Source organism: Phaseolus vulgaris, chromosome 10 (genome assembly GCF_000499845.2).
Source record: "Phaseolus vulgaris cultivar G19833 chromosome 10, P. vulgaris v2.0, whole genome shotgun sequence".
NCBI classification, from domain to species: Eukaryota; Viridiplantae; Streptophyta; class Magnoliopsida; order Fabales; family Fabaceae; genus Phaseolus; species Phaseolus vulgaris.
This window is the reverse complement of record NC_023750.2, coordinates 12,727,002-12,799,090: the sequence shown is the minus strand read 5'-3', so window position 1 is coordinate 12,799,090 and position 72,089 is coordinate 12,727,002. Positions and strand designations below refer to the sequence as shown.

Here is a 72,089-nt window from a genome sequence, read left to right as displayed (position 1 = left end):
AGTTGTTGAAGGGAGCATTCAACGCTCTTGAGCTGATACATGTCCCCAGGGAGCAGAATGCCAGAGCTGACCTGCTTGCAAAGCTGGCCAGCTCAGGCAAGGGGGGTAGACAGAGGACAGTGATCCAAGAGACTCTCAAAGCTCCGCGTAGATTCGTGGAAGACAACAGGGTGGATGTCCTCCTCATTTATACAACAAGGGGAAGGCCGAGGAGTCATTGCTCTTTGACCCAAGATACGCTGAGGGTGCCCCGCATCAGCACGTACGGGGATGTGCCCGAGGGAGAGCAAATGCAGGTATGTGTTTTAACCGAGGGAAACACCTGGATGACGCCTTACAAGCGATACCTGGCGGATGGGGCTCTCCCAGTGGAGCCTGAAGAGGGCAAGAAGGTCAAAAGAAATGCCGCAAGATATACTTTGGTGGATGGGGTGCTGTTCAGGCACGGTTTCACTCACCCTATCCTAACATGCGTAAGTGGCGACGAGTGCACCAGGATAATGGCGGAGCTACACGAAGGCATCTGCGGGAGCCACGTAGGGGGAAGGTCCCTAGCCTCCAAGGTAATACGCGCAGGTTTCTTCTGGCCAACAGTAAAAGAAGACTTCGTGCGACACACCCAGCGTTGCAGGCAATGCCAAAAGCACGCCGACTGGCACAAGGCGCCGCCAGAAGAATTGTGATCCATACACAGCCCGTGGCCTTTCCATACATGGGGAATCGACATCCTGGGCCCGTTTCCACTGGCAATCAGGCAGATGAAGTATTTGATCGTCGCCATCGAATACTTTACCAAATGGATAGAGGCAGAGCCCGTAGCACAGATCACCGCGCACAAGGTACAACATTTTGTGTGGAAGAACATTGTGTGCCGTTTTGGCGTACCTAGGCGTTTGATATCCGATAACGGGACCCAGTTTGCCAGTCAGCAGTTGAGAAATTTGTGCGCTGAGGTAGGAATCAAACAAGTATTCGCATAGGTTGAACACCCCCAGACCAACGGGCAAGTGGAGTCGGCAAACAGAGTTCTGCTGAGGGGATTAAAGAGAAGGTTAGAGAAAGCCAAAGGGGCGTGGGCGGAAGAGGTACCAAGGATCGTATGGGCATACCACACCATGCCCCAATCTTCCACCATGGAGACGCCTTTCAACTTGGTATATGGGTTGGACGCGATGATCCCAGTTGAGATTCACGAAAGCTCACCACGCTTCCAAAACTTTGAGGTGGAGGAATCCAATGAAGAAAGGCGGGTAAAGCTGGATCTACTAGATGAGGCCAGGGAAGAAGCCAGAATAAAAGCTGAAGCGATGAAGAGAAGAGTAGAGCGGCAATATAGCTCTAAGGTAAAGCCGCGACAGTTTCAGATCGGCGACCTAGTGATGAGGAAGGCCCACCCATACGAACTGGAGAATAAGCTGTCTCCCAAGTGGACCGGACCCTTCAGAGTCACTGAGGCTAAGGGCAACGGTTCGTACAGCCTAAAGACCTTGGATGGAGGTCCTATCCCGCGCAGTTGGAATGCAGCCAACTTAAAATTTCATTTTAGTTGACTTATGTAAGCAGCCATGTAACAATTTAGTTGAAGGGGACACTCTTTTTCCCTCTCGGGGGTTTTTTAAGAGGTCACCCAAATAAAAGGTAAAACTAGTTTGAGAAAAAGAAGTGCCTTGGTTCTCAGCCTTTATCTTTCTCCGTTTGAAGTAATGTGAGGCGTCGCCAAGAAAGAAGGCGTCGTCTAGGTGAAGGCGTCGCCAAGAAAGAAGGCGTCGCCTAGGTGAAGGCGTCGCCAAGAAAGAAGGCGTCGCCTAGGTGAAGGCGTCGCCAAGGGAGAAGGCGTCGCCTAGGTGAATGCGTCGCCCGGAGAGAAGGTGTCGCCTGAAGGCAGGCGCCGTTGAGGAACATGACGAAGGAAAAGCGCACAATATGCGAAATGTATGCAAAGTAAAGCGGAGTTGCAAAAAATCAAGTAGGATATAGAAAAGTTGATGTTACAAGCAATGTTCGATACAATGGGAGTAGCGCAACTGGGACAAATATTACAGATCATGCAAAAACACGAACGAGCCACTTCTTAGTGGCCATCGGAGTCAGCACTGGAGGAAGGCGAAGCCCCGATCCCAGCCCGCAGAGCTCGAGTGAGTCGTGCTCTCCTCTCTTGGTTTATTTTCGAACCTGCACCAAGGGAGATGAATGTGCTAGAGGCACCATGACGCAAAACAAGCACAGATAGAAAGCGATAAAGGCGGAAGTCTCTAGGGCAGTGACTCATACCTATATACTTTTCGAGAGTTCCAGCGTTGAACTCCAAGCTGATCAAGGTGGCGGAGTCAAAACTTCCCGCCTCAGCAAGAATCCGGCAAGCTATTTGATCACTTGGAGCCAGCTTCTTGAAGGGTTTGGTTTTGAGGGCCTTCACCTCTCTCACCCAGTATAGAGGGAAACCATCCAGAGCGGTGGGAACGAGGTCAGTGCAGCAAATCTTGAAGAACCGGCCTTTCCACCCGGTGAATGAGTTTTGGAAGGGGTTTAGGAGAACTCTTCCAGGAACGTTGCTGAGAGTTACCCAAAGGTTGTGCCTTTGCCTCTTCACTTCAAAGAAGTGAAGAAAGAGGTCAACCGAGGGTGCACAACCCAGAAACCCGAAGAGGATGTCGAAGGCTTTGACAAAGGCCCAGCTGTTGGGGTATAACTGGGCCGGAGCGGCATTGATCTCCGTCAGCAGTTCCTTCTCGAACTGGGAGAAGGGCAGGCGCACACCGATGATCTTGAAAACCACCTGGTAGAAGTAAAAGAAGGGGACCCCATCGTTGGCCCGTTCATCCCCGCATACCGCTCCCCTAGAGTGCAAGGGAGCACATTAATGTCGTCGTCGTGCCTCCTCGCGAAGGCATGGTGATCGTAGGAGCATGAATCCCCTTTGTGTTCCCTTATGGCCCTCGTGGCGAGTAAGCATGAACATTCGTCAAGAAGCTCACTCGAAGCCCAAGGGTACAGGTTCTTGGGATTGACCCTTGGTGATGTGAATGCAATAACAAGAATACATGATTCTTTGACATTCTTAGGAGCAACTTGAGTTGGTCATAAATGGCACCTTACTTAGAATTGGATCAATGTTCTAATTCAAGAACTCACCAAGACTTTGCACCAACCAAAGCTCATATGGAAGTCCATATATTGTCAAATGGAATCAAACAACAAGGAATGAAGAACAAGAATTGAAAGCTGGACAGAAATGAAATAATAAACTACTGCACTGAACAGAAACTAGAAGCAAAGCTGGAAAACAGAAATTCAAACGGTAGAAATGAAAGTAAACACTAGAAATTAAGAACTACCGAATGAAAATTGAAGAAAAGGAAGAAGAACACTTATAGAAGAAGCTTGCTGGATTTTGAGAATTGGAAGACCACTTCACGCCACTTGGTTCCTTGATCCAAGATAAGTGATGGAGTGCCGCCACTTGAAGCTCACCATTGCTCACAAGATAAGGCAAAGGTAGAAGAAGACTCAAGACTCACAATTTCTCTCCAAATTTGAGTATAGTCTCTCTACTATAAAATTCCAATCTGAATTGTGAAGGACCTAAGCCCTCCTTTTATAGGAGTAAGGGCTGGTCATTTACATAGCTTATTCCCTAAGCTACCCAAAAACTCCTAAGATCACACCCCCTTACTAAGCTCACTCCCCAAGCTTCTAGAATTTGCTAAACTAAAGCCTAAAGATGCTTTTACAAAAGAGGTGTCTCATGTTTCCCTCTAAGCACCTTTCTAAACATTATTCTATATTATTTACAATTTAAAAGAAACTATAAAGAGAGATATTTAATACGAAGCCTATTAGTTGAGAGTTTGTAGACTTCTTTATCTTTAGGCTTGATCTTCTCTTTGACTTCTTTTAATTTGTGAGAAGACTAGGAGGAAGAACTTCAAATGTGTAGGTGAAAATCCTCTTCCTTCATTAATAAAATCCTCTCTTAGTGGATATCCATCACTTGGGGAAGTAGCATGAGAGGACATTCTTTGACCAGATCAGGGATTGTCGACAACGTATGACCCGCCGGTAACGCAAGAGTCGAACGATGGTGGGAGCGAACGCTGGAAGAGCCCTTTGCGAGAGGAGAAAGGGTGCAAGAGAGGAAAAGGTGCAAGAAGAGAGAGTGTAAGTAGGTTACGAAGAGGGCAAGAATGATGAGAATTGTTTCAGAGTTTGAAGAGTTAAATAAAGCGGTTAGAGCGCCAAACGACGCAGGTAGAAGTAGCGCAGTTAGAGCATTAAACGACGCGAATGTATGCATCGCACGATCGAGCCACGTGGCAGAAGATGGAAGGATGGCACTGGCATCCCTGGTTAAACTCATAACACGTCATATCGACAGAATGCCCGGTGGTACGGTACGCCGTCGAAAGTGGGTCAGGGGCACAGTAGGAGTCAGGATCAAGTCGAATGACTGAACGTCCCGTCAGCCATACAAGAAGCGCCACGTGGATCAAGTCGAATGACTGAACGTCCCATCAGCCATACAAGAAGCGCCACGTGGATCAAGTCGAATGACTGAACGTCCCATCAGCCATACAAGAAGCGCCACGTGGATGGCACGGGCAAAACCTTGAGCTCTTCGCTGTCCCCAAGCGTCGACCAAGGCCAAGGTCAAAGTCAATGCCAAGGTAAAGATAACGCCCAAGGCGACGCCAGCATGAGACACAAGAGACGTCGCCTGAAAGGATGCAAAGGGCGATGCCGACGTGTGACGTCGCGGGCGTCGCCAACCAAAATATCAGCAGGGTCGCCTCCCCGATACCCACAGGTAGGAAAGACTGTGGAGGGAGACGAAATCGAAGAGGGCAAAGTTAGTTACTGGCGTCGCCTCCCCGATACCCATAGGTAGGAAAGATTGTGGAGGGAGATAAGGCCGCCAAACGCCAGCGAATCGCTGGCAGGGTGTTCCCCGATACCTATGGGAAGGAAAGACCATGGAGGGAACGACCCCCCCCCCCCCAGAGCACTCGGCGTTTTAGACACCCGGGGACGATACGACGCTGCTGTAGCGGGCCTCTCCTTAGGCGTGGGCGCCGGGCGTTAAGGAGTAACACGTCATCAGGGTGGCACGTGGACGGCGTGGGCGAGGCCTTAGTCTTTGCGCTGTAGACAAGTCTTCGGCTTAAGACTGGGGGGCTTGTGTAGCGTCCCGTATCCGGGCGTTGACTAAGTCAAGGTCAAAGTTAACACCAGGAGTCAAAGTCAACATAAGGCGTTGCCTAGGTAAAGAAACGCCAAGTGCCAGCGTCGTCAAGAAAGAGGCGTCGCCAAGGCAAGGCGTCGCCTAGATGAAGGCGTCGCCCAACCAGGGCGTCGCCAGAGTAAACATTACTAAAGCAAGGCAATCATAGTGTGGTTCCCCGATACCCATGGGTAGGAAAGACCATGGAGGGAGCGACGCCGTGGGAAGGCCTCAGGTCCCAATGATCCGGGAGAGTGATAAAGAGAAGAGAAAGGTGGCTTCAAGGCCATAGTAACAACACCAGTGTAGGGCAGCCTGACTCGTGAAGTACCCCTGCCGCCCCAGAGACGCCTTTGGGACAGATACGACTCGAGAGGAAGGTCACGCCCAGGGTAGCCGGGTGCAGGGTACAAGAGGAAGGCAGATACGCTCTCAAAGTGAGTGACTAGATGATTGGGGGCATGAGTTGGCACCCAAAAAGTCACCCCTAGCGCAGTAGCACTCCCAGGCAGGAGGACTCACACGTAGAAACGTCCCCAGATGGGCAGAAACGCCCCCAGATGGGGTCATGGCGTCGTGAGGCCCTTCACGTGTACGACAACCAGGTCAGAATAGAAACACCCTTTAGTCAGGTGCCAGGTAATTAAAGTCATTCAATACAGTTTTCGTTTCGAGCGTTCAGGTACTATAATGGCTCCCAAGCGTTTCAACGTCTTAAATGCGCTACGTTTTCTAATTAGACGCTTTAATTGAGCGCGTTACGTTTGTGATTAAAAGCGCTTTAAGGCGCTTTAAATGCTTGGGTAGTTTAAATAGCGCCAAAAATGTTGGGAACGGGGTGGGAACTTTTGGCCAATTTTCCAGAGACACTCTAGTTGCTTGCTCGAGCCTTGAGGTTACGGACAAGGGACTAGGGAAAGATTGTTTGCCAGAACGAGAAGATACACACAATACACAGTTCTTTTTACCACCTTCAGAGTGCCATACGCGGTGCTCAGATACGGAGGTGCTTAGTTTTGGTGTTTCTTGCTGGCTGACTTGAGCGTCGGAGTGCGAACGGCCGCTAGGGCGCCCTTTTGTCCTCTTTTTGCAGGAATCCACAGGTAACCAGTGGGAAGGAGTCCCTAGCTGACGGTTGAGGTCGCGCACGAAGACGTCCCAGTCAACCGGACGGAACATCATCCTTTACCACCTGCTGTCTCTCTTCGTTAAACTTTCTCCTTCTTTGGCGCACGGGGCGGACCGTGGCGTCCATGCTGAGGTGATGACACAGGAAATCAGGGTCGATGCCGGGCATATCCAAGGCGGACCATGCGAAAGCATCCAGGTGGTGCGAAATCACTTCTGCCACCCCTTCCTGTTCTTCTGGGCTCAGCAAACTTCCTAACTTAAACGTTTTGCCGCCAATCTCCCTCTCCACGGCGTTAGCCGCCGGTTGTTCCCTGCTATCATCCTCGACGGACACCGCCTCTTCCACGGGCACCGCGTCGCCAGGGCCTTTCTCCATGGGTGCATCTGTTTCTGGCGTCGCCCTCGCGGGTACGGCCTCGTTAGGCGTCGACGCAGCGGGTGTTGCCTCAATCATCGTCGTGTCTGCACACGGCGGACGCTCATACACCATGAACACGCCTCTCTTCGTTTTCAGGCTGTTCTCATAGCATTTCCTTGCCTCCTCCTGATCTGACTTGATGACTATCACCTTGCCACTGAGGTCCGGAAGCTTCATCTTCATATGGCGTGTGGAGGCTACTGCGTTCAACCGGTTCAACGCCGGCCTGCCCAACAAGATGTTGTAAGCGGAGCTGGCGTTCACGACCAAGTACCGGATGCTTTCGGTACGCGAGGCCTCTCCGTCCGTGAACGTAGTCCTCAACTCCAGGTAGCCTCGGACTTCCACCTGGTTGTCCGCAAACCCATACAGGCACCCTGTGTAGGGCCTCAAAAGGTCGGGGGATAACCGCAACTTATTGAATGTCGACCAGAACATGACGTCTGTTGAACTTCCCTGGTCGACAAGAACTCTGTGCACCTTTCTCCCAGCTGTGACAACCGAAATGACCACGGGGTCATTGTCGTGCGGCACCACGTCTCGGAGACCCCCTCTCGTGAATACGAGGTCCGAATCCCACAGCTCACCCGAGATCCTTTCTTTGATCGAGTTGACCCCTCTCGCATATTTCTTTCGCTGGGAGGCGGTGGGTCCTCCGCCGGAAAATCCTCCAGCTATGGTATGGACCTCGCCGAGAACCGGCGTCTCGTGTGCTTGTTCTTCCGCTGGCGGCGGCAAGGTGGCAGTCGTTGAGGGTTCCGCGACGTAATCCTTCAAAAACCCGGTTCTCACCAGCTCATCCAGCTGGTAAACCAACGACAGGCAGTTATCAATGTGGTGACCGAAAGCCTCGTGGAACTCACACCAACAGTCTTTCCGAGGCCCCAACACCTTATCGGACTTCGCCGGTCGCCTCAATCTCTCAGCTATATTAGGCACGGCGATCAGGTCCTTCAGTTCCACCACAAAATTGTATCTCGCCGACCTCGTTCTTTCTCTGGCCGGGCGATCGCCTCCCGCTGGAACCCGGGGCTGGGGCTTTCTGGCCTCGTAGGGGCGTCTCCCATCTGTTTTCTTCCTTCCCGTCGTGGTCTCATTGATCCTGGCGGGTTGAGCTCGCGTCGGTCCCCTCGGGCGCGAGGGTACGATGCTGGTGCGCTTCACACACACCTCTCCCTCAGAAGCAATATGTTCTACCGCCCGACGCCGTAGTTCAGCAAAAGCCCTAGGGTGGTTGCGAATGATGGATTCCCCAAAAGGGTCGGGGCATACACCTTTCACGAACGCGTATACAATCATAGGTTCCTCTGTCGTACCAACCTTTACTACCTGGGCCCCGAAGCGATTGATGTATTCCTTTAGGGTCTCCCCTTGATACTGTTTCACATCAAACAAAGCGTAGGAGACCGACGGCGGGGCCTTGTTTGCTAGGTATTGTTCCCTGAACAATCATGACAGTTGTCGGAAAGAGGTGATATGACCGTCCGGTAGGCTGATGAACCAATCCATGGCCATCCCAGTCAAGGTGCTCATAAAGAGCTTGCACTTGGCAGCGTTAGAGCCGCCTACTAGGACCATCTGTGTGTGAAACACAGCGAGGTGCGTCTCAGGGTCCTCCATCCCGGTGAAGATCACTTTGGGCCCCGCGAACGTGTTCGGGATCACTGCATCCAGAATCTCCCGCGAGAAGGGAGTGGAAAACTCCCTTAGCGGGGAGTGGTTCTCCATCTCGTCATGTTCACGTTGCCCCCGATTATTTCGTAGACCCCGGCGCAACTCCTCATTTACACGATGGAGCTCTTCATTCCTCTCATGCGAGGCTTCGAGATCTGCTTGCATGCGTTCCTGTTCCAGTTTCGACTCTGCCATATCCTCCTGCAGCCCCCGCATTATCTCCAGGACCTGTTGCATGGACAGTTTTGCTTGGGCCGCGCGTGCAGTACCCCGTCTTGTGGTGGCCATTGTCATGGTGTCTTCAAACCTCCTCCAACGTTACTATAACTTGGTAGATCTTCTCAAACTTGTGATGAAATTGATGTTTTATATCGGCCCCACGGTGGGCGCCAAATGTTCCGTCCAATTGACTTGGGACGTCTTCGTGCGCGACCTCGACCGTCAGCTAGGGACTCCTTCCCACTGGTTACCTGTGGCTTCCTGCAAAAAAGGACAAAAGGGCGCCCTAGCGGCCGTTTGCACTCCGACGCTCAAGTCAGCCAGCAAGAAACACCAAAAACTATGCACCTCCGTATCGGAGCACCGCGTATGGCACTCTGAAGGTGGTAAAAAGGAAACTATTTCTAGTGTATATTTTCTCGTTCTGGAAAAGATCTTTCCCCAGTCCCTTGTCCGTAACCTCAAGGCTCGAGCAAGCAACTAGAGAGTTTCTGGAAAATTTGCCAAAAGTTCGAACCCCGTTCCCAACATTCTCGGCGCTATTTAAACTACCCTAGCATTTAAAGCGTCTTAAAACGCTTTTAATCATAAAACGTAACGCACTTAATTAACGCGTCTAATTAGAAAACGTAGCGCATTTAAGACGTTGAAACACTTGGGAGCCTTTATAGTACCTTAAACGCTCGAAACAGAAACTGTATTAAATGACTTTAATTACCTGGTACCTGACTAAATGGTGTTTCTATTCAAGCCTGGCTGTCGTACACGTGGAGGGCCTCACAGCGCCATGACCCCATCTGGGGACGTTTCTTCGTGTGAGTCCTCCTGCTTGGGAGTGCTACTGCGCAAGGGGTGACCTTTTGGGTGCTAACTCATGCCCCCAATCCTCTAGTCACTCACTCTGAGAGCGTATCTGCCTTCCTCTCGTACCCTGCACCCGACTGCCTTAGGCGTGACCCTCCTCTTGAGTCGTATCTGTCCCAAAGGTGTCTCTGGGGTGGCAGGGGTACTTCACGAGTCAGGCTGCCCTACACTGATGCTATCGCTATGGCCTTGAAGCCACCTTTCTCCTCTCCTTATCACTACCCCTGGATCATCGGGACCTGAGGCCTTCCCACGGCGTCGCTCCCTCCATGGTCTTTCCTACCCATGGGTATCGGGGAACCGCACTGTGATTGCCTTACCTTAGTGATATTTGATCTTGGCGACGCCCTGGCTGGGCGACGCCTTCACCTAGGCGACGCCTTGCCTTGGCGACGCTTCCTCGTGGCGACGCTGGTTACTTGGCGCCTCTTCACCTAGGCGACGCCTCGTGTTGACTTTGACTCCAGGTGTTGACTTTGACCTTGATTTTGTCAATGCCCGGATACGGGACGGTACAGAAGTTACAACAGTCATAAAGGAATATATTCCAAAATCTTGGAAATTCAAGAACCTTAATGACTAGTCAAAGATCACATGTGAAGACCATGTGATTTTTCAGGTTTTTCTGACATTTTCTGTGCAGAACAGAGTCAAGTCCTCTCTCTCTGAAAATCATTCACTCTTTGAATGAAATTAAATTCAAATTGATTCTCTTACTGCTATAAAATCTAGTGCAGATTTCTTCCACAAGAACAACTAATTGCAACATCTCTTGCAATATCTCTTGCACCATCTCTTGCAAAAATCTGTGAACCTCTGTTTTCGTCTCTGCTGTCATGGAATCAACCCCTCCCACCTCCAAGAGAGTCAAAACCAGAGCTGTAAGGTCTGGAGAAAGGCTGGAAGGCTGGTTTTCTGGAGACAATGATCTCATTGAGAAGTATAGATATGAGACAAGTATCAAGAAGATAAACAACCCCAAGGTTGTATGCTTTGATTGGCTGAAAAGTCAAAAGCTTGATAATGTGAGAAGGCTGCTCAAGGATCAATCTCTCAGAAAGTTCCTAGAGATTAAGGGTAACATCTATCCAGATTTGGTGAGGGTATTCTACACCAACTTGAAGTTTGAGGGAAACAATCTAGTTTCTCATGTGAAAGGTGTGGAAATGCAGATAACTCATGAAGTTTGGGCTGCTGTTGCTGGACTTAAGTTCTCAGGTCTGAGAATCAACAAGGGAAACCTTGGTGTGGTGGAGGATTTTAATAAAATCCAGTTCTACAAAAGTTGCTTGAAGAATCAACATGTTCAAGTTAGTACATGCTTGGTTGGAGGTTTGAAGCTTGATGAGAGGTTGCTTGCTCTCATTGTAACTTGGATTCTAACTCCAAGGGGGAGTAACCACTCTGTGCTAACTGAAGAAGATCTGGTTTATATCTTCTGCATCACCAAGAAAGTCAAGATCAATTGGATTCATATAATCAAAGAACACATGCAAAAAGCCATGAGGTTAGGTGATTATCATTATCCCTATGCTGTTTTAATATCTAAGTTTCTACTCTATTTTGAAGTTAATCTTGAAGATGAAACTTCTGAGCTGGTCAAGTCAACTCAAGAGTTGAACAATGGATCACTCAGCAAGATGGGCTTTACAAAATTAGGTGGAAAATGGATAAGTAAGGATGGTGATCTGTGTGCCTCATCTAGTGGTGCTGCTCATCTTGAACAAGATGAACCTGCTGATATGGATGTTCAACATGAAGATCCAACTGAAGATTTTCAAGATGCAGGACCTACTGTTGCTGATAGACATCAAGGAGAAAGAATACCAACCATGTCATCTTTTGAAAGACAAATGATGGATAGGCTTGATAGCTTTGCTGAAAATCAAAGGAGCCTCCATGATCTCTGTGTTAATAATTTCCAAAGGATTGACACCAGGTTTGACAACATGGATGCAAGGTTTATGACTTTGGATGAACAGATTGAAGCTGTCTAGAATCAAATATTTGATCTTCAGTTTGCTGATGAAGAAGAATGAAGGACAAACAACCGATTGGTCATCGAAACAATCGATTGTTTTTTGCTGTTCTTTTCTGGTTTTAAAATTTCTTTCCTTTTGCTGTTGCTGTTTTATTCTGATGTAATGTAAACAATATCTTGTTTTATCTCTTATCTTTGTCCCGAAGACAAATATGGGGAGATATATGCTGTGTTTCTAGTTTGTTTTAAGTTTCTGTTTTTCAGTTGATAAAACAGTTTGGAATATGTTATATATCTCTGATATTAGATGTTTTCAGATTTAAACTGTTTATCTGTATGCTAACAGAATATCATAAGTTCAATGTATTGCTCAAAGTTCTATTGCAGGAATTGCTTCAGATTTAATCAGGTACAACATAAGCATCAGGGATTTGTCTTCATCAAATAGGGAGAGATTGTTGAACCAAGTGGTGTTCAATGTTTTGAAGAATCCAAATCCTTTGAAGGATGTTGAAGCCTCTGCTTTGCTTGATGTTGTTGTGTTGGTTTAAGCCTTGTCATGGGGTAGTTTATATGTTGTAATCCACCCTTGTATTAAATCTCAAGCAATTAGCATCTCAATTCTTATCAAAGTAAAATGTTTTTCAAACTAAGTTGAAACAACCGATTGTTTTGTCGAAACAACTGTTTGTTTATACTTAGGTGTTTTGAGAAAGATTGAAAACTGTTTTTGAATGTTTGAAACTATTAAGTACCAAAACAACCGATTGATTCGAGGAAACAACCGATTGTTTGTTTTGGGACCATAACAGAAAAACTGTTTTCTTTGACTGAGCTTTAAATGCTTTAACTGTATACGCTCCAGTCATTAAATGCTTTGACCAATCTTTTAATGCAATTTAAGAGTTTGTTAAGATTTGATAACAAACTATATCTTTGAATATATTCAGAAAAACAGTTTGAAGAATTAAGAATCTTTTGACAAATTTTTTCTAAGAGTTTTTCAAAGTGCTGAGATTGCTTAAGAGTTTTGTGATTGATCAAGGTGCTGGAATAGGATTCTACTTGTATTGATTTCAGATATTCATCTATAACAAGTGTAATCATTGTAATCTGTTGAACAATTCGTTTCTGTGTTTGCTGAGATTGGCTGTGTGTTCTTGAGGTGTTCAAGATCAGCAATCTTAGTGTTGGCCAAGGAGAGTGTGTTTCTTGAGGTGTTCAAGGTCATTCTCTTGGTTGTGGTGTAAGTGATCAAGTGGTGGTTGCTTAGTGGATATCCTCAGGGTTTCTGAGAAGACTGGATGTAGCTCTAGTTTGGAGTGAACCAGTATAAACAACTGTGTACAATCTCTCTATTTCTAACTATTTAAATTCAGTTTATTTGTTATTTGCTGGTATAAACAACCGATTGTTTCTACGAAACAACCGATTGTTTTTTTGGTACTACAGCTTTTGCTTGCTGTTTTGGCTAACTGAATTGCTGAATCAATTGGTTTCTGAAATAAATTCATTCTAGTTTTGAAAAGTTTGCGAAAACCCCTTTAAACAATTCACCCCCCCTCTAGTTTAAAGCTATCTTTTCTAACACAAGGTACCTTCTCATACTCAACCCATGACTATGTATTGGCATCATTGTCTATTGACGTTTTCATCATGATCATATTGCATGTGCTGAGACTGTTCTGTATTCATTTTTTTCTGATTATTTTGATTGTTATTCCTACTAGTTTCATCATTTTTCTTGAATCTGGAATGTGTGTTGTTTCATTTCCTGAATGTGTATTTGTATTTGCTTGTTGTTTTATGTTCTAGGTACTTTGTATGATCGATTACCAAACCATGTACCCCTAGGCTCTTAAGAACCTTGTAGATGAAACCTCCATATACACCATGAGGAAATAGCCATTTACATGAAAAGCAAACGCCCCAAAAAGTGTATCTTTGGTAGGGAAAACGATAGAGGCCTTAAGTTAGTGCCATGTAGGGAGGACGAGCCAGTCTGTTGCGATGAGTCCTCGGACCCTGATGGTCATTTTTCTATTTTTATACCACTGTTTTTAAGAAAGTTCTCATTCGTTTACCCTTGTATAACTTTGAAAAAGAACTCCTTACCGAGTTCAGCGTCTACCCAGCCCAGCTACATCCAAATAACTGGGCATTTGTTCTGGTTTTTTCCATCCTTTGCACATATTTTGGCCTTTTTCCATCTGTGGAAGTCTTCTTATATTTCTTTGAGGCCAAGCGTTTAGGCCGCCAATTGTGGGTTTCCTTCAACGGAGTGGCTGGGAGAGCATTGTTCTCGCTCTGCCAGCAGTCGTATATAGGCTTCAAGGGCAAGTTTTTGAAGATGTGCTGCAACAAGAGGGACCCAACTCTTCTAGATGGGTTCCCTTTTACTCGACCCAGAAACCAAGCTTCTAGTGTGCTCGAAGCCTGGAGAGCATGCCACAGCGGGACCAGGAAGTGTGCCTCTTCTTGTCCAGCTTGAAGGTGGTTTTTGATACAACCACCCTCATAAGCCAAGAGTTCTCCCAGGGGGACTAAAAGCTTACATTGGTATTATTTCTTCCTTTACTCTTACTAATGTTGACTCGCTTATTTGTTTGCTAAACTTCCTTTGTTTTTCTTGCAGACAGTATGTTGGGTAAGCTCAACAAGAAAGACTTGGCAGCTAGAGCCAAGAAGATGAAGGCAGCTGCCCAAGCACTCCCTACCGAAGACCTTAAGCTGAAAACCGTTCTTGAAGCCGCCCCTGCTCCTACTGACGATGAGGAGACCTATTTTGGACCGGTCTTCAAAAAGAGACAAAAGGCCGCCACTAAACCCTCTGAGCTCTCCGTCTTAGATGGGCGTGCTCCTTCACAACAGGCTCTTCCGCCAAGTCTACCTCCTCCTCGCGACATGGTAGTAGTGCAGGAAGGTGAGGGCACAAGTGCTTCGAAGGAAGGACTATGGGATCCTAACTGGGATGCCCCTTCCTTCCTCGAGAAGGTGGGCTTTGTCACAAACCCAATTTACTAAGTATACCCTATTCTATTTTATTTGTCTAATTAAAGCTCAAAGTGAGCCCAATTTATTTACTTAAGTTGTCTTGTAAGAAGACTAGAAGGAAGAACAATTGATATTATGGTTCTCCCTCTGCTGAGGCTCTTCTAAGATTTGGTGGGGCCTTGTGTTGTATACTGAGAAGATTGACCTAGTTGAGAGGTGTCCTTAATCATCTGTTTGTTGAGTTGGTTTGTATCAGTTACCCCTTTACAAGCTATGATAATTCACATGCCATAATAGTTAAGATTCTTGTGCATAACACTGTGCAACAGACATTTGCACCATGACAAATGTACCGACCAGGTAGTCGGGAGTGATGACGTGGCAGCGAGCGATAATATAGGCGTGTTGAGCGGAACACCTGGCTGACAGAAGGGAAGTACATCGGGAAGTTTGTGTAGTCGCCAATGGTTAAGTTGGCGTTCTCCGGTCTCTAGCATATCCAACCGGCGGTCACCAGGCTTGTGTCATAGTCGCCGTATGTGAGTTTAGGCGACCAAGTGATCAAAGACCGCCGAAGGGGGGACATCGCCGAAGGATTAGGAAGGCTTGCTTAAGGCCTTCAGAGGGCACGAGTACGAAGGACGAAGTTATCAGATAATCATTCCCTAGCCAGAGGTCGAGGCAAGGGAACAATTTACCAGAACATGCACGATGAGCAAGTAAAGCAGATCGTGATAAGCGGCAGGCGAGACCACAGAGAAGGTGTGCATGGTGACACCCCGTGCTCGCCACTAGAAGAGATCGCGCTCCAAGGCAGCTATGCACCGAGTTACTCCTCGCATGAGTAACTTAGTCGAACAGCCTGTAGAGTAGAAGTGACGCTCAAGTAGAGGACGCTCTAGATGGTGACACGTGTACAGCTGGACGCGAGCCACATGTCCGGAGGTGTAACCGTCAGAGAAAATGCACAGGTATATAAGGGATTCTTAACAGATTCTGAGGTACGCGCGTTTAGAACACTTCATTACGCTTGTGAGAACACTTGAGTACGCTGAGAGAATATTGCACGGTTCCTTGAGTTTTTAGCTTTTCTCTCTTAGAGTTTTGGTGATTTCGTCGCTGACTTGAGCGTCGGAGCGCGATCGGCCGCAGCGGCGCCACTCTGTCTTTTTCAGGTTCTTGAGGAGAATCGAGGTGTGAAGGACGGAAGCTAACGTGGTGCAAAGCCGATCCAGAGGGAGATACCTTCGACGTGGCAAGACTCTTGCGCTCTGGTCAACCGGCAGGATCATCAAGCGCCCACCGTGGGGCCGTGTAAAACTTGTTTCCCATCCACAGCGTGAGTTTTTGGAGTTTCTGAGATTTTTTTGTGGTTGTGTGCTGGTGCAACCATTTTCGGCGTGTTCCACCGATCATTCGAGTTTCCATTCGGTGTATCAGCGTTTTTCACCGTTCGTTCGAAGTTTTGATCGGTAATTTGACGTTCTTCACCGTTCGTTTGAGCTTTTGTTCGGTGGATTGAGGTTTTTCACTGTTTGCTTGCGTTTTGTTCGGTAAATTGGAGTTTTTCCCCGTTCGTTCGAGAGTTTGTTCAGAGAATTGAAGTTTTTCGCTGTTAGCACGAGTTTTAATCGGTAAATCGAAGACTTTACCGTTCGTTCGTGTTTCTGACGGGTAAGTCAGGAGTTTTGGCGAAGGAGCAGTAGGTTTGTGCTGAGATCGAAAGTTTCTGTGAAGGTTTTGCGTCCGAATCGATCGGCTTGCTGTTGTGGTTGCGTTCTTGGAAGTTCTTGGGAGTTTGAGAGTTTTTGACCGATTGATTGCTGGATCGATCATTTGCTGGTGAAGGTCTTGTTCGCTGAAGTTTGATTTGCTGGTTTTTCATGAGAAAGATGAGAAGCAACCGTGCAAGTCCCGTTGTGCCAGCTGCTGCAGAAGGCGCCATGACCATGGCGCAGATGATGGAGATCATGCGTGCGTTGCAGGCAAATCTGGAGGCATCGTGCATAGAGCAAGCAAAGATGCATGAAAACCTGGTCGCCTCTCAAGCCAGAAATGAGGAGCTCAGTAAAGTAACTGAGGAGTTGCGTCAAGCTCTTCAGGAGCAGAGAGGACGCACCGTGGTTGAAGAGGTCGCGCCGTCGTCGCCACCGCGCGTTTTCCCTATGCCGTTTGCTCAGGCGATCACGAACACACCTATCCCTGCGAGCGTAGTACCTGTGAAAGCTTCTTTCACCGGCGTGGAGGACCCTGAGGCACATCTCACTACGTTCCACACGCAGATGATGCTGTCAGGAGGCTCAGATGCCGTATATTGCAAGATGTTTGTGAGCACGCTCCAGGGAACAGCGCTGGAATGGTTTGTTAGCCTGCCTACGGGTCACACAACCAATTTCCAGCAGTTTTCGAAGCTTTTCGTCGACCAGTACATTGTGAACAAGGCGCCCCCTATGGTGTCTTATGATTTGTTCGACGTAAGGCAATATCAGGGAGAGTCCCTCAGGGACTATTTGAATCGTTTTGGAGCACAGATGGTCCGCTCGCTTGCTAAAGACAAGGAAATGTTGGTATACGCCTTCAAAAAGGGCGTGCGGCCGGGACCTTTCTGTGAGCCGCTGATTAGGGCACACCCCGGCACGTTTGCTGAAGTTAGGCGACTTGCGGTGGCCCACATCGTCGACGAGAGTGAGGTCGCCGAGAAGAGAGGGAGCGTGGCCCCTGCTAGGCCACGTGCCCAGACTAGAATCCAGCCGCAGAGGGTGCTGGAGACGATGGAAGCCAAGAAGGATCAAAGGACTCGCCATCCTTATGATCCAAGGAAGAACAAGGGAAGGGGCCCAGGGCGCCCCAGGGAGTACAATCGCCCACCAAAGTACAAGTTTGTCATGGGGTTGGCGGATCTGATCGCCATTCCGAACATAGCAGCCAGGCTTAAGGCGCCTGAGAAAGTGGGCGACAAGGTGTTAGGACCAAAACCAAACGCCTGGTGTGAGTTCCACCAGAGTTTTGGTCACACCGTTGATTCGTGTTTGGCACTGGGATACCAGCTCGACGACCTAGTCAAGAGCGGTTTCCTGAATGATTACCTGCTGGACAAGAGGACGGGGGGTGCGTCGAGCTCCCAGCCGGCGAGTGGTGAGGCTCAGCAGCATGAGATGCCCACTCATGGCGAGATCCACACCATTGCTGGAGGTTTCTCGGGTGGTGGGTGCACTGCATCACAGAGGAAGAAATACGCGAGGTCTATGATGACGGTGGATATGTTCGAGGATCACTCGCCGAATGTGGACATCACGTTCACAAAGGAGGATCTTAGGGACGTTGTGCCTCACGACAACGATCCCATAGTCATCTCGCTCGTCACGGCGGGAAGGAAAGTCCACCGAGTACTGGTGGACCAAGGAAGCTCGGCAGATGTAATGTTCTGGCCGACTTTCACGCAGTTGCAACTACCCCTTGACCAGCTAAGACCCTATGGAGGGTGCTTGTATGGGTTCGCTGGCGACCAAGTGGAGGTCAGGGGGTACATCGAGCTGAGAACAACGTTCACGAATGAGGTGGCCTCGAGGATGGAGAAGATTAAGTACCTCGTTGTGAACGCCCCCTCAGCCTATAACATTCTGTTAGGAAGACCAACCCTCAACAGAATAGGAGCTGTGCCCTCAACCAGGCACATGAAGGTTAAGTTGCCATCAATGGAGGGAGTGGTGATCACCATCAGATCTGACCAGAAGGAGGCGAATAAGTGCTATGAAAATAGCCTCAAGAATAAAAGGTCAGTAAGTTACATCACCACGACGCCGCCTCCCGGTGTGAAGCCCAGGCCAACAGAATGGCGAGTTGTTGATGCAGCGATAGAAGTGGCTGCCGGAGGCGATGTCACCATGATGGATGCTGAGGCTGAGGGAGAGAGCGCCAGATGGGAAGAAGAAGCGAGAAACCGCCCAGAGGAAGCGAGGGAGTCGGGAATCGCCAGGGCGGTGATCGCCAGGGAAACCAGACCCAAACCCGTCGAGGAGTGGCTCGAAAGGGAGATCGGGGGAAATGTCTTCAAGCTGGGAAGATCTTTGGAGGTTGAGCTCCAAGACCAGATCGCCAAGGTGATAGAACGGCATCTGGATGCTTTCGCATGGTCTGCTTCAGACATGCCGGGAATTGACCCCGACTTCTTGTGTCACCATTTGGCAATGGACACACAAGTCATACGAGTGCGGCAGAGAAGAAGGAAGTTTAATGAGGAGAGGAGACAGGAGATTAGGGATGAAACGCAGAAGCTCCTCGCCGCAGGCCATATCAGGGAGGTCCAGTACCCTGAGTGGTTGGCTAATGTCGTACTAGTGAAGAAGAGCAACGGGAAGTGGCGCATGTGCGTCGACTTCACTGACCTGAACAAGGCTTGTCCAAAGGATTCGTATCCTTTGCCAAGCATAGATGCCCTGGTCGACAGTGCAGCAGGGTGCAAGTTGCTGAGTTTTCTGGACGCCTTCTCGGGGTATAACCAGATAAAGATGCATCCTATGGATGAAGAGAAAACTGCCTTCATGACTGAGAGGTCGTGCTACTGTTACAAGGTGATGCCTTTTGGGCTGAAGAATGTGGGGGCCACGTACCAAAGATTGATGGATAAGGTACTTGCACCAATGCTGGGAAGGAATGTGCAAGCATACGTAGATGATATGGTCATGACCTCGTTAGAGAATAGCAAGCACGTCTCGGATCTGGAGGAGTTGTTCACCACGATTGCCAAGTTCAGATTAAATCTAAACCCCGAGAAGTGCATTTTTGGTGTGGAGGCAGGGAAATTCTTGGGTTTCCTCTTAACTGAAAGAGGAATAGAGGCAAATCCTGATAAGTGTGCTGCCATCTTGGCAATGAGGAGCCCGGCTACCGTGAAGGAAGTGCAGCAGCTTACAGGTCGGATGACCGCCCTGTCTCGTTTTGTATCAGCCAGTGGAGAGAAGGGCCATCCGTACTTCCAATGTTTAAGACGAAACAACAAGTTTGTCTGGTCGAAGGAGTGCGAAAAAGCTTTCGTGAAGCTTAAAGAGTACCTGGCAAGCCCGCCGGTTTTGTGCAAACCTTTGGTGGGAACCCCTCTCAGGTTGTATTTTGTTGTAACTGAGAGGGCGGTGAGTGCGGTGCTCGCCCAAGATCAAGACCAGTCTCAGAAGCCTATCTATTTTGTCAGCAAAGTATTGCAAGGCCCAGAGGTGAGGTATCAGGCCTTGGAGAAAGCTGCATTGGCTGTAGTATTTTCGGCGAGGAGGTTGCGCCACTATTTTCACAGCTTCACAGTGCTGGTGATGACCGACTTGCCCATCCAGAAAGTCTTGAAGAAGCCTGATGTGGCTAGGAGAATGGTAAAGTGGGCAGTGGAGCTGTCGGAGTTCGAAGAAATACAGGAACATGTCCACTGATGGCATATGGCCAAGGCAGTGGCACAGGATAGCAAAGGCCCTCGCGAACGCTCAGCTGTTAGGGTGCAGTTGGGCAGGGGAAACGTTCACCTCAATAAGAAGGGCTCGCTCTTATGGGGTGAAGGGGAGGCGCTGGCCAAGTCTTCGAAAGATCGTGGAGTAGATGAAGCAGAAAGGTCTCTCAGGGTGCGAAGACTTGTCAGAACACACAGGCTCACTTACCCTACAGGGCACCATCCTCACGTATTTTTCGTGGTCTTTGCCAAAGACACGAGACTTATGACAGGTCTGCTTCTTCCTATAAGCAGCTATGCTCGCGAGGGAAGTAAAACTAGAGGTTTCCTTTAAAAGGGCGTCAGGTGCCCAACGATACAGAGACTTATAATCAAAGGTACACTAGTACAAAATTTGAAAACAACGACTATTTATTTAGTGCGGCTTTGCGTTTAAACGCATTTGTAAAAAACGCGGTGGCATTTTTGTAATTAAATTGATTTACAAATGCGGTCTTACCCTAGAACCGCATTTGTAAATCAATTTTACCCTAAAAATAGAAGCGCGCCACTGGTTTTCACTTTCACTTTCGTCTTCTCCGCTCTTCGTTTCACTTTCACTGGTTCTCAGCTGTCTCCGCTTTGCATTGTAAGTTTCAGCTCTCTCTGCTTCAACGTTTGTTTTCGTTTTTCGTTTTTGTCATTGTCATTATTCACTTCCTTGGCATTGTCATTTCGTTTCCTTACTCGTTTTCTGCATATAGGTGGTTACTGTTCTATTGGTTCTCTGGTTTTTTCTGCTCCGCCACCGCCACTGCTTCCGTCACCGCCACTGCTTCCGCCACCGCCTTCGCCTACGTCTCCGATCACCATCAACCTAAAGGTTGGTGTTGTATTTATTTAATATTTTGAATTTATATTTAAAATTTTGAATTCATATTTAATATTTTGAATTTTTATTTTTCTGTATTATAATATATATTTAATTAATAACTAATATAACTTGGAATGTATATAACTAATAACTAATAATTTATATATTTGTGTGTATTTTGAATTTTTGTATTATATAATTTCTATTTTTTTAAATTTATATTATATATAAATTCTATTTTTGTAATTATTTTTATTTTTTGCACTTTCTCTTTGCATATCTTTCTTTTTTTCCCTGGCATCATTTATTTTTTATAATTGTCACTTTAAACTACTTTTACTTAAATAAAAATGAATATGATATTAATCTTTATGGAAGTATAATTCTATAGTGTATTAAACTTTGTTCTAGAATTTTAATTTTAGAAGTGAAATATTTAGTTAGTTGTTAATTACATTTTAATAAGAGTTTTATGTTATGTTAGTTATTGTTACTTTTAGAATAGAAATATCGTGTTTGGATTGAGTCCGGGGGTGTTCGACCCTCGGCAAATGTGTGAGATTGAAGAGAATACTAATTATTAGAAAATCCTAACTATATTCCAGAATATATAATGGATCGAAGTTGGATTAATGCTGTTCGTATAAGTGATGAGTACGAAAGGGGAGTAGAGGAATTTATACAATTTGCACAGCGTAACGCGATTATTAGTGGTCATGATGGAGCAAAGATCAGGTGTCCGTGCGTTAACTGTTTGAATGGAAGGATACTGGATGTGAATATCATGAGGGAACACCTGCTATGTGATGGGTTTCTTCGATCTTATACAACTTGGACATGGCATGGTGAATTATTAAATTTACCACGTGTTTCCGTAACTGAAGAATATGTGGGTTCTACCATGGATGAAGCAGTACACGATGATGGAGATGATGATCGATTGGAGGACATGATTCGTGATGTGGGAGCTGAGTGTTTTGCAAAAGCGCATGGATATGAAAGTATGTCAAAAGATGCAGAGACTCCTTTGTATCCTGGATCAACTAACTTCACACGGTTGTCGGCGGTGTTAAGATTGATGAATTTGAAGGCAATAAACGGATGGACTGATAAAAGCTTCACGGAATTGCTCCAGCTGTTGAAGGATATGCTTCCAGAGGGAAATAGTCTACCTAATCGTAATTACGAGGCCAAAAAGATTCTTTGTCCAATGGGTATGGAGTACAAAAAGATACATGCATGTCCTAATGATTGTATATTATACCGGAAAGATTTTGAATTGTTGAAAAGTTTTCCGAGGTGTGGGTTATCACGTTATAAGTTGAAACAAAAAGATGATGATTCTATTGATGACATGGAAAAGCATGGACCCCCAATGAAGGTTATGTGGTATCTTCCCATCATTCCAAGGATGAAGCGTTTGTTTGCAAACCCAGACGATGCTAAGAATATTAGATGGCATGCAGATGAGAGGAAATGCGATGGCATGTACCGACATCCAGCTGATTCTATTCAATGGAAGAAATTTGATGATGACTTTCCAGAATTTGGTAAAGAATCAAGAAATATCCGACTTGGTTTAGCTACAGACGGAATGAATCCGTTTGGTAATATGAGTACAAATCACAGTTCATGGCCTGTATTACTAGTTATTTACAACTTACCTCCTGGATTGTGCATGAAGCGAAAATACATGATGTTGTCTATGATGATATCCGGTCCGAAACAACCAGGGAATGATATTGATGTTTATCTAAGTCCCCTAATTGAAGATTTGAAGTTAATGTGGGACCAGGGTGTCGAAGTATTTGACGGATTTGCTAATGAAACTTTCAAGCTTCATGCCATGTTATTTTGCACCATCAATGACTTTCCGGCATATGGTAACTTATCAGGTTATAGTGTTAAGGGTCACAAAGCGTGTCCAATATGCGAAGAAAACACTGCTTCTCAACAATTGAAACATGGAAGGAAAACAGTATATCTTCGGCATCGGAGGTTTCTTAGAAGTCATCATCCTTACCGGAGGTTGAAAAAAGCCTTTAATGGACACCAAGAGGGTAGTGGTCCACCAACTCCATTAACCGGTGTTGAGGTTTACGAAAAGGTAAATAACATAGACCACACCTTCGGCAAGTCCAAAAAAAGTCATTTGTGACAAATATTTGGAAGAAGAAATCAATCTTCTTTGATCTTCCGTACTGGTCGAGGTTAGAAGTCAGACATTGTATAGATGTAATTCATGTTGAGAAGAATGTGTGTGATAGCTTAATTGGTACACTTCTTAACATTAACGGGAAGACGAAGGATGGTCTAAATGCTCGTTTAGATTTGATTGAGATGAACATACGCGGCGAGTTGGCACCCATACAAATGGGTAAGCGTACATATTTGCCCCCAGCCTGTTACACAATGTCAAAAGATGAAAAAATTAGTTTTTGTCAATGTCTAAAGGGTGTGAAAGTGCCACAAGGACATTCCTCAAATGTGAAGAGTCTAGTGTCAATGCAAGATTTGAAGTTAATTGGGTTGAAGTCTCATGATTGTCACATCTTGATACAACAGTTGTTGCCGGTAGCTATCCGTGGGATCTTACCAAAAAATGTTAGACACACCATAACCCGTTTGTGCTCATTCTTCTCTTCCATCTGTTGTAAAGTCATTGATCCCTCAAAACTAGATGAACTTCAAAATGAAATTGTTGTTATCTTGTGTGAATTGGAAATGTTTTTTCCTCCGTCTTTTTTTGACATCATGGTTCATCTAGTGGTGCATCTGGTAAGAGAGGTTAGATTGTGTGGACCAGTGTACTTAAGATGGATGTATCCTGTTGAGCGGTATATGAAAATTTTGAAAGGTTATGTGAAAAATCATTATCGTCCAGAGGCTTCAATGATTGAAAGGTACATAGCTGAAGAAAGTATTGAATTTTGTTCAGAGTACATGACAAAAGCAAATCCAATAGGTGTTCCAGCTAATTCATGGCACCACAGGCGTTCTACAAGTAAATGTTTACGTGGTGTGAATATTGTAAGCAAATCTCGATCAGAAGTCTTGCAAGCACATTTGTACATATTGAATAACACAGATGAAGTTGTACCTTACATAGAAGCTCATAAAGCCATTGTGAAGGCAAATAACCCAAGACAAGCAGAGAAATGGGTCTTGATGGAACATAATAGAACTTTCATGCCTTGGTTTAAAGATGAGGTGTTCAAGGATTCAACGGCATCAGAGACCTTGACTTGGTTGGCTGCCGGATTGAAGTTTGATGTCATTTCATGTACAGCGTACGAAGTGAATAATTGTATATTTTACACGAAGTCCCTGGATGAAAAGAGTACAGTTCAAAATTCTGGTGTTACTCTTGAAGCCGAGTCAATGCAGTTTTCGACTTCGAAAGATACAAATCCAGTACTTGGATCAATGGCATACTATGGGTTTATAGAAGAGATATGGGAGATTGACTACACTAAGTTTTCCGTTCCAGTTTTCAAGTGTAAATGGGTTGATAATAAAAGTGGGGTTAAAATTGATGAATCAGGATTCACACTAGTGGACTTTCGAAAGATAGGGTATCGAGATGAGCCATTTATAATGGTTCAACAAGCATCTCAGGTTTTCTATGTGAAAGATCCTACGTCAGAACATTGGTATGTCGTTTTACACGGGAAAAAACAAGGGGAAGCCATAGATGATATTGAATATGGCGAAACTCGTTCATTCACACCAATGATAACTAATAAAGATGACGATGTACTTGATGATGTACATGCAACCCGTAAAGACCACAGTGAAGGAATTTACATATAAACATTCAACCCACATGCAACATGTAAATAAACATTTATAATTTTATGTATTATTTTTATATGATTTTAATTCGATGCACATTAACTAATGTTTGTTACCTAATTTTTTTAACAGAGACATGGATGACGACCAGACTCCAGTTAGACCTCGATCTGGGCAAGGTAGTAGAGGACCTACTAGATTGAAGCGTCTTGCATTGAGACGTGCTGCTGGTGAGAAGACACATGTTGACATTGACGTCAACACTGGAGTGGCTTTTGGTCCTAAGGCAGATGAGTTTATGAGCTATCTTGGAGTTGTTTCTCGTGAAAGGCTCTCCATTTTGATTAATTCATGGGATGAGGTTTCAAAGGTTGATCGGAACATGCTATGGGAGGATGTTCTGGTAAGCTTTACATTATTATTGTTATCATATAATGCTTTTTAATATTGATTAATTAATTTTAATTTGATGATGTTATTTTCCAGGCAAACTTTGACATTCCTGATGTGGAACCGCTTCGATCAAAGATATTATCCAATATCGCACTTAAATTTCGTACCTTTAAGTCAAGACTGACTTCGAGATACATTTTTGGCGACCTTAAAGACAAAAATCCATGTTTAAAGTACCAACATATTGATGAAGAGACATGGCGTCTTTTTAGAGAAAGCCGTGAAAATGAGGCTTGGATGGTAAGTGAAGTAACTTTTTTGTTTATATAACATTAATAAGTTTATCTTATTTACTTCAGTTTTTTTATTTCAATTATGACAGGATCGTCGGAAGAAAGCTCAAGAGATAGCTTTGAAGAATCTTACCCCGCACGTTATGTCTTGTTCGGGGTATAGAAAACTTGAGCAAACACTGATGGTGGAAAAGGAGAAATCTCAACAGGGGACGTATTCTGAGAATGTGGAAACAGGGGTCACTTCTCCTCCACCACCTTTTCGCCATGAAAAATGGAAGAGGGCCCGAATTAAAAAGTCCGGTGCACCAAGTTCCGAGCAATCCGGGGTTATAATCGAAAAAATTGTAAGTTATTTTTGTTATTTTCAATTTTTTTAAAGCATTAATTATATTAATGATTGAAAATATGATTTTTGTGTACTCTTGCAGGATTCCTTGGAATCCGACGGTACATTTGTTGCTGAAGGTCGTCACGATATCCTGGTTGAAGCAATTGGACGACCTGAACACTCTGGTCGTGTTCGTGCCGCTGGACAAGGGGTCGGAATTAAACTTTTTTTTGGAGTTTCAGAATGACAGCCATCCTCCTCCTCCAAGAAGGAAACTCAAATGAAGACTAAGTTACGTGAAGAAATAATGGAGGAGATGAGAAAGGAGACTGATTTGATGTGGCTGCAGATGAAAAAGGAGAATGATCGAATGCGACAAGAGTTTCTATCGCAACAAGTTTGTGCTGAGCCGATTGAACCCCTTGTTAGTCCCACTCCCAAGAGCACAAAGGGGAGTTGTGCGGCTCCTCCAACATCAGGGGATGATATCAATGGGCAGACAGAGGATTGTGAGCTACTGGTAGTGGGCGGCAAACTTCCTCGGGTGGTGGCACTTGGAAAAGTCTATAAAACGCCACCACCTTACATAACGTTCCTCTCTCCCCTGATGTGGCGAAGGTAACTGTTGAAAAAGTACGATTTCCTGATGCTCGTGTTCCACTACCTTCAGATGAGGTAACCACTGTGGCCGATGCATTTCAGACATTCGTTGCCTGGCCCAGAGAGCTCATTCGATCTATGCCCGAACCTCATGTAATAATTTCGTTTCATTATATTATTTTTTATTTATATTTATATATTACATATAATTTAATACAAATGTTGTTTATCTTGTAGGAACCTTTTCAGCCACCAACTCCGAAAAAGAAGCGTGAGGTTCCAGTTGACGATCCTATGGCTTCCCTACGTCTCATTGCTAGTCAGATTGGCAATGATCCTTTTCCAGTTCCGTGGAATAATACATTTTTTCAAATCAACACTGAACTGCCACTGATGATTTACAACACAGATTTATCAGAATTTATATCTGGGAACCAGGAGCTCAATATAAGTATAATTCAATTTTTTATGATGTAAGTATCTTTACCTATTATTCAATTTACTTTATGTTAAATTATTATTGATTATGCTTTAACTAAAAACTTGTAGGTTTTTGCATAGAGTCTGTATCACTGAGGGGAAGGAAAATATGTATGGATTCGTAGATCCTGCATATACTAATCCCGTTGGACCAAACTCAACTGAGACTCAAGCATACATCACTAACATCCTGGAAAAAGAGGGAAAACAAATTTATTTATGCCCTTACATTAATGAGTAAGTTTAATTATATGTCATCAATTATTATTATTTCATGTTTTAAATATTTACTAACTCTTTTCAATGATCATATAGGCATCATTGGCAGTTACTTGTCTTATCAATGGTTGATAAGACTGCTGTGTGGTTCTGTTCCCTACACAAGAAGATGCCCACAAAATTTAAGGATATCATTGATATGTAAGTATAGTATAAACTTAACTTTGTATATGTTACTAATTAACCATCTACTAACGAGGTTTTTTGTATTAACCAGTTCATGGCGTGGATATAACATCCTAAAAGGTCGATCCAGTTCAAATAATTTGAACTACATAAGAGTAAAGGTTTGTAATTTTTTTCTTTCTCTATTATCATTGTTTATCAATATACTAACATATTACTTTTTATTGAATTATATAGTGTAATAAACAACCAGGAACCTATGAGTGTGGCTATTACATTATGCAATGGATGATTACCATTATAAGACTAGGTGTTAAAACTGGTTGGAAGGAGGTATATGTTAAATCATTTTTATAATTCTTGAACATATATATATCTAGAAACTAATTTATGTCAACTTTGCAATGCAGTTATTCACAGAAGAAACACCAATGAGTGAGGAAGGCATTTCATATGTTAGAGATTCTTGGTCCACATACTTCATTAATTTTTATAACTCTAGCATAAGTAAACAACATTAGTGGTTTTATTATATGTAATTTGATCACTTGTAAATGTACATTTTGATGATTTCAATTGGTTACTACATTTTTGTATTTGTCTGGCTGGGTTTAATCATTATGCAGGTTATTTAAATATGGTTTCTGCACAAAACAGGATGTACCAAAAAAAAAAAACACTATTTACAAATGCGGTCATTTACCAAGACCGCATTTGTAAATAGTGAATTCGCATTTACAAATGCGGTCTTAGTAAATGACCGCATTTGTAAATAGTGATTTATGAATGCGGTTTTTACCAAGACCGCATTCATAAATCCTAAACCCCAAACCCACTCCCTAATTCAGAATAATATACAAATGCGGTTATCTAAAATGACCGCATTTGTAAATGTGATTATACAAATGCGGTTATCTAAAATGACCGCATTTGTAAATGTGATTTATGAATGCGGTCATAGGACCGCATTTGTAAATTCCAGATTTACAAATGCGTGTTGATCAAATGCGGTTCTATGACCGCATTTGTAAATTTAAAATAGCCGCATTTGTTTAACTTATCTGCACTAGTGGTAGAAGAAGTTGGGATTGGTGTCAATGGTGGAGTTGAGGTTGGAGTTGAAGTTGGGGTAGAGTTTGGAGTTGAGGCCGGAGAGAGACTCGATTGAGCCATCTTAAGAGACCTAAATAAGAGAGAAAAAATAAAGCTTTAGAGGAAGAAGATGGTGCGACTCAGAGACCCACAAAACAGAGAGTGCGCGAGCAAAGAGCAGAAACGTAAAGTGCGAAAAACATAAAATGTCCCAAAACAGTTATAGCATGTTTTGAACATCGAAATCATAAAGCTGGATAGACTACCAACTAGAGAATGCTTGAGTAGGAGAGGAGTGATGCTGGACTCCAACCTTTGTGTGTTTTGCCAAATCAAGGTCGAATCTTGTCAACACCTCTTTATGGAGTGTGATGTGGTTGTGCGGGTGTGGGAGTTATGTTATAGGTGGATTGGCATATTATCTGCTCAGCATAATGTGTTGAACATTTTGAAAGCTTCTGTCTGGTTCAGCTTAACAAAAAGCAAAATATGATTTGGAAAGGAATTTGAGCAGCCCTTGTACAATGCATTTGGGAACATAGGAATGCGGTTGTCTTCAAGCAAAGTGTAGTAGACGCAGAAGAGGTATTACAACAAGCACAGCTCAAATCGTGGCTTTGGATGAAGAATAAAGCTCACCGGTTTAACTACTCCTTCACAGATTGGATCTTAAATCCAATGCTTTGTATCAAGAGTTATAAATAATAGGGATCCCAAGATAAGAGGTCCGTGTATAATATGATGGCTGCTCGACCCTATGTTGGGAGGTCTGTATCTGGTTTCTTGCTAAAAAAAAAGGGTGGTCATTATCACTGTTGTTGATACAGGTGTGGAATTACAGAATGGACAAAGTTGCGCTGGCTCGGGTTTTTTGTAGTCACTGTAGTGCTTTTACTTCTGTAGCTTGGCAGCACGTAAGGAATGAAGGAATAAAAACGCCATGTTATTGCAAAGGTAGGGTACTGATAAGGCTGCAAGTGTTAAAATGGGATTCTAGCTCCGTTAGACTGGATGCCACCTAATTGAAGCCACGAACGTGGCAGCGTGGTGAGTTGCAGGAGTGTTAAGGGAGAGTTGATGCATATCATCAACCCTGCTATAGCAACACTAAATCATGCAGGGGCGGTTGTTGGACAGTACCTGAACAGACTCTGGGTTCGTTGCTGCTGATAGGTAGCTTATTAGTTTCCTTGTTCACTATGGATGGGGTTTTGTGCTGGCCGGTGTAGGGTGAGTAAACACATGTTGCATACATGGGCCTTACCAGACTTAGTGGATACGAGGTAGGAGCATGGGTATACGAAAGGTGCATATGGTGTGAGGTAATTTTGGGCTGGGCAGGGGTAGAAGGACGACGCAACAATGGGTTCTGAAGGAATGCAGAGGAAAAATAATAATTGATACACTGATAATAGTAAGTTGGTTGTTTGCATTGGTGCTGGAGTTTTTGATGGTTGGGCTCCAATTGACTGGTTCGAATTTAAAGCAGCAACTGATGAACAGCAGAAGCAAGGAGCTGCTGGTTTTTTTGTCTTCATGTGCGAAACATTGGAAGTGGCCGTGAAGATATCACCAAGTGCCTACACTCTAGCGTGGTCACCAGTTGGTTTTCAGAAGTGAACATAAGCAAGAATGTATATGGCAGAATCTTTATCGAACAACGAGTTACAGGAAATCGTAGAGGAAGATACTATGAAGGAGCGTTGGAGGTCTTTCACACTATTGGGTGTTTTTCTTATTTTTTGTTGTTCGATAGAGCCAAGCACTAGTGTAAGGCTTCTAATCTTTCTGTAATTATCAGCATTGCATTTTTTCCCTTTGTGGGATGGAATTCCTGTGCGATCTGATAAGTGTAAAAGGGTTGGGATACCCCTTTTGTATCCCTTTAATTTATATTCATTCTTTGCTGATCAAAAATAAATAAAGCAGGGGCAATCGGGGAGTAAAAGTCATACCTTTGAATAAGTTAGGGTTCGAAGGTTGAAAGGTTCGAAGAGGAAGATACAACATTCGAGAGCTGGAAATGTTTGAGAAATGCTTAAGTGAAGTAATGAAACAGTGAAGGAGCGTAGGGGTTTTGAAAGGTTTAGCGTATAAGAAGAAGCACAAGCGCCAACGAGTCTCAGTCGTTGATCCTACCACGTGTACGTTGTTTTAACTAGTATGGTGAGACGTCACTTCGGTGCATTATTCACATCTCGTCACCCAGTGCCACGTAGGTCGCCGTGGGCGATCACTTAGTCTCTTCGCTGAAACAAGTTACAGCTCAAGACTAGGGACTTGTGTACAGGCCAGACCTCGGTCATCGGCCTGAGAGAAAGACATCGGACATCAAAAATCGATGGACGGACAGTAATGGTGGGCCACGTAAACTGGGTCCCACAAATAGTATGAGTTAACATGAGTTAACACCTCGATACCAGAAAAGACTTAAGTCACGAGAGAGTCATGCATGGTGATGGAAACCATCCAGCCACCTACATCCACATAATGATGATGAAGAAGAAGCATTGGATTTGAGGACAAATCCTTTTCAAGAGGGAGGGGATGATGGAAGAGGCCCAAGCCCAAATACAAGTTCAAGCTTCAACTCAAGCCCAACAAATAGAAGATATGGGCAAACTAAGCATCATTGGATGTCTTTCTTTTGTAATTACTTTTGAGTATTTTTAGTAGAACATAAAGAGAGGTGTAGATATAAATATAAGAGGTGCAAATGTATAAAGCTAAGTCACACCATCCATGTGACACAAAAGAAGGTGTAGGTATAGATTTAGGAGGTGCCCAAAATAGAAACCAAGTCGCACTTCCCTTGTGACTAGGAATTGGCTCCAAATTCAAATGCTTCTCATTTGAATTTCCCTCCACTTTCTTTTGAATTTCTAGCCCTCTAAACACTATAAATAAGAGGGCTTGGCTCATGTATTTGGAAGATTGAATAAAGTATTATTATGCTGCCAATTTAGTGTCATACATTACTCCTTGCCTAGCTTCTAGGTTTTAATCTTCATTTCACCACCTTCAAAGGGGCTGGCCAAACCTCCCCATTTCCACACTCTTCATGCACCTTCAAGGTCACCACACCTCTTAGGAGGACCTTGTTCATCTCTTCCATTAAGCTTCCGCACCATCTTCAACAAACATCCAAGAAGAGCTCATAGGAAATCCATCATTTGGTATCATGAGCTATGGTTCTTCAAAGATGAGTATCTCTTTGTCATTTTCTTTTTTAGTTCTTCTTAAATCCGTGTTGTTCTTCATCTTCCATATTTGTCTTGCAGTTTTTTTAATTTTTGTTTTGAATTGGTGTGTTGTTTGGAAATTCAAATCGGTGCATCTTGTTCAATTGTTCTTGAGCAATCTTTATGCAATTTTTCGTAGGATTCCATATAGTTTGTGTTGTTATTTTATTTTAGGTATTTGAGTCCTTATTGCAATTTTAATTGGTTCATATTGTGTTCATTTGAGTCTTTTAATTTTTGAATCTATATGTGTTTTGTCTAGTCATGTTTCTTCCAAAAATGTTATCAAATCCTAGTAGTACTTTTTTTGGCTTATTTGTTTCTTGTTTTTGGTATAAATGCTTGATCTGAATCTGCTGTGTTTTTTATCCTTTGGTGCTTTTTATTTTTAGCTTGAGTTCATATTTGTGTTTAGATCTACACAAATTCCATTTCACCAATTCCATTGTGTTTTTCTTTTGGTATATCTTGTTGTTTTTGTCCATATTTACAGAATCCCCTATTTTGCATAACTATGTGTTGGCTGTTTTGCTTAAGAAAATTATTTTTCCACATAAGAAAATTCTGATCCTCTGGATTTTGCAAGATTGAGGTGTTAGAGAAAAGACAAAAAAATGAATCAGTTCAAAAAAACAAATAGAAAAAAAAATGATAAATATTATAAAAACAGTGTGCAATCCTAACGCTACAACTGGCGTAACTGAACACTGATTTTAGAAAATTTATTAAATAAAAATGGTGCATACGTTTGGAGTGAAACCAACGCCAGAATTTTATTAAGATCTTTATTTATTTGCATATAAATTTTCAAAAGCAAATTCTAAAAGGCCAGCTCAGCATAAATCAGTGAAAATCACGCTCTTTGGACCACAACAATTATTTCAGTGGTGCTGTTTTTTATTTTGAAATCAAATCTAGTGCTATTCTATAGGTTCCATTTTGTGTGCCATCCTTTCTTTGAGTACCTTTTATTTGCTTGTCTAATTTCTTTGGAACTCTTTCTAGTTGTCACATTTAATTCCATTTGTGTGGTACTGTTTTTCAAATTAATTTGTTTCTTGCTTTAATTCTTTGACCTTTAAGCTTGGTGGTGGATTAATTATCAATTGGTTCTTGATTGAGTGGGAATTGACTTGAGGAGAGTCTAGTTTGCTTAATAGGTGCTGGATTGAAGAATTAATTACCTAATTCCAAGAGGAACAAAGGCAAGGGGCAGAAACAAACACCTTCTAAATACACCACATACATTGGAAGGCCCAACAAAGAAGAGACAACAAAAGAAGTGCAAATAGAAAAATCAACAAAAGGGAGTTCATCTAATTTCTTTCAACTTAACTCTTGTTAATTACTTGTTTAATTACGTAATTAGACGGTGAGTGTGTCTTCAAGGGCTCCAAGTGTCCAAGAAGCCTCACCTAGGACCGACTAGTTTAGAACTATCTAGCTTAGCAATTGTTAATTTTATTTTTTTTTGATCAGCAAGAAATAAATTGAATAAACTGGGATACTTCAGGGGTATCCCAACCCGTATACAACAACAAAAAGGTGCCTTCTTTCTAGAGCTAAGAATAACCTCCCTACATATGGCTTACCTACATGATTATAACCAATCTCAACTGAACAAGCAACAGCACTTGATCAGCACCTAAACCAAGATACCTCAAATCAAGCAAGCATAGCCACAAACAGAAAAGGTTACTGGTATAAGCACCTAAACCAGATTACATCAAAAACAAGCAAGCATAACCACAAACAGAAAAGATTACAGGTATACCAGAGTAGCTTTTACACCGACATAGACGATACCGTAATACTACCAGCAACCTCTATCTCCATCGGTACTTTAACCTGTTGGCCGAAAACCATCTGGCAAGCCTGCAAAAAACTCTAGCTAGCAAAGAAAGCAATACCTTCCCATCCCAGAAAATTACCTAGAGCTTCCTGCCGTATAGCATTTGGACAGACATACCAGCCAACAAATAGGCTCCTTCGACCAGAGCCAATCACCCAGGGATTACACCAATACTCCATCTGCTCCTGCCAGGCTTTGTACCGAAACCCAGCCCCATTATCAGAAAGCCGACATTGAAGCCCGCCTTCGTCCCTGCTCCTGATCAGAAAACCCTCTATAACCCTCTTCCATCAGCTGCCTATGATACCTGCAACAATTTATTTATAGGTACTAATACATGACCAAGGGTTCATCACCCAATCAGAAAACGAATAGCAGAAATTATGTCCCTTATGTTTTAACCACAACCATGATTTAAGTTGGGCCTTATGAAACACCTCTTCTTCATCCACTATACCCTCGTTGAATGCCACGACATTTCTATGTTCCCATATGCTTCGCACTATAGCTGTCCACACCCCTTTCCACACCATATTTTGTTTTTTACTGCCGTTTATCAAGGAAAACCCTTCAAAGTGAGCTGCCATATCATTGTGTTGGACAAACAGAATCCCAATCCAATTAAAGCACATGTTCCACACCCTTCGTGCACAAATACATTCCATTTTCAATTGCATCTTTTTACCTTTAATTAGCTACGCTTATCAAACTGTTTTGTCTTGTTTAAGCTTTGTTAATTTTTCTTGGTTGATTAGATAGTTTGCATTGTTTTCTTGCATTAAAAATTTGATTTCTCCAACTTAATTGTGTTTTAAGTGGTTTACCAAGAGAAATATTTGTGTGAAGACATTGAGGGATAGTTTTTGGCTAAGGCAAGACTTGGTATTTAAGTAGTCCATTGTGACTCACCTCTCTTACCTGGAAAACTACCTTCTTTAACTTCCCTCATTTTTCTCAAAGTAAAACATTTCTAGACACAAAGCTCTAGTCATGTCTTCTCATTATTCAAAGTCTATGGAAAGTGATATGAAATCCATCAAATCCCTTATGAAGAAAAGAAAGTACCCTTAGCTACCTTAAGTTTTCAATGTGATGCTATGTATTGGTGGAATGCCCTAAAAAGAGAGAGACATCTCCACAAGGACCTTCCCATTACATCTTGGAATGACCTTAGGGGAGCCTTGAGATGTCGCCATATTCCCTCACATTACAATAGGAAGTTGATGGACAAGCTCCAAAGACTTCATCAAAAAGATATGAGTGTAGAAGAATATTGGCAAAAGATGATATCATATATTGAGAGGGCAAGGATTAACGAGGACAACCATTCCACCATAGCTAGGTTTCTAAGTGGTCTCAAACTTAAGATAAGAAACAAAGTTGAACTTTTACCTTATAGAGATTTAAATGACTTGATTCAACTTAGCATTAAAATTGAAAAAAAAAATTGAGAAAACAATCAAGTCAAAAACAAAGTTCATACTATGTATCTTATGACAAGGAAGAGTTCCATAGAGGGGAAGAACATATACAAGAAACATCTCTAGAACTTTCCCAAAACCTAACCAAGCATATCTCTCACACTTAAGCTAGAGAAATTCCATGTTTAGAATACCTTGGCAATGATCAATTAGCATCTCAATGTTCCAATGAAAGATCTATGATCTTAAGGGACAAAGATGAGAATAGTAGCCAAGAAAAAGAAGCTAGTAAGAGTGATGAAAATGTAAAAATAGAAAAGCAAGAGAACCTTGTGAAACAAAAGGCGTGGGAGAAAAGTGTTCCTTCCCACAAGGTCATTCAACAAGGCAAGCACATTGAAAATACCCTTGAAAACATGCTTCTTGTTGAACAACCTAGCCTTACCTCTTTTAAAGGAACACTAGCAAGCATAAGCAAAAAAGAAGAGTCTTTAAAAGAAGCTTGCATAGATAAAGATAAAGTAGATTATTTCTCATACGTGCTAGGATATCACCAATTGAATGTCAAGTTATCTATAAGCATCTACAAAAACAAATTTTTATGTGAGGTAGTGCCTAAAGAAACTTGCCATGTCTTATTGAGACAACCATTGCCAAGTGTACAAATTCTCATAAACAATGGTTGTAACAACGAGACTATCTTTACACATAAGAGAGAAAGTCTTCATGGAGGAGAACTCATGGGTCAAATTAGAGTTGATAAAACTCTAGCGCTTTTAAAAGAAAAACTTTTGTCCCCCATGAGAAAAGAGGTTCAAAGACATTACCTTAGGTACAATTCTTGTTTTCAAACTACACCTAAGGCAATGTCTCAAGAACTCTATACTCCTTCACCTTTTGCAAATGATCCTTGGGAAGACACAAATTTCATATTAGAGCTTCCTAGGACAACAAAAGGTTTTGATTCCATTTTCATGGATATGGATAAACTCTTCTCTAGAGAAGTGATACATCCTCATGGTTTATCTTCAAGCATAGTGTTGGATAGAGCTCCAAATTTCGCAAACCATGATTTGAGGATTCTCTTGGGAAAACTTGCAACTAAGTTGTACACTTTAAATTCTTATCATCCTCAAAAGCATGGTCAAAATACATTTGAAAATCTAGCTCTTTCTACTATGCCTAGAATAATCATAAAGGACAAACACAACTCTAGAGATGAGCATACATACCATAGTGTAGTTCACAAAACTACCAATATTTTCCCATTTGAAGTTGTATATGGACTTAATCCTCTTTCTCCTTTAGATTTATTACCCCTTCCAAATCCACATACCTTTGTGCATAAGGAAGGAGTTACAAAAGATGATTTTGTTAAGAAAATGCATGAGAGGATTCAAGAACAAATACAACAACAAATAGAGAAATATTATGAGAAGTTGCCAAAAACAATAGAAAAACAAAAGGAATGGCAACTTCCTAAAATTAATGTTTACACAACTGCTCAAACTAACACATTTGATTTGTTTGATGACTCACAGAGATGGACATTTGATCCTGGAGGACGAGCCGAGTTTTCAAAATAGGAATAAGGTTGTTGTTCGAGATCAAACCTGTAGATCTGAGGACAGATCCTCTCAAGAAGGAGGGGATGATGGAAACCATCCAGCCACATACATCCACATAATGATGATGAAGAAGAAGCATTGGATTTGAGGACAAATCCTTTTCAAGAGGGAGGGGATGATGGAAGAGGCCCAAGCCCATGATAGAAAAAGCCCAAGCCCAAGCCCAAATACAAGTTCAAACTTCAACTCAAGCACAACAAATAGAAGATATGGGCAAACTAAGCATCATTGGATGTCTTTCTTTTGTAATTACTTTTGAGTATTTTTAGTAGAACATAAAGGGAGGTGTAGATATAAATATAAGAGGTGCAAGTGTATTAAGCTAAGTCACACCTTCCATGTGACAAAAAAAAAGGTGTAGGTATAGATTTAGGAGGTGCCCAAAATAGAAACCAAGTCACACTTCCCTTGTGACTAGGAATTGGCTCCAAATTGAAATGCTTCTCATTTGAATTTCCCTCCACTTTCTTTTGAATTTCCAGCCCTCTAAACACTATAAATAAGAGGGCTTGACTCATGTATTTGGAAGATTGAATAAAGTATTATTATGCTGCCAATTTAGTGCCATACATTACTCCTTGCCTAGCTTCTAGGTTTTAATCTTCATTTCACCACCTTCAAAGGGGCTGGCCAAACCTCCCCATTTCCACACTCTTCATGCATCTTCAAGGTCACCACACCTCTTAGGAGGACCTTGTTCATCTCTTCCATTAAGCTTCCGCACAATCTTCAACAAACATCCAAGAAGAGCTCATAGGAAATCCATCACATGGGGTGTATATTGTACATTTGGGTACGACACAAGCAAGTGTTCCTTGGAGGTGCTAAGGCTCGTTAGGGTTAGGGTTTCCATGGAAAGACTGCATGCATGACACGTGAATACTTAGGGCACCCATAGAACAGATGATGTTGTAAGCGCTGGTACATGAGTAGGTACCTTGGCGGCTACGTTGTTAGGTCAATGTATTCCAGAAAAGGGAAGTCCTATGCGCCATATTATGCTAAGATTGTGTGATAGCGGCGCAAGGACATTCTCCCAGGAACCCTTAGCCCACTAAGAGATGTGGGAGCATCGCATAAGTAATCCTAGTTACAACCTATAAATAGGGTGGTAAGAACCCTAGGAAGGTACGCCGTTTCTAAGACTGAAAATGCTCATACACATTACTGTTTCTTTAACCCTTAATAACTTGAGCGTCGGAGTGCACACGACCGCTAGGGCGCCCTTTGTCTTTGCAGGTGAGAAGTTCTTCGACCCTAGGAAGTTCGATTTTCAAAAGAAGACAGGCGGACCAGAGACTGTCGTTCGAGTCAACCGACGACCGAGTCAACCGACGACCGAGTCAACCGACGAGAACAAGTGCATGTTAGATTATGGTTGGTGATGAGTTAATGGAGTGATAAATACTGGGAGGGTAGTTAGGGGAGGTGAGTTGTGTGCTTTGAGTTGAGGGAAGAGTTGAGTTCTAATCCTGTGAGGAGTTTGTTCGTGGCTTAGAGGTTGTCAGAGGTGCATGGTGTGGCTCGTTGTGGTGCATGTCGTCGATGGTACTCTGTGTGGCTCAAGTTGTTTGTGGTGGTGCTTGTTGGGTGTGGTTGGACATGGTGTGTAGTTATGGTCCTTATGCAATGGTCATAACGTCGATGGTGGTTGCAGAGGTTGTCAACGTGGTGGTCGTTCTCACACGCAGGTACACAACAAACTAGAAAATCGATTTTCACACACAAAATTTTTGGACATATGATGTTGGTATATAGAGGAATCGGTTTTTGATATTTCATGTGAGGGATAAAGATTATGTGCATGCAAAATTGATTATCCCTTTGTTTTTGAATATTTATTTATTCTTTTGTATTCTTTTTATTTTGTTGTATGTATGTTGTGATGATTTCATTTATGTATATATGTAATGTTTTTTATTTTATTTTGAAGTATATACTAAATTATTTTGTCTTTATTTTATTTTGATATATGTATATAAAATATATTGTGATAATTTGGTGGTTTGTTTTTTTTAATCAAATTTATTATTTTTCACAAAAATTAATCTGATGACATGGTGATTGATAATGATAATTAGGTTTTGTACCAATCAGGTAGTCGGAAGTGGTGACGTGGCAACAAGCGATAGTATAGGCGTGTTGAGAGGAACACCTGGCTGACGGAAGGGAAGTACATCGGGAAGTCTGTGTAGTCGCCAATCGTTAAGTTGGCGTTCTCCGATCTCTAGCATATCTAATCGGGGGTCACCAGGCTTGTGTCATAGTCGCCGTATGTGAGCTTAGGCGACCAAGTGATCAGAGACCGCCGAAAGAGGGACATCGTCGAAAGATCAGGAAGGCTTGTTTAGGGCCTTTAAGGGGTACGAATACGAAGGACGAAGTTATCAGATGATCATTCCCTAGGCAGAAGTCGGGGCAAAGGAACAGTTTACCAGAACATGCATGATGTGCAAGTGAAGCAGATCGCGATAGCGGCAGGCGAGACCACAGAGAAGGTGGGCATGGTGACACCCCGTACTCGCCACTTAGAAGAGATCGCGCTCCAAGGCAGCTATGCACCGAGTTACTCCTTGCATGGGTAACTTAGTCGAACAGCCTGAAGAGTAGAAGTGACGCTCAAGTAGAGGACGCTCCAGATGGTGACACGTGTACAGCTGGATGCGAGCCACGTGTCCAGAGGTGTAACCGTTAGGGGAGAGAAAATGCACAGGTATATAAGGAACTCTAACGAACTTCTGAGGTACGCGCGTTTAGAACACTTCTTTACGCTTTTGAGAACACTTGAGTACGCTGAGAGAGATTTTGCACGGTTCCTTGAGTTTTAGATTTTCTCTCTTAGTATTTGGTGATTCCGTCACTGACTTGAGCGTCGTAGCGCGATCGGCCGTAGCGGCGCCACTCTGTCTTTTTCTGGTTCTTGCGGAGAATCGAGGTGTGAAGGACGGAAGCTAACGTGGTGCGAAGCTGATCGAGAGAAGATACCTTTGACGTGGCAAGACTCTTGCGTTCTGGTCAATCGGCAGGATCATCAGGCGCCACCGTGGGGCCGTGTAAAACCTGTTTCCCATCCACAGCGTGAGTTCTTGAAGTTTCTGAGATTTTTGTGTGGTTGTGTGCTGGTGCAACCATTTTCGGCGTTTTCCACCGATCGTTTAAGTTTCCATTCTGTGTATCGGCGTTTTTACCGTTCGTTCGAGGCTTTGATCGGTAGTTTGACGTTCTTCACCGTTCGTTTGAGCTTTTGTTCGGTGGATTGAGGTTTTTCACCGTTTGCTTGCATTTTGTTCGGTGAATTGAAGTTTTTCCCCGTTCGTTTGAGTTCTGGTTCGGAGAGTTGAAGTTTTAAGCTGTTAGCACGAGTTTCAATCGGTAAATCGAAGACTTTACTGTTCGTTCGTGTTTCTGACCGGTAAATCGGGAGTTTTGGCGAAGAAGCAGTAGGTTTGTGCTGAGATCGCAAGTTTCTGTGAAGGTTTTGCGTCTGAATCGATCGTCGTGCGGTTGTGGTTGCGTTCTTGGAAGTTCTTGGGAGTTTGAGAGTTTTTGACCGATTGATTGCTGGATCGATCGTTTGCTGGTGAAGGTTTTGTTCGCTGAAGCTTGATCTGTTGATTTTTCATGAGAAAGATGAGAAGCACACGTTCAAGTCCCGTTGTGCCAGCTGCTGCAGAAGGCACCATGACTATGGCGCAGATGATGGAGATCATGCGCGCGTTGCAGAATGTGGAGGCATCGCGCATAGAGCAGGCAAAGATGCATGAAGACCTGGTCGCCTCTCAGGCCAGGAATGAGGAGCTCAGCAAGGTCAATGAGGAGTTGCGACAAGCTCTTCAGGAGCAGAGAGGACGCACCGTGGTTGAAGAAGTCGCGCCGTCATCACCACCGCGCGTTTTCCCAATGCAATTTGCTCAGGCGATCACGGACACGTCGATCCCTACGAGCGTGGTACCTGTGAAAGCTTCTTTCACCGGCGTGGAGGATCCTGAAGCACATCTCACCACGTTCCACACGCAGATGATGCTGTCAGGAGGCTCGGACGCTGTGTATTGTAAGATGTTCGTGAGCACGCTCAAGGGAACAGTGCTGGAATGGTTTGTCAGCCTGCCTACGAGTCACATAACCAATTTCCAGCAGTTTTCGAAGCTTTTCGTCGACCAGTACATTGTGAACAAGGCGCCACCTAGGGTGTCTTATGACTTGTTCGACGTAAGGCAGTACCAGGGAGAGTCCCTCAGGGACTATTTGATTCGCTTTGGAGCACAGATGGTCCACTCGCCTGCTAAAGACGAGGAGATGTTGGTATACGCCTTCAAAAAGGGCGTGCTGTCGGGACCTTTCTGTGAGGCGCTGATTCGGGCCTACCCCGCCACGTTTGCTGAAGTTAGGCGACTTGCGGTGGCCCACATCGCCGACGAGAGTGAGGTTGCCGAGAAAAGAGGGAGGGTGGCCCCTGCTAGGCCACGAGCCCAGACTAGAATCCAGCCGCAGAGGGTGCTGGAGACGATGGCGGCCAAGAAGGATCAAAGGACTCGCCATCCTTATGATCCAAGGAAAAACAAGGGAAGGGGCCCAGGGCGCCCCAGGGAGTACAATCGCCCACCAAAGTACAAGTTTGTCATGGGGATGGTGGATCTGATCGCCATTCCCAACATAGCAGCCAGGCTTAAGGCGCCTGAGAAAGTGGGCGACAAGGTGTTACGACCAAAACCAAACGCCTGGTGTGAGTTCCACCAGAGTTTTGGTCACACCGTTGACTCGTGTTTGGCCCTGGGTTACCAGCTTGACGACCTGGTCAAGAGCGGTTTCTTGAATGATTACCTGCTGGACAAGAGGACGGGGGGTGCGTCGAGCTCTCATCCGGCGAGCGGTGAGGGTCAGCAGCATGAGATGCCCACTCATGGCGAGATCTACACCATCGCTGGAGGCTTCTCGGGTGGTGGATGCACTGCATCGCAGAGGAAGAAATATGCAAGGTATGTGATGACGGTGGATATGTTCGAGGATCACTCGCCAGATGTGGACATCACGTTCACAAAGGAGGATCTTAGGGACGTTGTGCCTCACGACAACGATCCCATAGTTATCTCGCTCGTCACGGCGGGAGGGAAGGTCCACCGGGTACTGTTGGACCAAGAAAGCTCGGCAGATGTAATGTTCTGGCCGACTTTCACGCAGTTGCAGCTACCCCTCGACCAGCTAACACCCTATGGAGGATGCTTGTATGGGTTCGCTGGCGATCAGGTGGAGGTCAGGGGGTACATTGAGCTGAGAACAACGTTCACGAATGAGGTGGCTTCGAGGACGGAGAAGATCAAGTACCTCGTTGTGAATGCCCCCTCAGCATATAACATTCTGTTGGGGAGACCTCAACAAAATAGGAGATGTGCCTTCAACCAGGCACATGAAGGTTAAGTTACCATCGATGGAGGGGGTGGTGATCACCATCAGATCTGACCAGAAGGAGGCGAAGAAGTGCTATGAAAATAGCCTGAGGAATAAGAGGTCAGTAAGTTACATCACAATGACGCCGCCTCCCGGTGTGGAGCCCAGGCCGACGGAGGGGCGAGTTGTTGCTTCAGCAACGGAGGTGACCGCTGACGGCGATGTCGTCATGATAGACGCTGAAGCCAGGGGAGAGAACGCCGATCGGGAAGAAGAGGCGAGAAACTGCCCAGAGGAAGCGAGAGAGTCGGGAATCGCCATGGCGGTGATCGCCAGGGAAAGCAGGCCTAAACCTATCGAGGAGTGGCTTGAGAGGGAGATCGGGGGCAAGGTCTTCAAGTTGGGAAGATCTTTGGAAGGTGAGCTCCAAGACCAGATCGCCAAGGTGATAGAACGGCATCTGGATGCTTTTGCATGGTCTGCCTCAGACATGCCGGGAATCAATCCCGACTTCTTGTGTCACCATTTGGCAATGGACACACAAGTCAGACCAGTTGGACAGAGAAGAAGGAAGTTTAATGAGGAGAGGAGAGGAGACAGGCGATTAGGGATGAAACGCAGAAACTCCTCGCCGCAAGCCATATTAGGGACGTCCAGTACCCTGAAATGTTAGCTAATGTCGTACTGGTGAAGAAGAGCAACGGGAAGTGGCGCATGTGCGTCGACTTCACAGACCTGAACAAGGCTTGTCCAAAGGACTCGTACCCTTTGCCAAGCATAGATGCCCTAGTCGACAGTGCAGCAGGGTGCAAGTTGCTGAGTTTTCTGGACGCCTTCTCGAGGTATAATCAGATAAAGATGCATCCTATGGATGAAGAGAAAACTGCCTTCATGACTGAGAGGTCGTGCTACTGTTACAAGGTGATGCCCTTCGGGCTGAAGAATGCGGGGGCCACGTACCAAAGACTAATGGATAAGGTACTTGCACCGATGTTGGGAAGGAATGTGCAAGCGTACGTAGATGATATGGTCTGACCTCGTTAGAGAAGAGCAAGCATATCTCGGATCTGGAGGAGTTGTTCACTATGATCGCCAAGTTCAGATTAAAGCTAAACCCCGAGAAGTGCATTTTCGGCGTGGAGGCAGGGAAATTCTTGGGTTTCCTCTTAACTGAAAGAGGAATAGAAGCAAATCCTGATAAGTGTGCTGCCATCTTCGCGATGAGGAGCCCGGCTACCGTGAAGGAGGTGCAGCAGCTTACAGGTTGGATGGCCGCCCTGTCTCGTTTCGTATCAGCTAGTGGAGAGAAGGGCCATTCGTATTTCCAATGTTTGAGACGAAACAACAAGTTTGTCTGGTCGAAGGAGTGTGAAGAAGCTTTCGTAAAGATTAAAGAGTACCTGGCGAGCCCGCCGGTTTTGTGCAAACCCTTAATAGGAACCCCTCTCAGGTTGTATTTTGCTGTGACTGAGAGGGCGGTGAGTGCGGTGCTCGCCCAAGATCAAGACCAGGCTCAGAAGCCTATTTATTTCGTCAGCAAAGTGTTACAAGGCCCGGAGGTAAGGTATCAGGCCTTGGAGAAAGCTGCACTGGCTGTAGTATTTTCGGCGAGGAGGTTGCGCCACTATTTTCACAGCTTTACAGTGCTGGTGATGACCGACTTGCCCATCCAGAAAGTCTTGAAGAGGCTTGATGTGGCTGGGAGGATGGTGAAGTGGGCGGTGGAGCTGTCGGAGTTCGACATCAAGTATGAGCCCCGAGGACCGATCAAGGGGCAGATTTTCGCTGATTTTGTGGTCGAGCTCTCGTAAGAAGCAGCACGAGTTGAAGGGGACGATTTTCGGTGGGTACTCTCGGTGGACGGATCGTCTAACCAGCAGGGTAGCGATGCTGGAGTCATTCTGGAAGGACCCAACGGCGTGCTGATAGAACAGTCCCTGAGGTTTGCCTTCAAAGCCAGCAACAATCAAGCAGAATATGAGGTGCTGATCGTCGGAATCTTGTTGGCTAAGGAGAAGGGGGCTAGGGTACTGATGGCCAAGAGTGACTCGTTATTGGTCATGGGACAAGTAACAGACGAGTTCCAGGCCAAGGATCCACAAATGGCGGCTTACTTGGAGTATGTGCAGGAGTTGAAGAGTTCCTTTGTCTCATTTGAAGTAGTGCATGTGCCCAGAGAACAAAATGCCCGAGCTGACTTGCTAGCCAAGCTCGCCAGTTCGGGCAAGGGGGGTAGGCAGAGGACAGTGATCCAAGAAACTCTGAAGACGCCTAGAGCATTTGTGGAAGACCACCTGGTTCTGCAGATAAGCAAGTCGACGGAGAAAGCGGCGAGGAGTCACAGGTCCTTGACCCAGGAGACCTTGAGATCGCCGAGAATAAGAGCATGTCGGGCGGAAAGGGTGAACATGACGCAGGTCTGCGCTACGCATGAGCCAGACACATGGATAACACAGTACCAACGCTGCCTGGCAGATGGCCTTCTCCTGCTGGATCCGACGGAGGCTAGGAAGATAAAGAAGAACTCCAGCAAGTTCACCATGATCGATGGCAAGTTGTACAGGTTTGGGTTTACACACCAACTCCTAGAATGTGTGCACGGAGAAAAATGCACTAGAATCATGGCCGAGCTCCATGAAGGTATATGTGGGAGTCAAGTCGGGGGTCGAGCTCTGGCTGCAAGAACTCTCTGTGCAGGTTATTACTGGCCAACGATGAGGGAGGATTGCAAGAAGTATGCACAGTGTTGCAAGCAATGTCAGCAGCACGCCGATTGGCACAAGGCGCCTCCAGAAGAGTTAAAGTCAATTTACAGCCCTTGGCCGTTTCATACTTGGGGAATTGACATACTGGGACCTTTCCCATTGGCGGTCAAGCAGATGAAGTACTTGGTGGTGGCAATTGAATACTTCACCAAGTGGATCGAAGCAGAGCCAGTAGCCCAGATCACCGCACACAAGATCGAGAGTTTCATATTGAAGAACATCGTGTGCCGGTTTGGTGTGCCTAAGCGCCTGGTGTCAGACAATGGGACACAGTTTGCAAGTCACCTACTGAAGAAGCTGTGCGAAGAGGTGGGAATACAGTAGGGGTTTGCATCCGTCGAGCACCCACAGACAAATGGCCAAGTAGAGTCTGCCAATCGGGTGTTGCTGAGAGGTTTGAAGAGAAGGCTAGAGAAAGCTAAGGGATCGTGGGCTGAAGAGGTACCCCGCATAGTTTGGGCGTATCATACCACCGAGCAGTCAGGAACCCACGAGACCCCGTTCAGCTTGGTCTATGGATGTGATGCAATGATTCCAGTTGAAATCCAGGAGAGCTCGCCGAGATTCCAGAACTTTGTGGCGGAAGACTCGAACGAAGAAAGAAGGTTGAATCTGGATTTACTGGATGAGGTCAGGGAGGAGGCAAGGGTAAAGGCTGAGGCGGTGAAAAGGAGGATTGAGCGAAGGTATAACTCGAAGGTGATGCCAAGGCAGTTCAGAGAGGGCGACCTGGTGATGAGGAAGGCCCATCAGTACGAGATGGAGAACAAGTTATCGCCTAAGTGGACAGAACCGTTCAGAATAACCGAGGTGCTCGGGAACGGCGCTTACCGCTTAGAGACGTTAGAAGGAGGGGCGATTCCTCGCACCTGGAACGCCACACACCTCAAGTTATATTACAGTTAAAGCTTTGTAAGTAAAAACGAACATGAAGAGATTTACAAGCTTTCTGTTAAAACAGTTTGAAGGGGGCACTCTTTTTTCCCTAAGGAGGGTTTTTAATGAGGCCACCCAATAAAGAAGAGTTTTCAAAGTTTAAAGCTTCTAAGATTGCATGCTTGTTGTTTCGAAAGTTTTAGAAAAAAGACCTTATCACTCGTACGTGATTCAAGGCAAGTTCAAATTATGTTGCATGCTTTCTAAATAAAAGTTTTAAAGTCCCCATCGTTTCTCGGCGATTGGCGGCATCAGTGAAAATTTTAAAGTCCCCATCATCTTTCGGCGATTGGTGGCACCAATTAAAGTTTTAAAGTCCTCATCGTCTTTCGGTGATCGGAGGCACCAGCGATGATTAAAGACCTCAACGCTCTCGTGCGTCTTGAGGCGAGAAAGAGAAAAAGTCCTCAGTGCATCCAGGGGGGAGGAGATGTACACCCTGGGCAAGTTGAGGCACCAGATAAAGTCTTTCTCACCTCAGAGTGAGTTCAGGCCAGATAAAGTCCTTCTCACCTCAGAGTGAGTTCAGGCCAGATAAAGTCCTTCTCACCTCAGAGTGAGTTCAGGAAAGAAAAAGTCCTTCTCGCCTTTGAGCGAGTTCAGGCAAGATGAAGTCCTCCTCGACCTTGAGCGAGCGCAGGCGAGAATAAAAGAAGTCCTCCTCGCCTTGAGCGAGTGCAGGCGAGAACAGATTGAAAGACCTCTCTGCACTAGCAGATAGAGGCAAGGTTAAAAGTCCTCAGTGCATCCAGGGGGGAGGAGATGTACGCCCTGGGCAAGTTGAGGCACCAGAAAAAGTCCTTCTCGCCTTTGAGCGAGTTCAGGCAAGATGAAGTCCTCCTCGACCTTGAGCGAGCGCAGGCGAGAATAGAAGAAGTCCTCCTCGCCTTGAGCGAGTGCAGGCGAGAACAGATTGAAAGACCTCTCTGCACCAGTAGATAGAGGCAAGGTTAAAAGTCCTCAGTGCATCCATGGGGGAGGAGATGTACGCCCTGGGCAAGTTGAGGCACCAAAAAAAGTCCTTCTCACTTCAGAGTGAGTTAAGGCAAGATGAACTGAAAATTCAGGGGTGTTCGTGACCTTAAACGGCGGGAAGGGAAGGAAAACGCCTTTCCCCCTTTATATGAAACATCAATATTGACTTAGTAAGACCAGAGAAAGCTTCCACACTTGTAGGCGGTATGAAGACAGATAAAATCCTTCTCGTCCTGAACGAGTTCAGGTATGGCGTGAAGGGTGAAAGAAGTTTAAAAGATAGCTAAGGTAGGTTCAAAGAGAACACCTCGCTATCCAGCTCTTTGTTCTGAAACTCAGGGAGGTAGAGAAGGATCCGAGAGGCGCCTCTACCCCCCAGATGAGGGAAGAATAGTCAAGTTGTGAAGGCAAAGAAAGTTTACATCGCCAGAACCCTATGGCGATCGGAAGAATTCCAGGCGATGACGGGAGTAAAGGCTAACCTTGGCGGGCAGATCAGGTAAACTGTATTGTGATACCAGTTTAAGTTAAAACCTGTTGCCTAGTAAGTAGATTATGTTGAGGTTTATTGCCTTAAGTTTGCAAGTTGTATTAAATGTCATCGTTTGAGAGTCAATAGTTGCTCAAGTTTTACTTTGAGTTAACAGTTTGATAAATTGTTGTAAGATTAACAGTTTGTTCAAGTTCAAAGCAGTGAGTAAACGGTTAAGCCCGAGTATCGCTGAGTTGATTTATTTGAGTAAGTTCTACCGGTTATGTTGGTTAATCACACAGCGAGTAAGAGTAAGAAGTATTCAAAGAGAAGTATCAGAAAACAACATCTTAGCAGAAGAAGTTATATAAAGCAGTATCAGTTCAAGTTTATACACGAAACAGCTATTACAATAGAAAGATGAAGCGACAAGTTTCGAAAGAGAGGTGGTGGGGAGAGGCAGTTAGTCTTCCGATGGCACGATCTTCCCATCCACCACCTCGTTACAGATTGATACCATGGAGAGGTCGAGCTCAGCGTATTGGCATGAGACTTGCTCCAAAGCGGCGTCGAACCCGGCGGCAAGGACTTGGGTGGAGCTTTGCTCGAGCTCTTGTGCTTGTTTCTTCAGCTCGTCGGTTTGTTTCTTCAGCTCTTCAGTTTCTTCACGGGCCTGAGCAAGTTCTTCCGCAGCCTTTTTGCCTTCATCCCGAGCCTGAGCCAGCTCTGCAGCAATCTTCGTAGCTTCCTCTCGAGCTGCAGCGAGCTCAGCAATGGCATCATCCCTCTCCTTTTCAACCTTCCCAAGGAGAAACTCCCGATCTGCTGACCTTTTTTCAAGGTTTTCCACCTTGGTTGCATCTGCTTTCATTGCAGCCTCCAAGTTGGTCACCTTGAGCCTGTAAGGGACCAGTTTGCTCTCCAACTCGATCTTCTCTTGAGCTTGGAGGCCTCCTTACGCGCGCCCCTTAGCTCAGCATCCATGGCGTCCTCCAGCCTTGAATGGTCGATCTCCGCCATTATCAGGTTGCAAGAGAGCTTTTCCGCCTCCATCCTTATCAGGCGGTTTGACTCCTTAAGCGCTGAATTCTCATCTTGGAGCTTCTTGTTGGAGTCCTTCACAGCCTTCGATACAATTGAGGGGAGATCCTCCGCCATCATCTTCAGCTTAGCGGTGAAGGGCCCCAAGATCTCTTCGATGGAGGGTGGGAGGCTTGAAGTTGTTGCTGGTGGAGGTGCTGGAGGAGCTTGGTGCTGACTTTCACCACCACCCTCTTGAGTGTGTAGAGCAAGGGGGCTTCTTGGTGTGGTGGTGAGGTTGGAGATTCGGTTATGAGTATTGGCGAGTTGTGAGCACCCTCATCTCCTCCTGGTGCGGCCCCAGCAATAGAGGTGGTTGAAGGAGGACCCTCTCCAGCAGATACGAATGGCGTGGAGGCACTTGGAGGATTCTCAATAAAGTTTGGGTCGCTGCTCTCAACCATGGGGGGTGCGGCGGCCAAAGGTGTTGCTTGGACTGGTTGTGTTGGAGCTGGAGGTGAGGGCGATGTTGGAGTTGGGAGTGCGGGTGGTGAAGAGGGAGCCACCCTTATTCTCTTGGTGACGAGGCCATCCTCAGTCGCCTCATCATCTTCTTCTTCTTGTACCACTTGAGGAGTTTTCCTCTTTGGTTTCCTCAAGATAAGCTTTTTACTTTGAGGGGCGGGTAGTACCCCGGAAGAGGTTGCACCTCGGGGCGGGGTTTTGTCTTTAGTAGAGGCGATCGCCACCACCGGGTTAGGCACGGCTTGGGAGCCCGCCGCTAGCTTATGGCATCGGGCGATCGCCCTCAGTTCTGCTAATTTCCCTTTTCCCAACATATTATCTGCATGAGGTAAAGAACGGTTGAGAAATCAAAACAGAAGCAGATAATACAAGCATATTTATGCAGAGACAACATAAGCAATACACAGATGGAAAGATCAGAGTCAACACAGAGTAATAGAATGCCAAAGTAGAGTGGGGAAGACGCTAAGTTAAGTATTAACTTGAAGTGAAGGACTTGGTGTGGAGGTAAGAGCTAACCTATTTGTATTTTGAGTTGGCTTTCGAAGAACTCGTAGGGAATGATTGAGGCAGTGGGGAAGGTGATGTTGGCGGCAGCTACACTCTTCCAGAAGAGGCAAAGGTCCTTGTCCAACTCCCCCATGTTGTCAGGGCTCCTTGGTCTTCTGAAGTTGTCCTTAGCGTCCTTGTCCCCCTTATGTACCCAATATAAGGGGAAGCCGTCGAGCAAGGAAGGATCTTGGTCGTTTTGCACACCTTCACGAACTTCCCCTTCCAATCTTTGTAAGACTGCTGGAAGATTGAGAAGATGGATCTCCCAGCAATCCCGTTCAGACTGACCCAGAGGCGATCTCCAGGGTTTTTTGCCTCAAATAAGAAGAGAAAGACGTCGACTGAGGCCGGTAACAGCAGATGTGCACAAAGAATTTGGAATGCCCTTATAAACGCCCAGCTGTTGGGATGAAGCTGGGCGGGGGCGATGTTGAGCTCGGTTAGCAGCTCTCTCTCGAAGAGGGTAAAAGGAAGCCTAAGCTTCACTTTCTTGAACACGGTGGTGTAAATGAAGCAGAACAACTCGTCGTTGCTCCCCTTATCATCCACGCAGACCGGTTCACCCAGGAAGCAGGGCAGCACGACCACTTTGCTATCATACTCTTTATGGAAGGAAAGGTCGGGCTGGTCTTCTTTCCTTAGTCGGTGCACACCCAACTCCGTGTTTATTGAAGAAGTCTCTTTTAGCAAGGTTGGGGTGGCCCAAGGATAGAGTTTTTCATAGTCTCGTGGAGGAAGGGAAGCTCCTCCAGCGACTGGCGGAGTTGCCTGACTGGGATTGGCATGAGAAGAAGCAGGCCTTTCAGCCTGGTTAGAAGGAGCACCAGATGCTCGTGGTGGGTTGCGCGCTGGTGGAGGATTTGCCCCAGGAGCAACCCTACACGCTTGGGGTGGAGGGTTTCGCGACGAAGGAGGAGGGTTCGCGGTGGACTTCGTGTGAGCCATCGCAGGAACTGCAAAGGAAAGAGAAAGGGATGAAATGAGGACGACAGAGACGACTCGATTGAGGACGAAGAAGACAGGATGAGCGAAAAGGGGTTCGCTGGGATAAACGTTACAAAAAACGAAGCCTTAGGTTACGAGAAAAGGAGAAAAGGAAAAAGCAGCCCACAACGTATGCTCCAGACAGATAATGGATGATGCGAATCGGTTAAAATACAGCAAATATCAACAGAAGAAGTAAAAGGGGTACCTTTTTGTGATCGGATGAGCGTTGAAGAGAGTTGGAGATTGAGAGAGTTGAGAAGCTTCGTGGTTCGCAGAGGAAAAGCTTAGAACGTTTGAGAGTGCAGAAAGATGATGGAACAGTGGAAGCGCAAAGGGTTTAAGGGTTTTTCGAACGTTTTCGGAAGCGCAAACGACAGCTGAAGAGGACCGTTGATGAAGCCACGTGTCGAGTGATGGAAAAGGAAGTTGGTGGAGCGTCAGAAAAGCAGAGGGTACGGACATACGGGAATCCGTACCAGCGCCACGTAGATCGACGATGACGTGACCTCTTAGTCTTTTCGTTGGTCAAGTCTCAGCTTAAGCCTGGGGGCTTGTGTACCGATCAGGTAGTCGGAAGTGGTGACGTGGCAGCAAGCGATAGTATAGGCGTGTTGAGCGGAACACCTGGCTGACGGAAGGGAAGTACATCGGGAAGTCTGTGTAGTCGCCAATCGTTAAGTTGGCGTTCTCCGATCTCTAACATATCTAACCGGCGGTCACCAGGCTTGTGTCATAGTCGCCGTATGTGAGCTTAGGCGACCAAGTGATCAGAGACCGCCGAAAGAGGGACATCGCCGAAAGATCAGGAAGGCTTGTTTAGGGCATTCAAGGGGTACGAATACGAAGGACGAAGTTATCAGATGATCATTCCCTAGCCAGAAGTCAGGGCAAAGGAACAGTTTACCAGAACATGCATGATGTGCAAGTGAAGCAGATCGCGATAGCGGCAGGCGAGACCATAGAGAAGGTGGGCATGGTGACACCCCATACTCGCCACTTAGAAGAGATCACGCTCCAAGGCAGCTATGCACCGAGTTACTCCTTGCATGGGTAACTTAGTCGAACAGCCTGAAGAGTAGAAGTGACGCTCAAATAGAGGACGCTCCAGATGGTAACACGTGTACAGCTGGATGCGAGCCACGTGTCCAGAGGTGTAACCGTTAGGGGAGAGAAAATGCACAGGTATATAAGGAACTCTAACGAACTTCTGAGGTACGCGCGTTTAGAACAGTTCTTTACGCTTTTGAGAACACTGGAGTACGCTGAGAGAGATTTTGCACGGTTCCTTGAGTTTTAGCTTTTCTCTCTTAGTATTTGGTGATTCCGTCACTGACTTGAGCGTCGGAGCGCGATCGGCCGCAGTGGCGCCACTCTGTCTTTTTCAGGTTCTTGCGGAGAATCGAGGTGTGAAGGACGGAAGCTAACGTGGTGCGAAGCTGATCGAGAGAAGATACCTTTGACGTGGCAAGACTCTTGCGTTCTGGTCAATCGGCAGGATCAGGTTTAAAGACATAAATATTTTTGAAATATTAATATTAAATAAGTTAATTACAAAATTAAAATTTGTGTATATATAATTTGCAAAAACGATTTTTGATAGATATAATATAAATAAGGATATAATTAAAAAAAATTATAAATATTATTTTGAATTTATTAAATAATTATAAGTATTAAAAATATTTAAATATTTGGAAATACTACTTTACAAAATTGAAGTGGAAACAATTGTTTTCACTTTCATAATGTTTTGAAAACAATATTGATGTTGTAGGAAGAGTTCTTAATTCAACCATTTGGGACAAGGTTGAACTTCATATCATAAACAACAATTGATTTTTTCCATACTTTAAGGTATGAATTGGAGAAATATTATTTAAATATTTAATTCATGTTGTATGCAATGCAAGTTATTTATAAATGCGAATTCGATGCCTATTAGGATTGTTTATGTATCATAGATGACACTCATGTGTTGGAATTGTAGGCCTTAAACAAGCGGGGGTGAATTGTTTTTAAAAGATTTTTGCAAATTTTGAAGGTATAGAGAAACCCAATGTAGAATCAAAGTGAAAGGAATCAAGTTAACCAAGAAACAAATATGTTTTATTAAGCTTCCAGAAATTCAATCAGTTTTTTATGCGATTCAACCGGTTGTTTTTATCAGCAGTTAAGAAAAACAAGTCAAAACAGATTTAAATGAGTAAGAATAGAAAGAATCACATAGCATATTTATATTGGTTCACTCTTATAAGAATAGCGACATCCAGTCCCCAGAAACCACTGGGTATTCCACTAACCAATCAACAACCTTGATTACAAACCAAACACCAAAAAGGTGATCTTGAATCCTTCTAGAACACACACCTCCTTTGGCAAACCACACACTACATATCACAGAACACCCTCTGTATCTGCACAAAACAAGTTTACAGAATTATAGTATTCAAGAGAGAAAAAGGATTGATCACACCTGATACAGATTGAATCTAAAAAATTAAAGCAGTCTGATTCCACTCTTAGACAAGTCAATCCAAAGCTTGAAGTAAATCTTGGAGAAAACTGATTTGAAAGATTATAATCTGATATCTTTTTACCAGGAGTGTAAAACTAAATATTTAAACTCCAAAAGGCAGTTAAAAACATTTAATGAAGGAACCAAATAAGTTTTGAATCAATTAAAACAAATTTATCAAACTTAACAAGTTACGTTAAGGTTTTTCTAAAAACAATCGGTTGAAATGTCAAAACAACTAATTGAATTGGTTTCACAACAAAGTAACCAATTTCAAGCTTTATCAAAACCTGTTTCAAAAACACTAAGTGTAAAAGAACCGATTGAAACGATAAAACAACTAGTTTTTTTCCACTTCTTTGTAAAACACTATTTTTCAAAAAAAATTGATTTAAACCAACTTTGGATCCTAACTAAGAGTGGATTTACAAATTCAAACTACCCAAAATCCACACACACAAGCAACAACAAGCCTTTCAACCAATGTTCATGGATTTGGAGACATCAAAGCTTATCTTCAACATCATGTTAGTGTCAAAGTCCCACAAGCTGATATTCTTCGTTTTTACGGAAAAAAAGACTGGCCAACACAAAACGTATTTGTTGCTTGTGATTTTGACATGAAATTCACATATGTTCTTTCAAGGTGGGAAGGAACAACCTCTGATTCCAGGATATTGAAGGATGAGTTTGTACAAGAGGATCCATTGGTCATTCCGGAAGGTTAGTTGAGAGTGTTTTCAAGTGCAATAAATATTCATTTGGTCACATGACTTATAAGTAATAAGTGTTAATGGATGGTTGTAGGCAAATACTACCTTGGAAATACGGTTATGTTCAAAGCCCAAGTTATAAATCCATATCGCGGAGTTCGATACCATCTAAAAAGTATTCCTGAAGAGGTCCACAAAATGCCCACGATTTGTTTAATGATCATCATTCCTCACTAAGAAATGTTATCAAAATAACATTTGGTGTGCTAAAAAAGTGATTCCTAATTATCGCTAGTGGAATGAAGCTTCATTACTATGTGGACACTATGATTGATATTGTTTTAGCATGTTGTATTCTTCATAACTTTCTTCGCAGGGTGGATAATGATGACTCTTTGTTAGAAGAAGTTAATCATGACTTGATGTAAGGAGATCTAGATGTGTCACACTCGCAAACTCGTGAGGATGACTACATGCTGGAGTCCCAAATTAGGGATACTATAGCAAATGAAATGTGGACATGTTATTGTATGAATTAATTTGATGTAACATCCGTGAAATTATATATATATTCTTGTAAGATCAATTTGATGGTTTAATGTTGACATTTAGCCTTTATTAATGTTTACGTATCTTCAGTATTTATTTTATTGCAAAAGTTAAACCTTTTTTATTAGGTTTCATCATGGACTGCGAGAAGGGTATTGCTTCGGAGGCATGTGCAGACATCTGTGAACACAACAAATTGACTACAGACACGAATTTCTGACTGTTGACTGCCATGGTCGATGAGGCAATTGGGTAACCACGTTGACTTAGTTGGACGACTAATGACTCTTTTACGACAAGTGTACCGCGTCAAAAGTAATAATTTCTCCCTAAGGACGGATATCGAACCCACAAGGAATAGTTGAATTATCAAGTATAAGATTCACTAAATAGAAATCAAAATAATAAAGTTTGTTGGAAGTTTGTTATTTATGATTGCAAGAATTGTAAAGAAAGCAAGTTAAAGAGTTTGTTAGTTCAATTGAGAAAATTGGGATTGAGGTTCATCCTTCTTACTCTTTTGTGTTTTGAAAAGCATAATAATATTTTATCCTTTAATTGATGTTCATGCCCATATAAAATTAATTTATATTAATTTCTCACATATAAAATTGTTCTCGTCGGTTGACTTGAGTGGAAAGCTTTGTTTCTAACCTGTCTCTTTTAGATTTTGTTCTGCGTCTTCTTGTTGCACTAGAACGTGGCTCTGTTGGGATAGAGGGGGCTCTTCTTGTTGATCACACTACGACAATCAAGTTAGTGAGAGATTACTAAAATAAGATAAGTATTCAGTTTCAATCTAGTATTAAAAAACAACGTACATTTACCTAGGGTCTCAAATCCCCTTTATAGCTTACTCATTTAACAACTTTAGCTTACGAGAATCTAATCTCTACTGAAAGCATAAAATAATAACAAAAAACAACCTACTCACGGGCACCATTTATCTTCAGGTGCTAACACCAGGAGAACATTTTGTTTAACATGTGCACCATTATTCTCGGGTGCTCCTCTTTTATTCTCAACAACTATTAATTAATATGTAACTAATATGTATTAAGTAATATATATAACTAACTAACATATTATCACAGGAGATAAAATATCTCTTTATCTTTAATATGATAACAGATTTAAACAATAACAATTATATCTTTCATCTTCAGAATAATATGATAACAAATAAAATATCTCTTTATCTTTTATCTTAATTACCTTTCTCGGGCCAACCCCTACTTGGGTCGAGCTTCCGACCCACCCTAGAGTCCAAACACCAAGCAGACCTCCCCCAAATACCTAGACCGAGGTCACGAGCATTCCTGTCCAGTACAAAAAATTTTAAAAGAGTCTACTAAATGTTGATAGTAATTAACATTTCAAATCTATTCCTAGCATTCAAATATGTTATGAATTATCATTTAGGTCAGAAACTTAGAAGTACTTTTCAGTCAAATCTAAATATCAAAATCATGGTAAACAAGCTTTGTGAATATCAGCTCAATACATAAGAGTTTGAACATATTACTCTCAATCCCAAAGGATAGAATTAGCCACTCATATTGGCCATTACAAGCTTGGAAAGCAAGAAAGGAAGATACAAGATGTTTCTCCTTGACTAGTGCCTCCTCTAGGGTTTCCTATCACCTTCTATTCTCCTAGTGAATGCTAGGGTTGTGCCACACGCCTCATATTTAACCTAGTTAGGCTTAGGTTAAGTAACTTCTTTCTTGGGCATGGCTGAGCTCGCTTGGGCGAGACCCATGGTTACAGTAACATCATTTAATATGAATGATTTTTATATGTGCATCAATGTCAACAAGATAGAATGTTATATGTTTTAAACTACAGACGAGTGAGAAGGATTAAACCCATTCTCAATTTTCTTAATTGAATTACTTTCTCATTTATTTTGTTTTCGTTTAATTTTTACACAAACTTATTTCAATATCTTTTAAATCAAATTATTGTACATATCCTTATACTTGGTGAATGTTACTATTACGATTTTAAATAATTTCTCTTTGTGAGTTCGATATCCGCCCTCAGGGACAAATTCTTACTTTTTTTCAAGGAGCTATAAAGAAACAGGTGTTAAGCTATATGACGTTAAACAATCGCTTGCTGGGAGGCAACCCGTTATTTTAATTTCTATGTTTTGTTTTTGTGTGTTTTGTTTATTCTTTGTTTAAGTTGTGTGTTGTGTGGTGAAACTAGGTTTGATGACCCCCAGAACAGTTCAGATCGTATATTGCATGACCTAATGATGTGAATTGATTTTAGATTGGCACATTTTAGAGGTTAGTCTTTTGTTTATGATTTTTTAGATTAACAATTTAAGGTGAGAACCCAAAGAAGATTCCCATTGGACACGAACTTAACCAAGAGTTTAAGTAAGTGTGAAGGTTCACTTCTAGAGGGCAAAGAGAAAACATAATTATATGGTGTTGATGATGAAGAGGTGCAGAATTAAAGAGCATATAATGGAAAGCAAGATAAAGGGGGTACGGGAGTCATTTGAGAAATCTTCTGAAAGGTAGGTCAAAGTGGAATGCCTCCCAAGCTAGCCTATATCTTCTAAAAACTAGGTTAAAAACCCTAATCCTAGGTGCATTGTCACGAGAAGTGGGCTTTGGCACATGCCCAAAATATACTAAGTGCACCTTACTCTAGCTTCTTCTTCTATTTGGACCCCTAGAGTGAGCCCAATTTATTTACATAAACTTGTCTTTTAAAAATACCAGAAGAAAGAATATTTAATGCTTTGGCATATGTCCAGTTTTTCTTCTGCTGAGGTCCTTCTGAAGTTTGGTGGGGCCTTGTCTTGGATACTGAGATGACTGACTTAATTATGAAGTGTTTGTTGTATCCTAGGTTATCTCCTTGTCTAATTGGGTTGTATCATGCCCCCCAAGTTGGAAAGAATTCGACCTCGAATTTAGAACTCCTAAAAATAATATAATTAGTTTGTTCACAGGATAGATAGAAACATTTCTAGTAGTAGATTGTGAATCAAACTTATGTTAATGAAGCTTTGGGAATTCACATGGGTTAATTCTAGATACAGTCCATGTTTGTAGAGAATGTTTAGGAAGGAAATGATTTGTTTGTGAAAATCCTCTTAGAAGGGTGACAACCCCTAAAAGGTTTTTGAATATCATCCATAAACTTCTTTATCAAAGACGTCAAGTATTTAAAATGATTTTGTAATGAAAAAGATAAGGAAGAAAAACACCATGGAGGTGTGATAGAAAACAAGCCAACAAGGAGATGACCAAGGATGCACATTACCATTCACACTATAAGAAGTCATCTCAACATTCAAGTGAAGACCTCATCAATGATTTAGCAGACCTCACCAGAGGGAGATATGGACAAAAACCAGAGAATCTAATATTCTTCTTGTTGGTCTTCTTAAGAATAAAACAAGTTGTAAATAAATTGGGCTCTCTTTAGGGGTCCAAATAGCAAGATAAGATAGAATAGGTGCCTTTAGCATAAATAGGAGTGCTCATAGTTTGTGCCCTTGGAAGTTGAAAGAAATTTTATTGGTATGGCCATCATGTAAAATCTTTCTATCATATTGCCAAGGCCTTCCCAAAAGCACATGTGTGGCTTCCATTGGCACAACATCACATAAAACTTCATCTTTATATTTTCCAATGTTATGAGCACTTGTTCATTAACCATTATTTCACCATCTTCACTAAGCTATTGTAATTTATACGGCTTTGTATGAGAGAAAATGGGTAAACCAAGCTTCTCTAGTACTCTTGTACTCGCCACATTAGCACAACTACCCTCATCTATGATCATGGAACATAACTTGTTGTTGATAAGGCAACGGGTATGGAAAATATTTTCTCTTTAGGTTTCATCAAAAGGTTTTTGAATAGTACCCAACATTCGCCTTACCACCAATAAATTACCTTCACATGGTATTTCACACTCGTTCTCACTTAGGGTTTTTGAAGAGGAAGGGGAGCTAGCTCTAGATGATTGGGAACTATGGTCACTCACGACTATCCCCCCTTTAACCATCATTGTTCTTTTACTTGGGTAATTAGCAACAATATGCCAAAACCTAGACATTTAAAGCATTTTTTACTTAAGGTTTTGGTGGGTGATTTAAATTAGAAGGTTTATCTTTAGAATTTTTATGATGTGGGTGGTTTCTTTTGAGAAATTAGAAGGAGAGTCTTGGTTTTTAAATCTGTGTATGTCCTTCCAAGATGATTTCTAAAAGTCGTCATTATGAATATTTTTAAAAGAATTTCTCTTCAAAACTTGTGATTCAACCTTGATGGCTAGGTGAACCAATTTTTCCAAAGAAGTATACTCATATAATTCTACAACATCTTGTATTTCTTGTTGTAATCCACTCACAAATCTAGCAATCTTTGACTCTTCACTTTCATGCATATTAATTTTAGTCAAATTTACTTCTAAATCGTTGAAATACTCGTCTACCCTTTTAGATCCTTGATGAAGTAGTTGGAGCTTCAACAAGAGTTCTTTCCTATAGTGAGGAGGAACAAACCGTGCACACATGCCTTTTTTCAAATCATACCAACAGACCCCGACTGACCTCTTATTTAGCCTAATGTCCATTACAATTTGATGCCACCATTGCATGACATAGTCCTCGAATTCTAGGGAAGCTAACTTAACCTTTTGGTCCTCTTCTACCTCATACACATTAAAAATTTGATCTACTTTAGCTTCCCATCCTAGATACAAGTTTGGGTCATTATCCCCATTAAAACTAGGTAATTTAACAAAAGGAATGGACTTCTTTGGTTGGTGATGATGTTGGCGCCTAGCTTCAAAGTTTTGCACTCTCCAATCTTTTTCTTCTTCTTGACTTCCATAATGCATGTAGTGTCTTGTAGCTCTTCTAGTCTCCCGCCTCCTTTCTCTAGCTAGTCTTTCTTGAGAATCCTCTAGTCTTTGCATTCTTTTCCACTAGTTGCTACATTTTCTCTTCCTTGTGGGCCAAGCTCCTCTTGGTATCCTCAAGCTCCCCAAAAAGACGTGTCTTTTGAGGAGATAACAATTTTAAAGATTCTTCTGAAGACAAATGAGTCATGATTTGTCAAAAAAGAAAGCAAACAATTAATGAAAATAACAAGGAAGATTTGAACTCCAAAAGGTCTACACTTGGTAGCAACATTTCAAGTGAAAAATGGCAAAGCTCTTATCACTCGCTCACCAAAGAAATCCCAACAACACTAAAGAAAGATTTGAAGACAAGAAATAAAAGATAAAAGAAAGAAAGCTAAACCAAATTAGAATTTAGAGGATGAAAAAACTTTTAACAAGACAAACAAGAAAATCACTTATGAAGACTCAAAGAAACTTTCTTAAACTTTTAACTATGAAGTTTTGATTTTCTTAGAAATTGTAAAAGTAAGAAGGATAAAATTCCACAAATATGAAAACAATTTGCCACATAAAAAGAATCCTCTTAATATTTTAATCTTGAAAAGTGAATTGCATTCAAATTGTTTTTGTATTTTTTTATGGGTTTAAAATGTCCACATTCTTGACATGGATATTTTTACTTCACTTTCAAATTTTCACAAAATAAGGGATTCAATTCATATGATCACTTGAATTCTTTGTTTTGAACTAAATCAACTACCACTTAAAAAATTTCTAGTTGCTTTTAGTTCTTCACAATTAAAAGCAAAATAAGCAAAAAGGAATTAAAAACTCCTAGAACACTAAGAACATAAGATTCAAGCAAAAAAAGCTAAGGGAAAAAAATGACACAAAATAATTCAAAAGCATAATTTAAATTGCTTAATGAATAAAAAGATGAAATGTTAAATGACAAGAAAGACCGAATTCAAAGATGCTGAATTGAAAAGCAGAGGTTAAATTGCTTAAAGATAAAGAAAAATTAAAATGTGCTGGAATTTTAAAGTAAAAATCAACTCAAAAGCAATTAAGCATAAGATAACCATGCTCTGAATACCACGTGATGTCAGTTGATTTTAGATTGGCACATTTTAGAGATTACTCTTTTGTTTATGATTTTTTAGATTAACAATTTAAGGTGAGAACCCAAAGAAGATTCCCACTGACACGAACTTAACCAAGTGATTAAGTAAGTGCGAAGGTTCACTTCTAGAGGATAAAGAGAAAACACAATTATATGGTGTTGATGATAAAGAGGTGCATAATTAAAGAGTATATAATAGAAAGCAAGATGGAAAAACCAAAAAGGGAAAAAAGAATACAAGAATATGAGCAATGAAAATGGTGCAAGATTGAAGTGCACAAACACCCAAGATAAGATCCACAAAAAGAGAGCACTCAAGACTCACTCAACACTCTGATAAAGTTTCTTTTCTATTCAAAATTCAATGTGTCCAATACATGAGGCAAGACACTCTATTTATATGAGAGAGTATCTTGGAGAGCAAGATAAAGGGGTAGGGGTGTCATTTGTGAGAAACCTTCTAGAAAGTAGGTCAAAGTGGAGTGTTTCCCAAGCTAACCTACATCTTCTAGAAACTAGGTTAAAAACTGTATTTGACCAAACATCGACACTGGACATCGGCACCTGGGTGGAACAAGTTGGCTCAGTGGTCTGGTTGAGATAGTGGGCCACGTAAGTGGGTCCCCAAAGGTGCGTGTGTTAAAAGTCGTATATATGAAGAGCCTAGTTAGCAAACGTTCATTCGGTGTGAATAGTACATTCGGGTCTAGCACAAGTAAGTACTCATTAGAAACGCCTAGGCCCAAGTGCGTTAGGGTTTCAAGGGTAAGCTGCATGCATGGTACATAGAGGCTAGAACGCCTACAATGATAGATGGGCCCTATAATGTTGGTACATGAGTTGGTACCCTGGCGGCCATGTTGTTAAGATTGTGCACTCCAAGGGGAAGATTATTGGCAGTGGTTACACTACGATTCTGAACAACATAACAAAATGCTTTCCCATCAAGCCCACTTTCACTCAAGATAGGGTTCTCGTGAGAGAGAGGTTGTTACAATGAGGTAACCTAAAAGCAGTCTATAAAAGGGAGTTGAGATCCCTGGTAAAGGTACACTATTTTTAATACTGAAACTGCTTACTTACTTATTGTTTCTATAAGCCCTAAACTGACTTGATCGTCGGAGTGCAATCAATAGGTAGGGCCCCCTCTGTTTCAACGGAGGCGTTTTCCAACATCCAAAAAGAAGCACAGAATCCATAAAAAAATAAGAGGAGACACCGCTTGCCTCTAAAGTCAACAAACGACCAGGTCAACCGGCGAGAACAAAAACCCTAATCCTAAGTGCATTGTCATGAAAAGTGGGCTTTGGCACAAGCCCAAAATATACTAAGTGCACCCTACTCCAACTTCTTCTTCTATTTGGACCCCCTAGAGTGAGCCCAATTCATTTACATAAACTTGTCTTTTAAAAAGACCTGAACAAATAACATTTGATGCTCTAGCATATGTCTAATTCTTCTTTTGTTGAGGTCCTTCTGAAGTTTGGTGGGGCCTTGTCTTGGATGCTGAGATGACTGACTTAATTGTGAAGTGTCTATTGTGTTGAGAAGCTCAAGATGACATGGAGGCCAATCAACAAGATCAAGAAGAGGTAGAGGCACAAATGGAGGACGCCCATGGAGGTCAAAGCCCACCTCAAAGGATTACAAGAAGCATGTTCAAAGCTTTAGGAGCTAGGGGACATTTATTTTCTCTTTTTGTAATTTCTTTAGTTGAAGGTGCTTAGAGGGAAACATTAGAAACCTCTTTTGTTATAGCATCTTTTAGGCTTTAGTTAGGAGCTTTAGGGGGGGGGTGTTAGTAGATAGGTGTAGAAGTAGAATAGGAGGTGCCAAAGTGAAGGAAGGAGTCACACCTTCCTCATGACTTGAAATAGGCGCCGGTTTTAGCTTGCTTTAGGAGGGAAATTTGAATTGTTTTAGCTTGCATTTTCAGCACCTTAGGCTATAAATAGAGGTGCTCTCTTTGTCAAATTCAGATTTGAATTTATCTAAAGAAACTATACTCAAAATTGGAGTGAGCATTAGAGAGCTTTTGAGCCTTCTTCTCTAGTCTTATCTTGATGGATCCATGGAGTCCTCAAGTGGCGGCAGCACTCTCATCTAGGAGCATTCCACACTTCTAGTGGCGAGATCATCCATCATCCTTCCATCTTCATGAGCAATTCTTCTCTCCTTCCTTTCTTCTTTGTTAATTCCTTGTTCTAGCTTGTTGTCTTGTTGTTTGGTTCGGCTTTTATTGTTTTCCAGCACCTATTTTCTGTTCTTTGCCTTTTAATTTCACTTTGTTCGGTTCAAATGTATTCTTATTCAATTCTATTCGGTGCTTTTTAGTTTTACCTCTCTTTGTTGGTTCAATTTGACAATATGTGGAACATCCAAATGAGTTTGGGATTTGGTACTAGTTTTTGGTGAGTTCTTTTCTTAGAACAATGATCCAACTCTAAGAAAAGTGCCTCAATAATGTTCAGCTCAAGGTGATTCCTAAGAATGTCAAGAATCATTCTCTATATGGCTAGTGGAATCACATCACTTGTCTTGGATGCTGAGATGACTGACTTAATTGTGAAGTGTCTGTTGTGTTGAGAATATGTGATGATTCCACTTAACTTTTATGAAGAAGTATTTCATGAAGACGACATGTTTGAAGGTGTATAAAAAATGTAATTTGTGGTCTTAGATAGGTTAGAGTTGTTTAAGTAGCCTTTTGCACTTTGATTCAACCTCCTACCTCATAGCCATGGTGATGAACTTAAGCACAAGAGTCTCTTAGAAAGAATTTTAAGAGATCTGCTCAAGCTTTCTCAAAAAAAAATTTACTGCACAAAAATTTAATCTATTGTTTACTAAAACAATTGATTCATTTGCACTGCACCAAAACTGTTACGAATTTTCAAAATTTAGTTTTGCTCTCAAAATCAGTTTTGTTCACATATTCAGTTTTAATTGAATCAAAGGGTGGCTATGTTACCACCAACTGCTTTTTCAAAATATAATTTATTCTTTCAAGTTTCAATCTATTGTTTTATAACACTTTTCAAAATTGTTTTCAGAAAACTGTTTTGATTTGAATCTTATAAAAATGGAGCTTAATCTCAGTTCAAATCATCCCTTGCAATTACAAAGTGCATACTTTTTGTGTGGTTTTTAATACAAAGAGAAACCATATTTATAGCTCTTAAATCTAGCCGTTTTAGGTAGTTAGTCATGAGCCAAATCAGTTTTCATTCAACTGAAAACAGATTTAACAGTTTTTTGAAAAGCTGTTAAGAAATGTGACAATCAACCGGTTGAAATGTCGTTTTAACTGGTTGAATTTGTTTGGACAGTTAGTCAACCAAGTCAAAAACAATTTTGAAAACTTTCAAACAAGCCAAGTGTAAAAAAACCGATTATATCGTGAATTCAACCGGTTGTTTTTCTCTTTGCTTAGAGAAATATTTTTCTCTTTTAAAACAGATTGATTCAGCTTGTACATAGGATTAAGAATGAGCTTTACACAAATTCTAAACACCCTAGAACTAAGCTTCAATGAAAGCAACAAAGCTTTAAGCTCTCATCACAGATTTGGTTTCATCAAAGCTTCCATGTTCTACAAAATCCATCTTAGTGTAAGGTGGGACTGGATGATGTGAGTTGATTTTAGGATTGTTCATTTAGGTGACACTTTTAGAATTATGATTGAGATTGTTAAGCAATTAAGAGTGAAAACCTAAGGAAAGTCCCCACTGGACATTAACTTAACCAAGTCGTTAGGTAGATGTGAAGGTTCATTTCACAAAGGCAAAAGGAAAACACAATTATAAGTGATGATGATGACAAGATATGGTGCGGAATTACATAACGAAACAAGAACAACAAGTACAAAACCGAATAGACATAAGGAAGCAAAATAAGAACTTATTTATGAATTGAAATGGAATGACAATGGAATAGAAAATATGAAGGATAAGGAAGCTTATGAGAGATGGAATTGAGAATGATGCATGCCATTTGGATGATGAAATGACTCCAAGATAAGTGAAAGATGCCGCCACTTGAGAGCTCTCAAAACTCTTAAGATAAGACTAAGACTAAGAGGACAATCCTCACTAATAGTTCTCACACAAAATGTGCAAAGTAACTTTTCTCTATTTCATTCAACTTCTAAAATATACTACGCATGTCTCCTATTTATAGGTGAAGGAGCCTTGGAGAACAAGCTAAAGGGATAGGATGGGAAAAGGGAAAAAATGGGCAGTCTTAGGGTTTGACTAAGTCAATCCCTCATCCTAGACTTGTCCTTCTAGAAACTAGGTCAAAATGACTTCCAAAAGGGCTAAGAACAAGCTAAAATGCTACCCACACCCCTTATTATACTAAAGGTACCTTATTCTAGCCTATATTTGCTATTTGGACCCCTAAAGTGAGCCCAACTTTTAAAACAGAGGAATACTGGACAGATGCTGGGAAGGCTGCATGGTATTCTGGTTGGTGTCCCTGCGATGAAGGTAAATCTGTGTTAGGATTGAAATGTGTCTGGGTGAAGGTTACTGGATGAAAATGATGTTCTAAGAACATGAGATGATGGTAATTAGAGCCACACCGAGTGAGGCAATTACAAGAGAAGAGGAGGAATATCATGTGCCAATCTGCTGAGGAGATGTCAAGGAACATAATCTTGCTGTTGAGATTGCCTTGAAGAAAAATGGTGTTGGAACAAGGTTAAGGCCATAAGGACTCTGCATCCAGAACACCCGTTTAACGCTTATTTGTAGTTTTGCAGGTACAACACATGTCAAATTATAGTGAAGGAGAACAATAACAGATTAAGGAATATGATATGAAGCTTATAGAGCCTTCGGTTCTGCCAGGAAGGAAAGGGGTGGAAGGAGATCTAAAATCCTTGGTGCTATAAGTAGAATCTGTTACAATTTGGGAACTTGAAGAGGTGCAAGGAACAACAGCCTGGGTTGCCATGATATGGAAAATTGGAAAGGAATTTACAGGGTCAAAGGTAATGTTGTATGGAACTGGAAGATAGATGATCCTGCAGGTGCTTCAAATGGTTTGCTACATAATAGATTGGATACGATTCTAAGTTTGCAAATTTCTGATATCTGCTGCATAATTTGTTGATGTTTATGGTTTGATATGGTTGCTGCCACATACATATCAATTTCTGCGATGTTTTTTTTTTGGATGCTGCTCTATGTAGCTCTAGTTATATGCTTTATTTCTTCTCTAGGTTGTTTTGCAGATGGGGTGAAGGTTATGATGGTGCTCATGAAATTATGTATAATTTTTTTGGGTTTGTTATGTTGTAGTTCAAGCCATATATGGTTTCTGTTCTAGGAGTTAAGGAGGAGTAGCCTTGGGGTTTTTGTATATGGGTTGGGATACCCCTGAAGTATCCCTCTTAATTCAATTTATTCATTGCTGATAAAAAAAAGTAAGCCCAACTTATTTACAACATTTTCTAATCATTGAGAAGACTAGTAGGAAGAACTTTAGGTGCTCTGGTCCTTGTTCAATTCTCCCTCTGGTGGGGTCTCTACATTGAGATGACTTCTTATTGTGTAAATTAGCATCCTTGGGCATCTCCTTGTTGACTACTGGATGTAGCTCATATTGAGTGAACTAGTGTAAATTTGTGTGTGCTTCTCTTCTCTCTTAATCTTTGTATTCAAAACCAAATTTGTTGTTCTAAAACTGAATTTGTTGTTTTTAACTATTGTATTGGCATAAACCACATTCTGTTTTCCAGTTTTTAATAAGTCTATACAATCTTGGAACTTGTGGAAACCTTAATCTTTGACAGATTAATTCTTAAAGATAAGTCTCTTAAAACCAATCTTGGTTTAAGAATTGTTTTAGAACTCTTCATATCAAATCTGGTTTTAAAAGTAAAGTAGTTGTTAATTTAAATTTTGCCTATTCCTGATCAATTTTTACAGACTGGTTTGAATAGATTTTTAGAATTGTGAATTTAAAACTATTGTTCTTTAAATCTAAAATAAAGATCTCATCTCACTTGATTTGTTTTCCTGGACGGTGGGGTGTTGGGCGGGTGTGGCAGTCGCTGCGATGCGGAAGTGCGACATTTCGCTGCGATGTAGTGTGGTGTGGAAGTGAGGCAGGTTTCCGTTGCAACGCAGAGGTGCGGGTTGTCCTCTTTGGGGAAGCTTGGTCTCCTTTGAGAATGAAAAAGGGCTCTGAGGGTTTCCTCATCCCATGGGGCTGCTTGAAGGATAGAGATGTGACTCCTAATAAAAAAAGCAATGACATGACCAAGGAAAACTTTTTCTCAAGCTTTAGGAAATACATGCAACATTCCTTTATCCCAGCTACCTACTCCTTGTATTCAAGGGCTCTGAGAGGAAGATGACTTGGCTAGTCTTGAGGATTGTGAGACCCATCTACATGGTCGAATTGTTTTATCTAAGGGGGAAAAACTACTCACACACCTTGATTTAACTAAAAAGTTGTAGCTTGTGTGGAAGGCTATTGGACCGTGGAAAGCAATCCCTCTTGGGAAGGTTTTCTATGAGTTTGAGTTTTCTTCTTTAGAAGACATGCGGTGGGTTATTAGGGTTGGTTCATGGCAATTATCTTCTGGCTTCTTGAGATTGTTTGCCTAGACAAAAGATTTTGCTCCACCTACTATGAAAAGCACTAAAATTCATGTTTAGGTTAAAATCTACCATTTGCCTTTGGAATATTGGAGACCGAGGGCTATATTTTCTATTATTAGGGGCATTGGTACTCCATTGTCTTTGGATGATCATACTATGAAGAAAAAAGGGGTTTTTTTGCTTCGGTGCTTGTGGATATTGATCTTTTGTCCCCTTTTCTTAATCAACTATTGGTTGAACATTCAGGATTTGCATTTATAGCAAACGTGGAATATGAATGGCTCCCTCCATTTTTTTCTCATTATAAGTTGATTGGCATGAACTTGCTTAATGTTGTGTGTTTCATGCGTAGGTTCGTGTTGTTGGCCCTCAACATAAGTCTTCTCATACTGGGGAACAGGGAAAGGTTGTGGGGGATCCAGTGGTTCCTAAACAACATAAAGAGTATTGGAAGAAAAATGCATTGATGATTCCGCAGTCAATGCTTGTTGATGAGTCTACAGGTAATCTGATAACAAATGTTACTGGTGGGACTAATGTTGTGTTACACTTGGGTCCACTTGATTCTGATAAAGCAGATGGAGGTATTAGTAATGTGCCAACGGAGGTTACTAGTGGGACTAATGTTGGGTTACACTTGGGTCCACTTGATTTTGATAAAGCAAATGGAGATGAGGATGATTTTGCAAATATGCCTCCTCTGGAGGATGCATCAGATCATGATAGGTCCTCACCCAAGTAGAAGTTTTCTGATACGGTTCAACTTTAAGAACCAGGGATGGTAGTGGATTCACAGGTTGGTATGCAAACCAAGGGTTTAGACTCACCACTTGTAGTAGATTCACAGGAAGTTACGGCTGATGGTGTTATTCCGTCTCCTACAATGGCATATTCACTTGCGTTGGCTTTGCAAAATCATTTTTCCTCCCTTGATGGTTTGGATACTGCAGATAAGGTAAGCCAATTGTTTCGACTCCAGTTGTTAACTCTAATAATGAGCATATATTTGTTAAAAATCATGTTGTATCTAAATTTTGGGCGAATCATAGTGAGACGGAGGAGAATACCAGTGATACAAGGGAGGATATTGTTTGCACCACTAGAAAACCAGGGAAACCACCTAAAGGGACTGGTAAATAAAAAAAACTGCTAAGGAAGTTCTATCCAAAAGGTTGCAATGAAGGTTTAATGTTCGAGGATTGGCCAACCACAAAATTGTGGAGATGTTGTTTAATTTACTTAAAATGCATAAACCTCATCTTGTTTTTCTTGTTGAACCCATGATGTCGTACACTGATGCTTTAAATGTTCTTTTTAAATATGTTAATATGCATTTGGTTGTTACGTCTCCCATCGTTAATAAAACTGCTAAGCTTTGGTGTTTGTCGGTGTCCCAAATCTTGTCCAAAGTTTCTTGGTTAATGATTGGTTTATTACTATAAATTGTCTTTTGCATGATAAATACTTTAGCTTTGCAGGTGTTTATTGTTGAACATGGTAGCTTGGATGTGTCAAATCCACATGAAGCCCGAAGCTGTGCTGCTTTTTGGTTTGGGTTTAGATTAGGTTGTTTAGAATCTTTGTTAAGATCAATTCTTAATCCTACACAAAGCTTGATCAATCAGTTTTAAAAGAAACAAAGTGTTTTTTTCCAAGCAAAGGGAAAACAACCGATTGAATCGAGATAATCGGTTGTTTGTCACTTGGCTGGCTTGAAGTTTTTGAAACTGCTTTTTGAATTAGTTATGCAACCGCTTGACTCATTCAACCGGTTAAATCGTGGTTTCGATCGGTTAAATGTGTGTTTTCATAACAGCTTTTTGAAAACTTGTTTTAACTGATTCAGCTGATTAAAGTTGCCTTAAGCGGCTACATTTCAAAGCTATAAATATAGTCTCTCTTTCAAAACAAAAAAATACAATCAAATGCAACAAGTATTGATACAGATTTGAGATCAAAGAAAGAGATTTGTTTTTTAAAGGAGTTTTTCAAAGTGCAAGATTTTGTTCAAGCTTTGACGTGGTAACAAGTTCTAATCATAGGAGTTTCCTGTATTGTGCAAATTCAGGTGTAATGTAATGGAGCAGGTTACACAGAATTGATAGAAAATTAGATTGGGCTTTATGTAATGGAGTGTTGTTGGATGAATGAGATTCTTGTAATTATTAGGTTCTTGTTAAAAATTATTCTGACCACTCCTCTATTCTTACTAGTCTTGCTAGTTATTGTTTATATAAGGTTAACAATTTTCGTTTCTTTTTTATGTGGCTTCAAGATCCTTCGTATATGAAGCTTATTCATGATTATTCGGTTGTTGGTTGTTTTAAGTTTATTTTGCAACATAAGTTAAAAAGGTTGAAAATTGAGCTCCGAGGTTGGAATAAAAATTGTTTTGGTAATGTTCATAAGACAATGCTTCTTAAGCAGGCTTCCCTCCTTGGTATTCAAGAAAACATAGAGAGTACTAGTTTGTATGATATTGATGGGCTTATCTGTCAAGAAATGATTGGTAAGGAGGAGCTTGATCATGTGTTTCATCATCAATACTTGTTTTGGAAAGAGAAGGCAAAGATGCTTTGGTTTAAAGATGGGGATAGAAATACTGTTTTTTTTTCATGTTGTGGTACAAAGGTGAAATAATTTTAGTGGGATTCACAGACTAAGGATTGAGAATGAGGTTATTGAGGATCCTAAACTCATTAAGGATCATACCTTGGATTTTTAAAAAAATCTTTATGCTAAGTCTAGTTCTATTTATCAGACTACAGGTAGTATAAAAGAGCTTATTGGTACTTATATCCCTGAAATGGTTTCCTCTGAGGAGAATACTATGTTTGTCAAATGCCCAAATTATTTTGATATTAAAAATGCAGTTTTTAATCTTATTGGTAATAGTTCTCCTAGTCAAGACATGTTTTGGGGGTGTTTTCTTTCATTCTTGTTGGGACATTATTGGGTCGGATGTTTGCAAAGTTTTTCAACAGTTTTTTAAGCAAAGTTGGGTCCTTCCTAGAATGAACAACAATGTGGTCTCTCTCATTGCTAAGATTCAGGGTGCTAATTCCATTAAAGATTACAGGCCAATTGTTGTCCCTAATTTCAAATTTAAGATTGTTTCCAAAATAGTGACAGATAGGCTTGCAATTGTGGATGCTAGAATCATTTCTCTTAATCAGTATGGGTTTGTGCAAGGTAGTCAAATTCGGGATTGTATTGGTGTTCTAAAGCTATTAACATGCTTTCTAAAAATGTTAGGGGAGGTAATGTGGCTTACAAAGTTGATATTCATAAAGCTTTTGACACTCTTAGTTGGAAGTTTTTATTGTTAGTGTACTAGACCGGAATGCTCAGGACCTCGGTCCAGGTATTTGGGTGAGGTTCGCTTAATGTTTGGGATCTAGAGGCGGGTCGGGAGCTCAGCCAAGGTAAGGGTCAGCCCAGGAAAGGTAATTAAGATAAACGATAAAGAGATATTTTATTTGTTGTGATATTACTCTGAAGATGAAAGATATAATTGTTATTGTTTAAATTTGTTATCATATTATTCTGAAGATAAAGAAATATTTTATTTGTTGTGATATTATTCTTAAGATGAAAGATATAAGTGTTATTGTTTAAATCTGTTATAATATTATTCTGAAGATGAAAGATATCATTGTTATTGTTTAAATTTGTTATCATATTTTTATGAAGATAAAGAGATATTTTATCTCTTATGATAATATGCAAGTTAGTTTTATATTAATTAATACATGTTAGTTACATATTAATTAATAGTTGTTGAGAATAAAAAAGGAGCACCTGAGAATAATGGTGCACGTGTTAAACATAATGTTTTCCTACTGTTAGCACCTGAAGATAAGTGGTGCCCATTAACAAGTGGTTTTTCTGTTATGATTAAATGCCCTGGTAAAGGTACATTGTTTCTGAATACTAAAACTGAAACTAATTTGATATCTCTAGTGCTCTCACTGACTTGATCGTCATAGTGTAATCAACAAGTAGAGCCCCCTCTGTCCAAGGGAGTCGAGTGCCAGACTTGCCAAAGAAGACAGATTAGAAGCGGAGCTCACAATCCATTCCACCCGAGGTCAACCGACGAGAACAAATAGTTTTGACACGTTTTGGTTTTCATCCATCATTTGTTGGATGAATTAGTACAGTTCTTCATTTAGTTATGCTTTTTATCAGAATAAATGATAGTTTGGTTTCCCTTGTAGTAGAGGTGTGAGACAAGGTGATCCCTTATCTCCTTTACTTTTCTCCCTCGCAGTTCTAAGTAGAGGTATTTCTAAGCTTGTGAATGATAAAAAGATTCTACATATGGCTAGTCCGTTAGGTTATATCACTTCCTCTCATATTTTATATGCTGATGACATTTTTGTTTTCTGTAGAGCAAATAAAAAGTCTCTTAGAAATTTGAATACTTTACTTGAAATATATGGTAATTTTTCGGGTCAATATGTTAATTGTTCTAAGAGTAGCTTTTTCACCATGGATAGTTTTGCAAGGCTTGTTGCCAAAATTTAATGTCTTTTTTCTTGTAGTCATGGTTGTTTAACTTTTAATTATTTAGGGATGCATATCTGATGAGGACCTAGAAGAGAGTGTGCCTACTGACCAAGCCCAGCCTCCTAGGAGGATGACTAGGAGCATGACCCAAGACCCAGGGCTAGGTCAGGATTCTCCAGCCACTGCCTCAGCACCTAGCTTGCCCCAAAGGATCACGAGGTGTAGAGCATTGGCCTTGGGTGTTGAGCACTAGTTGGTGTCATTATTTCTAATTTCAGTAGAATAGGGTGTCTTTAGCATAAAAGGAAGGAGTGTGCTTATAACATGGCTTTTTAGGGTAGGTTTTGACCTAGTTTCTAGAACTTTAGGTGTATGGTGCGACATTAGCCATAGTCAATGACCTAGGCCGCACCATGTTTGCTCTCCCCATCCTACCCTCACTTCTTGTTCTCCAAGGCTCCTTCACCTATAAATAGGAGGCCTACCTCATTGTATTTCCATGTAGAATTTTAAGAAGTAAAGAAACTCTGCACAATTTGTGTGAGCTTATAGTGAGGCTTGTTTCCTCTTTACATGGTCTTATCTTGAAGAGTGTGAGGCTCTCAAGTGGCGACCCTTCCACTCATCTTGGTGGCCTCCACACAAGTGGCGTGATCATCCTTACCATCCCTTCCCTAAGGGTGTGTTTGGATTACGGAGAAGAAAGGTGAGGATTTGAGGGAGTGAATTTGAAGTGATTTGAGTGGAAAGTGTGAGGAAAGTTAGGTTGTTTGTGTTAGAAAAGATGGCTTTAAACTAGAGGGGGCGTGAATGGTTTAAAGGGGTTTTCGCAAACTTTTCAAAGCTAGAATGAACTTATTTCAGAAACCAATTGATTCAGCAATTCAGTTAGCCAAAACAGCAAGCAAAACTGTAATACTAGGAAAAACAATCGGTTGTTTCTTCGAAACAATCGGTTGTTTATACCAGCAAACAACAAACAAACTGAATTTAAAGAGATAAGGATAGAGAGATTGTACAGAGTTGTTTATACTGGTTCACTCAAAACTAGAGCTACATCCAGTCTTCTCAGAAACCCTGAGGATATCCACTAAGCAACCACACCTTGATCACTTACACCACAACCAAGAGAATGACCTTGAACACCTCAAGAAACACACTCTCCTTGGCCAACACTAAGATTGCTGATCTTGAACACCTCAAGAACACACAACCAATCTCAGCAAAACACACACACGAATTGTTCAGCA

The 72,089-nt window shown here is 42.3% G+C and overlaps 2 protein-coding genes across 2 annotated transcripts; one reads left to right on the top strand and one right to left on the bottom strand.

Annotated features, from left to right (window-relative positions):
* Positions 1-25,918: 25,918 nt before the first annotated feature.
* LOC137819139 (uncharacterized) lies at positions 25,919-27,078 on the top strand. The gene is made up of 3 exons (XM_068622904.1): positions 25,919-26,348; positions 26,433-26,668; positions 26,745-27,078. Exons 1-3 carry the CDS (start codon positions 26,334-26,336, stop codon positions 26,914-26,916), a joined length of 423 nt encoding a protein of 140 aa, XP_068479005.1. The 5' UTR covers positions 25,919-26,333; the 3' UTR covers positions 26,917-27,078.
* Positions 27,079-47,311: 20,233 nt separating this feature from the next.
* LOC137814847 (uncharacterized) lies at positions 47,312-47,719 on the bottom strand. Its single transcript, XM_068617768.1, has one exon. The coding sequence runs from the start codon at positions 47,717-47,719 to the stop codon at positions 47,312-47,314; it is 408 nt and encodes a 135-aa protein (XP_068473869.1).
* Positions 47,720-72,089: the final 24,370 nt, after the last annotated feature.

What these genes read in the sequence shown, in the direction of transcription:
- LOC137819139 (XM_068622904.1), top strand. An exon ending in ATAATTCAATTTTTTATGAT is followed by an intron (nt 26,669 to 26,744) that starts GTAAGTATCTTT and finishes AAAAACTTGTAG; the next exon opens with GTTTTTGCATAGAGTCTGTA.
- LOC137814847 (XM_068617768.1), bottom strand. Translation starts at nt 47,719, where the DNA reads ATGAAAGCAGATGCAACCAAGGTGGAAAACCTTGAAAAAAGGTCAGCA.